This window comes from Anastrepha ludens, chromosome 6, assembly GCF_028408465.1.
Source record: "Anastrepha ludens isolate Willacy chromosome 6, idAnaLude1.1, whole genome shotgun sequence".
Lineage (NCBI taxonomy): Eukaryota > Metazoa > Arthropoda > Insecta > Diptera > Tephritidae > Anastrepha > Anastrepha ludens.
The window spans coordinates 37,370,509-37,431,456 of record NC_071502.1 but is presented as its reverse complement, the minus strand read 5'-3'; the positions used below and the strand labels follow the sequence as shown (position 1 = coordinate 37,431,456).

Sequence of the window (60,948 nt, the reverse complement as noted above, 5' to 3'; positions counted from 1 at the left end):
CCAAAAAGAATGCAAACGCCAACCTTGTTCCTTGGACCTATTTACTATATTCCATTGGCCGTTACTTCCCTATAATTAAAAAACATCAACATGATTCGTGAGCCACTTCAAACATATAGAATATTATAACTAATTTCAATGTTCAAACAAACTGCATACCCGAAATTTTTCTAAAAACTCTGTTTTCAAAGTTTGAAAAATTAATGTAAGTTTGTTCAATTTTGTACAAAGTTTGAAACTTTAATATAAAAGAAATAAAAAATAAATAAAGTCATTAATAGTCAACAGTTGGTAATATGCAGCGCTGCTATTATTGTGAACGCAGGTGTACGTATACTATCTATATTTATATTCTCTATATTTATTTCTTAGTAATAAAACTATTCTACATCTTCAAAGTCTTTGATACTGCACAGTTAATTTCACACGAATTATTGATGACGCCAGTTGCCAAGGTAAAAAACTTCAATTTCAGTATGTTAATACAAATAATGCGCACACACACATACATAAGTATGCATGTCTGTATATTTTCACAATTTGCATTGTGATTAAAAGCGTTAAGAATTTCTTCGTACATTTAATTATTAGCTGTTTATTATTTAAAATATGTTACTTAGAACTTTGAAAACGAAACGAAAAAAGAAACAAGTAACCAGTTAAACTTGAAATCACATGGAGTGCAATTTGCGCACAATTAGTATTCTATTGCTGTTGATTGTGCGAAGTTATTAAATACATAGCGAACTTGTAATATTTCCTTGCAAATGCATGAGCTCGGACACGTGCATTTTAGAATTCAGGCTTAGCATATTATGCAAGTTTGAAAAACAAAAACAAATTAATATTTATTACTAAGAAACACTTAGTAAGTAATAGGTCGGTGTGTGGATGCGCAAGGTGGGGGCTGTGCCAATTTTAACGTATGGATGCCTAGTTTGGTGGGAAGCTCTTCGAAGCACTATAATATCACTAAACTGGGGAGGGTGCAAAGAACTGCCTGTATTGGCATCACTGGAAAATGTAGAACTTGCCCCAGTGTTGCCCTGAATGTCGTTTTGCACTTACTTCACATCGACTTTACGTTATTTCAATCGCTGCTCAAAATGAAATCAGGTTAAAGGAGGTTGGCATTTGGAGGCAATCTCTCATGGGGAAACGATAGCCTTTTTAGGCAGTTAACCCTTTATTTCTCTCGACTTCGGACAGAGCTCCCTATCCACAAACTGGAGTTTGAAACGAGGGGAAAGTCTGCTCCGAAGCTGGTACCTCCGCTTCACTTATGGCTCCAAGAAGGAATGGGGAGTTGGATCAGGTGTTTTCTCTAAATCAGCCAATGTATATATTGTATATCCTTAAAATTGCCAAATTTTGCTAGTGTTTTTCAGGCAGAAGTCTTCGCAAGCATGCAAAATGCTTATGGAACGTGGGAGCGAGGGAGATATTAACATCTTCTCCGACAGTGAAGCCGTGATCAAGGCTCAGACGACGCTATGTGGCAGATTCAAACTAGTCAACCTAAGGAGAAGATTAAATCTCTTTGGTATGCAGGTCACATTTCACTGATCTGGGCTCCAGGACGTAGTAACATAGAGGGAAATGAAATTCCTTATAAGCTTAACAGGTAGGGGACTGGATTGGTCTCAGAGACCGCTTACCTGATCATTGGCGTCGCCTTGTTAAAGAGGAATTGCACAACTTATTTCTCAAGAAAGCGCAGAAAGGATGGAGCTCAATTTCTTCATGTGAAATTTCGAAAATTCTTTGGCCCCAGTGCAATATATGGAGAACGCAGAAAGTTCTGGGGACTCCTCGCCATTCAATTTCCAAGCTCGTAGCTGTGTCTACCGGTCATTGAACGATCGGCGCACACGGAGAAAAGCTAGATTCACCATATAACCGCCATTGCAAAAGCTCTGAAAATGTCCGAGTTCGGCAGTTAGACGTTTAAGGTCACTGGGTACTCCTTTCTTCGACAGCCTGGAAAAATTCGCCAACCTAAATCCCATCAATTTTCTCCTTTACATCAACAGCTCTGACTGTCTGTAGACATTAACATTATGAATAGTTTTTCTCCCCCTTTCCTTGGATTACATCTGTAGGGTTTGTAAAAATCTAGTCCCGTTTTTATGATTGGCCTGTTTTGGCAACTGCCACAGTTTGATAGAGGCATGCCAAATACACTCAAGGATAATAGAATACCAGATTGCGCCTTCCGAATTCTCTGTGCCGCCAGAGCCTATGAATAAACAAAGAAAAGGAAGGGGAATTACTTGTTCGTGAGGAGGAAGAGTTGGCGAAATCAATGGAAACAACCAAACACAATAAATTATTCGCACACACACACTTTCTTGCCACGGCGGTTTCCGCATACAAATGCAAAAAAACGTTTCACAATTTATTTCGGTTTTTTCAACTGGCTTAGTTTTAATGTCACAAATCACAATATTACCCAGCCATTCACTGAATTTTCACAAACATGTAATTTCTCCACCTTTTGTTTGTTTTATTCGTTTGGTTAAACGAAAAAGAAAGTAGCTCTTTTGGGAACACGCCACTTATAGTACTCAATTAAAATTATTAAAATTAAAATCACGATCCTAATTTGCTCAATATTTGAGTAAAACAAAATAAATAAGCAAATCTGTGTAGTTGTATATAATTTTCTGGCAACTCTATTGCATACTGCAAAGCTTGCGCGTAAGCTTTCGGCACAAAAGTACAGACACAAACCGGAAGCAGGCCAGAAGTCCGCCAAGCAGAAATACGCAAGTACACAAAAGTAAAAGCTCATATTTGTATAAAAATTGAATATCCGGAGTTGGTAACTTAAAGAAAGCTTATTCAATATTGGAAATGAAACAAGAGATTCGTTTAACATTTTTACTATTTTCACATAACTTTCTGACAATTTTCCAAAACAAAAACAATCGTCATGTCTGTAGCAAAGAATGTTAATGAATGCCAGTATTCACGCCGTTTACACATTAAGTTTTTTTTTTTTTTTTTTTTTTTTTTTTTTTTTTTTTTTTTTTTTTTGTCGTTTATTTGCAATCTATTTTTAAAATAATAAGCAAATTATCTAACTATTAACAATTTGACTTATATTATTGAGCTCCATTGAGGTCAATAATGATATATATGTATACTACGTTTAATGTACACTTATATTCAGACTTATGTGTTAGATTTTAATACATTTTAATATTAGATTTATCTATTAGGTTCTGAATGGAATGTCTAATACATGATGTCTTTTAAGTCTATTAATTTCATTAGTTTCATCAAGTAATGCAATTGCTAGCGGGTTATCGTGATAACTTAATCTATGTAAATATTTTGTGGTAATTTTTTTAATTTCATCTTTTATAAAGGGAATTTTTAATTAAGTGTATTATTATTAATTTATTATTAGGAGAAAAATAGAATTATTATTTTACACTGAAGCTTTAAATTTATTACTTCGTAAGCCCTTTAAAAGATGCAGCGATCTCTGCGTCAATTGAAATGAAAATGAAATGCGAGAGCCGTACCAACTGTGGATGTGACAACGGTTTGTTTACAACAAAGGTCGGCAAAAACTGAGATAGCGTTGATTTTTTATATTTGTACTTTTCTCGCTTTTCAGAGTTTTTTACCCATGCAGCAATAAGATGACGTAAATAGGTGATGTAAGATCTCTAATTTTTACCCTGTGTAGGCCATCTTAAGCTACTTAATAAATCCTTGATGTCCTCTTGAAAAAGATATTTTTTATTTTAGAGCAAATTCTAAAGAAAAAGTACTCAAAAGCATAGAAATGAAAACTGTTCTAAAAAGTTAGCGGACAATACCGTTTTGCCCATTCCGCTTCGTTTTGACTTTCACATCTCTCAATTCTGTGAAAGAAAAAAAATTAAATGTGCATATAAATAACGGCCGTGGCGAAATAAAACAGGGGGTTTTTCGTTAAGAGTTTCAACTATACTCAAGTTGTTTTATTTATTTCTTCAGTCTCTTATTACTCATTATAAAATGTATATTAATATCGAATTTCGAATGCGTATTACTGCCATAATTTTTTGAAACCTCAGTAAACGTCGTTTACGGATTTTTCTCCATCAATTACGCAATTAAATTAATCTTTGATTAAAAAAAGAAGCAGTTCAAATAATTAAAGCTGTATTTTTGAAACCTTTAGTTGAGATATTGTGTTTTTTTAAGGTGCAAACTCATTCTTGACAAACAGTACATACATATATGATATGTCAAGCAGGCCTGTGCACAAAGTGTTCGAGTTCTTATTTAAACACGATAGCCATTAAAAAACTTGCAGCTTATGATGTTAAAATCTAGATACTCTTCCACACAAAGTATTTGCGAACACCTCCCCAAACTGTAGATGGAGAGGCTAGACGAAATGCAAAATCAGCAGGACGTTATGACCCACCTACAATCTCAAGCAGTCGTCGACATTGATAAACATGAAACGATGGGACGCCTGTAGACTAATGGCAGTCATAACTGGCTTCTGGTCTATCGTAGCACAAGCCGCCAAAATGGGCATCTCTCACAACACATACTGTCATAGTTGTAAACAACCGGAGAAAAAGGAAACAATCTTCCATTTCCTTTGCGAATGCCCTGCCCTATGGAAAGACAGAATGTTAACTCTGGGCAACAGCCTAATAAGGTTCCTGAACCGCACAGACTGGATATAGTCTTGGTGTAAATAACTGTTAAACAAGTTGGTATCGAGGATATGGCAACAAAATGGTGCGGAAGCGCTAGTTGGATTCTGGATGAATCACCACTCTAACCAACCAACCATCCCCAAACTACAGTGTGGGAGTGCAAAATTTCATCAAAAAGTTACCTCACGGCGGTTTGCTCGAGGATTGGAAAAAAGACCTTCTGAATTTAATTCAGAGTTGGTAGTATCTATTTTAAGACGCTTAGAGGCCGTTTACGAAAATAATGGTTATCATACGAAATATTATTACAAATAGCTCGTACATTTATTTATACACCTCCATTAGTCCATCCAGTTGTGGAGCAACATCAAGAAGCATATAAACACAAATAGGAGAAGGAGTTCGGCCCAGCACCCACCGATAAGGGTGTTAGAGCCAATTATACATAAGTACCTATGTATGTCGCCATCGGCCGCCGTAGCCGAATGGGTTGGTGCGTTACTACCATTCGGAATACGGATAGACCGTAGGTTCGAATCTCGGAGAAAGACCAAAACGATGAAAATGTTTTTTCTAATAGCGGTCGCCCCTCGGCAGGCAACGGCAAACCTTCGAGTGTATTTCTGTCATGAAAAAGCTCCTAATAAAAAACTATTTGCCCTTCGGCTCGGCTTGAAACTGTCCCTCCATTTGTGGAACAACATCAACACGCACACCACAAATAAGAGGAGGAGCTCGGCAAACACCCACCAAAAAGGGTGTAAGAGCCAATTATGTATTTATATGAGTAATGAATTCTCATTTTTTTTACGTATTGGTAAGTTAATATGAAGAATAACAGTTATTTTTAAATAAATTAAGAACAACATTTTGTTTTAATTAACTTAATTGTCCTCTCATGCAAAATACTTATGTGAGCCACTGTATGTAGAAAATCTACATTATAGATCTTTTCCAGTTTATTTGTGTTGCACGAGTAAAACCAAATCATGTACCAAATAATTTCAGCAAAATGTACACAGCCCGCGAAGAAAATATAGCACTTCAACATTTTGACAAATTTTGACTATTTATTTATTTATTTTTTATTTAAATTTTTTTTATAAGTTATAGTTTCAAACTTTCCATATGTTTTATATAAAATTCGACAAATTTTTACAAAAATTTCAAAATTTTTAATCAGAATTAAAAAGCATATTGGCCACGCTTCCCATTAAATTCTAATATAATAAGGTGCAAGTTTGATGTTGCTAAAATTTTAATGTTCTTCTTCAAAAATAAAATGCGAGGTCAACGTTTTTGAACGTCCGAAGAAGTGGGGTGGATACCTCCACTGAGTGGCAAAAGTGATTTGAAAGTTGGTTTAAGCGAATGCAGATTTGCATTGACTTCCAAGTAGAATATTTAAAAAAATAAAGTTTGCACAAAATTAAAAAAAAAGAAAAGAATTTAAATGTCCGTTTGTCAAGCGCATGTGGCAAATGCAGCTTCTGAAAATGAGGAGCAGCTCTGGGTGGCCTGTTACAATTTTTTTTGTATTTTGAATCCAATTAGCACAGGTATTAAAATTGTAAATATTTACGATATTTGCGCATTTCTTTCATATAACAAACCCATGAATTTGCTTTTTATGTGGAGAAAATACGCAACACCTCTTCTTCTTTATTTGCTGTTCGTAATCGAGTGTAAGCGATTATACAATTTAAAAGTAATACAAGTTGTCTGTCGCCGTGAACCCTGCGCAGCACTTCTTCATTAGAAACGTGGTCGGTCCATGGAATCTTGAGCAATCTCCGGAGAAGCCACATTTCAAAAACTTCCAGTATATTCATGTCGGAGAGTTTTATGGTCAACGCCACACATTCGGGGGAAAAGTTATCAAAAATCAACAAGAATTTTGGCCCACTTGAAACCTACACCTTATTATTTATTACTAACCCAATTTGCTATAAAACTGTGTAGAAAGATTTTTTTAAATTCTGATTAAAAAGGTATAATATTTTGATTAAAATTTGTTCAACTTTTTGTTTTAATTTCGTAATGTATGAAACTTGAATTTATATGGTTTTTGTAGGAGAATGAACCATATTTTCATGGAAAAGTAACTACAACTAAATGAGAAGCAAATAAATTGTCAAAACTTGTCAATAAGTTCCTTTGCCATAGTTCTGCAGTGTATTTAAATATATATAATATGTATACATGTTTCATATGAGACTGAAGAAATGAATGAAGACTTATGTTACACACTTAGTAAAACTTACTATGTTGTTAGCTTTGGTTAAGTCGGAAAGTGCTCTTGGTGTGCAAAATTTTTTATTTCCCTACCTTTCGCATGGGATTGAAGGAATCTAAGCAGGCTTACATAGTAAAGTCTATTCTATCGACTTTAAGTCGGCATGGCAAACATTGCACTCGCATAAATATTGTCACATAATTATTTAAACAACACTCCGCATTCAAGTTGCATACGCAATCGATACGATCGGGGGTTTTGCCGCCAAAACAATCAAAGTCATGTTGTAAATAAAATGCGGACTTACTTCACGCATACTACGAAGTGTGTACGTGATTGCTATGGACTCTACGCAAATTGGTAAGCAAGTGCATATATAGGCATATGCTTATGTACCATAAAAAATGCAAATACCATCTGCATTATTTTATGTGCCTTGTTAGGAGTTTTTAATAGGCTTGTAACAAAACTGAAATATTGCATTTTTTGCAATATGTAACAACATTTTCTATTTCTTGAATAGTTTCTTGAACTTTCTGATCAAACATCCTTATATACATATGTAAACACACACACACACCCATATGTGTATATGCATGGATTCACATGACCTTATGTACTTTATGAGAACTGCAAAATACTCCCTCAATTAAAAAAGCTCTTTTGCGTTTAATTAAAACCCAACATAACCGGAACTCTTCCTTGCTTGGTTGCTCTGCTGCTCTCGAACTATTAATGAAGCTGTTGGTTAAGGCCACGTGATAGCTTTGGTCTCATGACACAAAATGTTGATTTGATGAAAAAATATGGGTAATGTTACGCCTCCAATTGCAAATATTAATCGCATAAATATAAATGTATATGCACACATACGTACATACAAGCGTGCAATAAATGCTATATGTATATATTTATGCACACACAGTGGAGGGCATAATAATGTGAACAACTGAGGAAAACAATTTCAGAAATTTCTCAAACAAAGAGAGTAGTTTTTACCTTAACAGAGCGGACTAGGCAGTATAGTTCATGACGCACAGAATTCAAAGGTGGCACCCATCTTGTACCGTCATTCCGCTCTCAGTGCATTTGACAGAATAGCTGCTTGTGTGGCGTCAGTGGTGCAGTTTATTCCTGTGTTGTTTGTGAAATTTCTTCTTCGTCTTGCATGCGTGTTCGCATTTTCATATTCCTCTCAGGCCCGAAACAGAATCGCAGCGAAACAGCGGGCAACAGGTTGAAGGATGGTTATCAACTGATCCACTTCCATCCGAAAATTCAGCCGATTAAACACAATTGCGTCGAGGACGGGCTTCAGTTCACATTTTGTGGTTACAATAAAATTAATTTTGGAGTGAAATCTTTTTGTTTGCTATATTTGTGCAGCACATCGTTGAAGCACATTGTGACAAAAGAACAACTTCTTTCTAAATTATTGATATTTTACGGGTTTTCCAGTGCAAATAAAATATGACTTGCTTGTTATTTGCCCGCTGTTGCTTGTAAACAAATAAATTGTCATCAAATGATCAGATAAGCAACCCTGACTCTTTAACCCGGTGAATAAAATAGAAATCTATAGAATCTAAATACATATTTTCCCGCCGTAAAAATAACCGTCGTTATTTCTGCTGCAATTCCCTGCAACTTCATGCTTTAAATGTGTTCTAATTTTGACAGCGGGTCACCGTCAACCCGTTATCCAACAGAGATGTGGTGCAGTTGCGGGAGCTGTTGAACAGAATACAGCGGACAATCAGTTACAATCTTGTATTCTATCATTCCTGAGTATAGTTAAAATAGGCGTAATTAATTTAATTCTATTGGTAACACCTCTATTTATACTCAGAAAAGGTAGTATGCCGCACAAAATAACCAGCGTAATATTTTTATGGTACTTCAATCGCGATTTGACTACCTATTAACATTTTTATAACCGCCACTGTATGCAATACAATTATATTCATGCATATAGTAAATAATCCATTTTTTCGTTGGTCGAAAAGATGCAAAAAAGAATAAAAACACAAAATGCAACAATAAAATAAGATTCCCTTCACTGATAACTCACATGATGCAAAGAATAATGAGATGGCGCCCATCGTGGTCCCGTTACTTTGCGCTCAGCGAATTTGACAACTAGTTACGTGATTTTAGCTCCAGTATGGCCAGATTACCATTTTCGTAACTTGATTTAGAATTTTTTTTTTGTTATTTTTATTATTTTTTGTCTCGGAGTTTTAGTTCATTCCACATGACATTTTTCTAGCCTATTCTAATTAAAAGTAATGTTTATAATTTTGTAAAATATACATTTTTTAATAATTATTTAAATAATTCACTCAGTTTTATTTAGCTTTACTTTTTTTTTAACATCTGGTGGCATTGCCCGCGATTGCCGGTGTTGTTGGTGTTCTCCTGCTTTCGGCATTCAAATCTCTCTCTCGCTACTGCAGAGTTGCCTAGCTTTGGATATAAAAACGCACTAAATGCCCATTTAAAGAAAATAAAACACGAAATTTTTATTGTGTTTCTTAAAGAACTTTGTATGCGTGACAAATTGTCTGTAGAATGTGCGTTTTTTTAAATAAATGTGTTATGCTTATGTACAATTTAATTTATGAGTTTTTTTTGTTAAGCGAACGACTTTTTTGCTATATTTGAAGTTATGTAACTAGATAAGATACTCTTTTTGTAAAAATGTCAGTATGGTTTCTTTAGTATTTTCTGGTATTTTGTTGCTTATTTTTACTATGAATACACCTCTTGATGCTCTATGTCTCACTAAGAATTGATGACCGGAAGAAACGAATACACCTCTATGGTTTTATTTCGCATTCAATAAATTCAAAGGCTTTTTAAAATGTGTAAAAAGGTTTTCAACCTTAAGAAGAGTTGAGAGCGGGGCATTTAATATTTTTGCATAGCCTTAAATGGAGCCGAAAATTAAATTTGCACTTTCAAATTATCAAATTTTATAGGAGTAAAAAAATTTTCATTAGCACTAAAATCTTCTCAGAGTAGCCTTTTTTAAACTTTTGTATAATAATACAGTTTTTTTTAACCTAAAGTTTCGCTAGCCTTAAATTAAAAACAAAAAGAAACAAACACCAAACTTAAAAATTGTCGCATTTTCGGTATAAAAAGCACTAAATTTATTGCGAAGAGCAAATGGTTGGCAATACTGCCCAACTCAGCAAACGTGACGTCACGTACGCTCTGATGGGCGCAATCTTGTTTCTATCATTCTTGGATAACTCATCAGTAGTTTTTTCATCGTATAGATTTTTGTTGATCTTCATTCGAAGGAGGAAAAGTTCATACACACACATGCACATACGTATAATTTGTTTGCATAAAACGTCAATTGAACTATTCGGTCCCACAACGAGTGCCGCTCTCTTTTTGGCTTTACCGATCGCCAATTGTGAGAGCCAAAATAAAAGGCAAAGCGACAGCAACAGAAACAGCCAGTGGCAACATTTACCATTCAATTGGACTGAGAAATTCATTCATCGAATTGCAACGAGGCGTGAAAGATCGTTTTTTCATAGTCGCAGTGAGCATTAAAAATATAAAAACAAAAAAATAAAAATCAAAAATTGTGTGGAACAAACTTTACAAACAAAAAAAAAACTTAAAAACGAATCACAGCGAGCAACCTCTGAGCATACGTACGTGCATACATACATACATACATCTTTGTGTATATTCGTATAAACAAAACGCTCAACGTAATAGGGTAATTAAATATTTGCGGCTAATTTGGAGATTTGTTTAAAAGGAAACACTGCATAATTAAGAACATTCAGTTGTGAACGAACTGGCGCGCAGTCAAGTGTAGCAAAGAAACATTTGGACATTTTTTGGAAGCTCGTGAATTTTCAAGATTTTATTACTTTCGCTAATATTCATTCTCCCAATCGCAAAAAAAGCGAAACGTTTTAAGTGCTTAAAATCGACTAGTATTTTTGTGTTTAGTAAAGTGGAATCCGTTGTGTGAAAAATTAAGCTTTAAGCTGGTTGTTTTATTGTTCAAAACAACAAATTGTATTTAAAAAAAAACTTTAACGCAAACATTAACCAACATAAAAAATAGCATGTCCTGCAAAGTTTTCTCATACCTGCTGAGTGTTCTACTGATTGCACAGGTACCGATAAATGGCATCAGTGCCGGCACGGATGACAACCTGATCGACAATGTGCCAGAATACTACCGTGAGTGTATATTATCAATAATATAATAGTTTCTTTTAAAAAATATAACAAAAACCATTGCGCTCCTTACAAATTCTTATATAAATAAATAGATAAAGAAAAGTATGTGCTTTTGTGTGGTTTAATTTAAAATTACGCAAAAAAGAAGAAAATGTTTAAGCATAGACCCTAAAGGTTATCAGCTTAAAACTCGTGATTCCAATGGTATTTGTTTTTCGAATTCCAATATTGTGCGTTTCAAGCCGTCAATGCGGCTTATTGCAAATATCATGGCTTGAATACAAAAATATATTTCATGATGTCACCAAAAAACTGTATACGTGCGTTGAAAAAAGGTGCATAATGATTAATAAGTTTTGCGAAAAATAATCCGGAAGTTTTTATAAGTTAATTAAAATAATTATTTGAATTTTATAGGCTTCAAAAAGCAATAAGATATGTATTAGGAAATTAATATTAGTTTGGGGGAAAAGAAATCCATTATTTTTGCGTAAAATTTTTCCGCAATCAATTTCGATTATTTCTGTGATTTTATCGACATTTTCGACATATCACTATTTTTCGCTACATCAGTTAAATTGCAATAAGATTCTGAACTGAATACCAAGTTCCGAGTTCTAATTTCATCTCGCTGAGTGAAACGAAACGTGAGCAAGAAACGTGATTTTTCAAGTTTTAAGATAGATGATAGATCAAGTTTTTTCCTCCTCCTCCTATTTGTGGTGTGCGTCTTGATGTTGTTCCACAAATGGAGGGACCTACAGTTTTAAGCCGACTCCGAACGGCAGATATTTTTATGAGGGGCTTTTTCATGGCAGAAATACACTCGGAGGTTTGCCATTGCCTGCCGAGGAGCGACCGTTATTAGTAAAATGTTTTTCTTAATTTTGGGATTTCACTGAGATTCGAACCGACGTTCTCGCTGTGAATTGCGAATGGTAGTCACGCACCAACCCATTCGGCTACGGCGGCCGCCAATGGCAGGCAATGGGTCCTCACAAAAACTATCTGCCGTGGAGTCGGCTCAAAACTGTAGGTCTCTCCATTTGTGGAATAACACCAAGACGCACGCAACAAATAGGAGGAGGAGCTCTGCGAAACACCCAAAAAGAGTGTGAGCGCCAATTATATATACACTTAGTCCTGCCATCAGTTTTGTTACAAGTTAAGTCCGTTATGGATATGAAATTATAATATATTTAATTAATTTAAAAAACATTTATTTGAAGAATTTAAAAAATTTTAATTTTAATTGGCCACCATTTGCTTTGCAAAAGCCTTCAAACGATTAGGCCATTCAGCTATTGCAGCACGCACGGTTTTCATGGATATTGACGTCGGCAGGCAGGCATGTTCTCCAATACTGGACTCCAATTGTAGTCCAATGGATTCAGATGTGGGCTTCCAGGAGGTCAATCTTCTGCGGCTATGAACCCAGGAAAGTTATTTTTTAGCTACTGCTGGAATGGAATCTTGCTGGAAGATCCAACGCTTTCCAATGAGTAGAGTACTGTTCAACTGCTTCTCCGCGCCTTCGAAGGCATCCTCCTGGTACTCTTTTGCCTCGGTCTTAACACGTTTTTTGCAGAAATGAGGACATGTAACGCCTTTACAAGATACTCTCCAACAAATCAATACGGAGGCTGGATGGTGTCCACGCTGAACCCTTGGATCAACGTTTTTTGCGCCTTTAAAACTTCTTCAACAGTGAAAATTTTCTCATCTGTGAAAAGTATATTTTCATGACCGTTGACTATTTGCATCTATCCAGTCTAATTTTCTTCAAGCGCATTTTCAAAAGATGAGCAGTCGAGCGACGGAAGGCTTTCATGTGGAGATCATTTCTAATTAGTCTCGATTTGTATCTGGTCGGTACATTAATTTCCCTGGACATGATTTTCTGCTTGCTAAGGGAATTTCTGGGAATTCTTTCTCGAACGGCTTTTATGGCACTGGTTCGAAGCACGCGAGGACGACCACTTATTTTTCTATCTGTCACTTTAGATGTTTGGGAAAAAAATTGATCGTGCATTAACCAGACATTCTCGAAATATTACAATACGTTTTTTCAGCAATTCGAAAATCTCACTTGGCCTTTTGTATTGCAATCACGGCAAAGCGATTTCCCTTAACGCCCCTTCCATTGTTAACGAGCGAAATGTGCCACGAACATAAATATAATTTATGAGTAGACAATGCATACGAACAAAAGCAAAAATAACGGAAGTTTTTTCTACGAATTTGTTCTTGCCCTATGCATTCTAAAATTTGTCACAGAATTTATGACAAGACGCAAAAGCTGACTGCATTTTTGCGAGACCACTCTTTGTTTATTGCATTTGTATTTTTTTTCTTGACCAGATATTTCATTCATATATTTATTTAATTTTTTCTTACAAATATTAGGACTCATCTGTTTTGCTTATAAATGCTTCAAAATGTGGCTTTAATAATTATACGTTAAAAAATTACATCATTTAAATATCCACCATGAAGGTTCAATGTTGTTCATCAACACTTTTGCGCTACAGCAGTTATATTCCCGAACAGAACGTCTAGTTTATCCAGGTTTTGGCCTGCGAGACCTTTTTTTATCCTCGATAGAACCAGCTTCTTGGAATTTTTTCACTAACCTTTGAATTTGTCGACGCGTTCGGACGATTATTTCCACCAAAAAAGTCAGGAATTTTGTGTGAACGTGAACATCTGTCAACTTGACAGATCGCATGTATGTATGTATAATTGGCGCTTACACCCTTTTTGAGTGTTTGGCGGAGCTCGTCCTCCAATTTTTTTTATTGCTGTTGTTCCACAACTGGAGGGACCTACAGTTTTAAGCCGACTCCGAATGGCAAACATTTTTTATGAAGAGCTTTTCCATGGTAGAAATACACTCGGAGGTTTGCCATTGCTTATCGAGGGCGACCGCTTCCTATCATTGTGGTGTTTCATGCACGGGGATTCGAACCCAGGCACTCCCGAATGGTAGTCACGCTCTAGGAATTATTCATTACTGATATCTTGACATCACTTTTGAAAATACATACCATTAGTTTGTACCTCTTCAGAACCAGACCAGCTAAAGAGCGTTAAGGAAACTGCCACTAGTCTTCGCTAAAAATGCAGTTAATTCAGTGAATGGAAAGGGTTTATAATAATTACATAATTACTTTACAATATCTGCCCAAAAAATGAATACACTTACGGCTTACACTGCTTTCAGTGTGGTTAAAAACCATTTCTTAAAGGCTTTTGCTAAAAGCTGAAGTGCTAATTTGGAAAATTCAGCTTTTCAGCAGAAGTATTTATGAAACAAAAATATCATTTTCAATAGAACGAAAGCGCGCCAATTGGGTATATCCACCCATTCCAGTGAACATTCACTCCATTCACACCATTTGACAGGCACTTAAGAAAATACTTTTAAACCTAGCTGGATGATCGTTCATAACTAATAAGTACAGAAGTATTTTCGGTATCAATTCATATTCTTTCCATGTTATTTTTATCCTATCAATGCCTATTTTCATGCTAATTTTTGAAATGTTGTTTTAAATCTGCCGTGAATTCGGTTTAGATTGCCTGCTCCTTTACACTTCGTACCACGTCCCGCGGAAGTTTCAAACAATAATAATACTCTCTTAAGAGCAAATAACAGGAGAGCAACTACAAATTTGTACAGGAACGCAGTCGACTTGATTACAAAATATTTCTCTATCTGGGTTTAAAATGCATATAGGTACTTCCAGAGTCTTCATTAGTACCACACAATTATTAAAATCTTGGTTGGTTGGTTGAAGTGGTGATTCACCAAGAATCCAATTAGTGCCTTTACACCATTTTGTTGCCACATCCTCACTACCAACTTGTTTAATGGTCAACCTGCGAGAAATTATTTTAAATTTTTAAATTTAAATAGAAGCAGAGAAACGATTTTCCCTGAAAAAAATCGCCATATTTGTTTTTCTACGGTCAATGATTATTGCAAAAAATAAGAAAGCTTTAGCTTCATTCGCATTTTTCCTCCAGGCGTCACGATTTTTGGTTGTTTCCCTCCAGTTGTTTATGTAAATTTTTCAGGTCAATGATGATTTGGTCTAATCAGTGCACTTTTGGGCGTCTTCGTGCTTCCGACAACAGTGGTCAAAGGTTTTTGCGGACAGTCTTGGTTTAAAAAAATGACCCAAAAAACGAATTCTTTGTGTTTTAATGTGTTTGGTAACATATTCTCCTTTGCATAACAGTTCGTCGTTGTGCAGTATTTTTTCCCGGCCTTGCGCATTGGCTATAATTAGAGGCGTTAATTTGGCATTTATGTCCAGATGTTTAAAAGTCTCGGTTATTTTCCGGCGGAGGATGCTAAAAAAAGCTTGCTTCATAGCATTTGTCGAGATTATACTAAAGAATGAATATTTGATCCGATGTTGATCGGTTGGGCCGAAATTGATTCCGCCGCCTTAGTTAGTCTGACAGCTAGAATACTTGTAAGTAGTGCTAAAAGTGTGATTTCCCGGTAGTTTTCGCAAAGAGTTTTCTCGCCTTTTTTAAATACGGGAATTACTAGTCTACTCGTCAAGCTTCTGGGATACATTCCTGTCGTCAACTAAGCAGTATGTAGCGAAGGATAACTTCCAACCCATTGCCTCCCAAAGATACCTAGTGAATTATTTATTTCAAGTAAAAATTAATCATCAAAAATAAAATATCTCACAGAAAAAAAAAATAAAATTTACAAAATACGTTTTAATTCTGTTGCGCTTAATTGAGAATGTCTCGAGCGAGCGTTTTGAAGAAACAGTAAAGAAGTACTGTGCAAAATTTCAAAACGAATAGTAGACTGGTAAATTTTGAGTTATGGCGCACTCGGACTTCAAAATCAACAACACGACACTCAAATATCAATAACTTCGTAAATTATTCTCCGATCGGCTTGAAATTTGTATACAATATTCTAGAAATATTATGCATTCAGCATAAAAATTGGAAAAAATAAAATAAAAAAATTAAAACTAAGATTATAAAAAAAAAAAAAATTAAATGATGGGTCTCTTAAAATTGTAGGAGTAAAGATTAAAAACAGCTAAAAAAACAAGTAACAGAAATGGATTAGTAAATAGAGAATGATATTATGTAGGGATAATTACGTAACTGTGCTCCGATCCTGATAAAATATTCTGCGCTTGAGCTTCAAATCATAATCATATTAGATAAATTTCCAAAAAAAGGACACTTTAATTCTACAATATAAGGGGATGGAAAGGGGTAAATGATACTAATCGATTTGCCCTTCATATTTCATTTACAAAACTGTTCTTGTGAGGACGTTTATTTTTCTGAATTAAAATTTGATTAATTTAAATAAATTTTTGATTAATTTACACAATTTTTTAATAATTTCAGTGATGCAAGGCGTGAAAGTCTACCCTGGTGACCGTGAATGCGCCTTGGTTGGTGGTTTATGTGTGCACACCAGTGACTGTTTGGAACCGACTACGAATCGTGGACTCTGTCCATCCAATACACATCGTGGCGTCGAGTGTTGCTACGAATGTAAGTATGCCATGCCTTAAACTCACACTGTTTGGGTACACAACTTACATTTACACAATTTTCGACAGTAAATCCTGAAAACCTCTAAAAAAATCAAACAAACATACACAACTACTTCAAACACAATTCCTTTGAAAAAATATTTTATCCTACCAAAAATATGCTAACAAATTAAATTGGTACTTCTTTCACACTAACTAACTCTCTCTCTCTCTCTCTCTCTCTCTCTCCCAATTTATATTCTTCTTCATTCTGCTTCTAACTATCACCTCGCCACCACCCGCCACTCTTTACCATGCCACCACCAATCCGCTATCCACCCAACTCCTGTTTTGCGTATTTCTATGCAACAATCTAATTGAAACTCAACATTCGCCTGTGTCTTCGTCGACTTGAATGCATTCCGCCGCTGAACCCATTCGTCACAAATCGACACCACCCACCTGAATCTTCGGAATCGACTACATCGCTACATTCACGAATCACATCGCATTAGTGCCACTGAGGCCCGCACCGTGTGAACAGCATTTGGGCATCTGCATGGATAGATGTGCCGAGGTCCTACAGCGACCCGGTACCGATTGCCAAGGCAGACAGGTTTGCTGTGTCTTAATCTAAGCCTAAAGAGAGTTGCCGCAACTTTCGGACGTGTGCGCAAATAATGGATATAACTAAACTAATATATTTTTTAATAAAATAATTGTATGAGTATAAAAATTTTACTAAAATAATTTAAGCCTCAAAAATCGCTCGATTAATTCGTTCGATGAAAAAAGTAGGAAAATGCATCATATGCAAACTCATTTACTCGTAAGGGTATTATTGATTGTATTGTAATGTATTTTTCTTTATGTCATTTCCTATTTAATTTCGTATTTTTTAGGTTAGTTTTGCTTTGTTTAATTTTAAGTTAATAAGTTTGAAAAGCTTATCTATTACTTATTGTATAACCTCATCGCGTTTATGTTGGTCGACTTGTATTTATGACACTTTATATGTATATGTATGAATAACAGTTGACTTTGACAGCAGCTAAACAAAGAAAAAACTATGCAAAATATCTGTAAATAAAAATGGTTTATTTAATTATAAAAATTAAAAACAAAAAAAATGTCGAATTTTAATTTTATGAAATAACAGAAGTGTACCTATGTAAGTACATCTGCGTGGTCAAATATTACCTGTATCCGCATTTTTGATCTCACTTTTATTTAACAGAGAACGCTGAGCCTACGGCATAAATAGAAGAATAGAAGAAAAGGGAAGTTATCGATACGATGAGCAAAAGTTTCTAAACCTAGTGGCATGCCACGCAGTACATTGACAGATACGATTTCTGACAGATTTTCCCTCCAACTCATTCTTGCAGTTTCTGCAATAGTCAAAATGAAGTACTCACAATCTTTGAACATGTCGACCTAGAAAACAGTGACCTGTGAGCAAAGCATCTAACATAGAGACGTTTTCCCTAGATCAATTAAGTAGGGCTTTTGAGCGCCTGATGTCACATTTTGGCAAAATTCTTTTTGCGTTATATGGCACACTATCAAGCCATCTTGTATTGGCTGAAGTTACAATGCTACTTGTACCACGCAGTTTGTAAATATATAGCTTAAGAGGCGTACAATTACAATCTTCATATGAAGAGGGAGGCGAGTGGTAGTGGCCTCTCTCGCTAGCCTGTCTGCCCAACAATTCCTTGGTATGTCACTATGCCCTGGTACTCATGTCAAATAGATGCGGATATTTGGGGTTGACTCTCATAGCCTTTGTCTTGGCGATGTTGACCCCCAGTCCGACAGTGCGTGCCAGCGCAACTAGTCTGTTCGCCTTCGCTTGCATATCAGTGAGTTTGTGAGAGAGCGAAATCTAGGTCCTCAAGATGTCTGGTGAAATTGTACACGATGCCTCTTTTTTGCAGAGTCAATTGGCTCATAACGTCGCCTACGACGATGGCGAAGAGAAGGGGCGACAGGGGACAACCTTGCTATACGCCTGCGTTGGTGGTGAATGGGTGGCTGACGTTGCCGTTGTGGAGCACTGCCAGTTCGGGGTTATCGTAAAGGGCTCTTATGGGCGGGATATCAGAATAGATGTAGTTTTCTCTAAATGTAGTCACATTTTTACCTAGCCAGACATCTACCTCATTAAAGCTAGATCTTCAGTCTGAAATACGATTTAGTATTAGGAAGACGAGCCAAAACGCTTACTTTTGGCTTCCTACAGTAGGCGCCAAAGCCACCTATATCATCAAGCTTTTGGTAACTCATTCACATCTATCTGGAATTCTAGTACTGGATAATCTATTAAAATATGGTTCGTCCGAACAATAGTCAATTGGATTAGGTGGACCCAGACCCAGTGTCATGGTCCAGTGTTCAACACTTAAAACGAGGCATTGATTTGATGCGGCATGCCGAGCAGCAGTGTAACCTGCATTCTGCATATCATTTAAACCTAAGAGAGGTAAGAAGAAAAGAATATTCAGAGCATCAGAGGGTGTGGTTCTAAAAGTCTAAGACAATACATTCGGTGGCCCTAAGGTCTATTATGTGATACCTGCATTAGATATCCAAACTAAGTTGCTTAGAACACTTAGATTTTTTTTAGAAGGCAATTAGTCCCTCCAGTGAGACATTTTGCAAATATCCCTGGTATTCAAAAGAGTAATCGCCTAGGTATTTGCCACGGCTTCTTTGAAGTATTGGACATTCACAGAGGAGGTGTTGTATCGATTCTATTTCTTCTTCATCTCCACAACTCCAGCAGAAGTCTTTGTGAGGTACACCCATTCTACTAACTAGCGAGCCAATAGTATAGTGAACCGTTATAACAAATCCAAAGCAGACATTTTGTCCTTTTAAGATCCAGTTTTCGCCAGAGCGCTTTGGCCCTCTATTGGTTTCCGCGATTACGCTTAAGTCAAACGCAGTGTACAGTTCGTTTAGAGGAAAACTTATGCCCTGATAAAATCGTTTTTTTTTATTTAGAAGACGCTTTATTACCATAAAGATATACATACGTATATATATGATTGGCGCGTACACCCTTTTTGGATGCTTGACCGAAGCTCCTCCTATTTGTGGCGGGAATTTGATGTTGTTCCACAAATGGAGGGACCTACAGTTTCAAACCGATTCCGAACGGCAGATATTTTTTTATGAGGAGCTTTTTCATGGCAGAAATATACTCGAACCCTTCGTTCTCTCTGAATTCCGAATGGTAGTCACGCACCAACCCATTCGGCTACCTCGGCCGCAATACCATAAAGATAGAGTACTCAAATAATTAAGGTGAAAATAACGTTTACGAGGGTTGCTATTTATATTTTCAGACGCTTGAATTGGAAGGTTTGACATATTTTACTACATATATACGAAATTCGGAGTTTCTTGAAATCAGTTTATTGGGAAATTTTCGTCGCAACTCTGTCATAACAGTCTGGGCTATGTGAGACGTTGCCCCATCTTGTTGAAACCACACAGAGTTGAAAGGAATTCTCTTTCGGCGTAGTTCTGGATAGAAAAATTCTTTCAGCATTTTCAAATAACGGTCTCCAGTAACCGTAACGGTGTGACCATTTTCTTCAAAAAAATAAGGCCCGACAATACAGCGTGAAGAAATCGCACACCACACTGTCACGCGAAGAGGATGCAATTCCGTCTCGTGGAGTATCTGTGGGTTAGAAGTACTCCATATTCGACAATTTTGTTTGTTCACATTGCCGTTTAAATCGAAATGGGCCTCAGCAGACATGAAAAGGCAGTTTAACATGTTTTGGTCTTCTTCCACCATTTGCAGGATCTTCTGGCAAAATTCCAAGCGAATCGGCAAGTCTGCTGCATTCAGTTTGTTAACCATTTGAATTTTGTAGGGAAATAAGTCTAAATCTTTGTGCATTATTGTTTGCAAAGACTGTCGGCTGACACCAAGTTGAGCAGATAAGCTTCTTGTTGAAACCCTTGGATTGCTTTGTATAGCTGCAGCTAAGGCAGCGATCGTTTCCTCCGTCCGAACTGGTGGGTTTCGATGATATGGCCTTCTTGCGACTGTTCCTTGCTCAGCAAAATTATTCACCAGTCTCATTATGGTCCATCTGCTCGGGGGATCGCCGCCAAACATCCGCCTGTACTCTCTCTGTACCAAAACTACGGACACCAGTGCGTGATGGCGGCGGACTATCCAAGTTCTTGTTTGCGTGTCCCAGTTATCCATTTTAATAAATTTTAAAGATCAATCTGCAAATTAAAACAAAAATGGAACAGATAACTTAAAAAGAAAAAAAGTTATTCAATTTTTTTTTGGCAGCGGCTTTCATCAGCCACCCTGTATTTTACTACATATATGTGCACTCAGAACGTTTAGATGTGTAGGCCTTATTATTGCACCATCAAGCACCATCCTTTGGCACCATGCAAGATTGTGCAAGATCGTCATGACGCACATTGTGAGTTTGAGGTATCTCGAGATATTTAACACATGCGTGTGTCTTTGCAGTCTGAATTTTCAATCACAGTTTCAATCGAAGCTTTAAAAATTTTGTTTTCTGAATTTGGTGATAGAAGAGGTCTCGGTAATTGCATATTTTACGTTTTGCGCAACCCCCTTTGACATTACTTAGTTGCGCAAGCCGATACTCTGCAATAAATATTTTTAACATAACATAGAATGCGCGGTAAGTGCTTTACAAGTCTAAACAATTCAGTATTGAATGTTAGTTTTTATTGGAAACCAATCACTGTGCCTCTGATAATATTTTCGAAGTGTATTGAATGTGGCATATGGGGTCAATGCCAGTGATGGATTAATGGAGCTCTCACTAAACTGGGTTACCGTCCATAAATAAACAAATATCAGAACCAATTTGTGTTTATGCCTATATGCCACTTCAAAGATATGGATTGTGTATTTTCACACATCAAACATTTTCATAAATATTTTCATATTTTCAGCCGCTTCGGAGCTGACATCATTTCGCTAAATATCAAAAACAAAAAGTCGTGCGCAGACAACAGGTGATAAATTTATGTTTACTGACCGTTTCATGTGCCTTTGTGCTGAAGAAATCTGATATAAATTGGTGTGCGAATGCGAAATGCATGCCATTTAATTAATCTGGCGATTAAATGTAATCAAAATTCAGGAGTTCTTCCCCACTAAGTCTTTGCTCCACTTTATTAATATTCTCAAAGCCCATTTTAAGTATGACTTAATTTCATTCGTAGTGAATTAGTCTTATTTACGGTGTTCTTACTCACTTGCATACTTATTCATCAACGTAAGTGCTTAAGTTCAATGTCAAGTTCATTGCTATAGTCAACATGAATGTCTGTGTGTACATCAAATATGCGCATCAATACGTACGAAATTCAAATGATAGTAGGACACATTCAGTGATTTTCGATTTATTCACGTAAAAAGAATAAATTTAGTCGCGTGTTGTTTTCGAGGCTACGAAAATAAAATACGTCTCAAATTGTGAAGTAAACAAAAACAATAGTATTAAAATTATCGGTGTACTTATTATAATTTGACCTATTGACTGACTAAAGCAAGAAGCTTCTGGAATATTTTAAAAAGTTTGTTTTCTTTATTTCTAATACAAATGCTCGTTTGGAGTCTTCTGAAATCATTGTATTACTTAAAATTATGTTGCTTTTTTCAATAAAACTATCTACATTTTTCTACTCGCAAAAGTTTTGAATACATCAAATTTTCAAGTACGCGCGTTTTAACAAATACTCAGGTACATTGAACCGCATAAATAATGGCCAAATGGCCACATTTGCCTCGCGACCTTAGAGTATGAAAATAAACGACCTTGCCAAATATTTTGAAAATGTTCCATCCAAATGCAAAAAAATTCTCCGAGAGTAGGCAAAGCGATCGTGTGGTTGCTTTTAAGATGCTTTAGTGATCATAGATAAAAATAGCCATTCAAGCGAATCGGAGTGTACCACTCACTCGTGGTTCTGACACGCAAACTGATTATTTACGAAAGCTTAAAATCACACATTTGTTGCATGAGAAAATAAGTTTGGCGCATACAACCTTGTCTAGTTTTCTCTTAAGTTTTCATTCCATGACATTTTCTTGAAAATGGAGAATCTCAAAACCTTATATCGACTTCAATTGATAAAAGACTGTACTCTGAGGGTTTTATACGACAGAAATGTATGCCGGTGTTTGCCTTTGCGCACCGAGGAATACACCCAGATGCACATATGTAGGTGCAAATGAGGAAAAAGTTATCCAAAATGTGTATACATGTTAACATATTCGCTCGAGCAACTAAAACTCAGGTAACTAGAGAACTTAGTATAGAGAGTGAATGAATAACAAATGGTTCCATTAAGGCCAGTATCAACAGAGATTAATCACATTCGTCGTTGATTCATTGCAGACAAGATCGTTCAAGTATAGACAAATTGCAAGCTGTGCACAAGATATGGCTATTAAATAACGAGACGGATGCTGCTCTAGAGAAAGTATTTAAAGGCTTTAAAGGTGATACCTTCTTTTCCGAATTCAGTGTCTTTATAAACAAATCAATATAGCCATACCCTCGTTCCCACTTTTTTTAATCATATAGGGGTGACTATCGAGAAAATTTTATCAAATTTATTTTGATTCCGGCTAAGTGAAGCTACGGCTACCGAATGAAATAAAATCATTCGAAAATATTTACATGCTTGTAAAAACTAGTTTCATGAACGAATAAGACCAAATGCCGATTTATTCATTAAATTCGCTATTAAATTTACCATAAACGTCTTGAAACTCAAAACTGCAGAAGGACTGAAATAGAGATTAAACCAGAATCAAAATGGCCTACAATACGCTGACAACACCTGCTTTATGACTCACACATTAGCTGACGGCACTGCAAAACTTTGCCAACTATAAAAAAATGCACGCGCTGTCGGTCTTAAAATAAACTTCACAAAAACTAAACATATGATAATTCAAACAACAAACACATCTCCTCTTGAGCTTACTACCAATGAAACTGACATCATTACGCCGGTAGCCAAATCACAAAGGTGCCGCAGTTGTAGATGTGGCAGTTCGTATTGATAAAGCACGAAATGCGTTTCAGACAGTGGAGATCTCGCAACCTGTCACTAAAAACAAAACTTAAAATCTTCAATAATAAATTTTGTCATCATATTACAAGGGACCATCTCGATGAGGCTTTCAGAGAGCCTCAAATTGTTTGTTTACGTTCTACCAGCTTGCAGGGGTGACGATGTCATAAGTAAAATTAGAACTACTTTAGCTATATTAAATTTCGGAAATGAGCTCGCATTAAATAAAAAGTGTTTCGTATTTTTGGTGGAAAACAAAAGAAATTCAATATTTTAATTTGTATCAAAGGTCATCTATTATTATTGAAACAGCAGACAAGTAGGCTGCCACCAGCAAAACTTATACAATCAGCGAATTGCCACCCTTGATAAGACTATTTTTCTTCTTCCGAGAATTTCTTAGCACACAAACACATATTTGCTCATACACTATTTTACACTATAAAAGCGGTAATTTTCTATTGCGCAACTGATAAAAACGAAAATAGTTTTATACTTTTGTTTTATTATTGCATGCAAATTAAACTTAATAAATTATATAAGAAGTGTTGCAAGGAAAAGTGCAGAGGCCGGATGTCGTTGATTCATTGCCTACAGACACTGGGATTGTACTTGAATTTGCGCTCGTTGCAAAACATATGTATGTACATAGCTGAAAGTGAAATAGTCAATGTAAAATTTAACTGCGAGTTTTTAGAGCGCCTTATAGAATAATCGCACTGCAAAGCTTTAAATGCGGGATGAGAGCAATTAACAAGACGAAGTATAGTAAAACAAACGGCAATTCTAAAAATACGCGCAGTGTAGGAAGTGGGAAACTGTATCGTTTCCAGGCAGAAACATACTGCGCTACTTATACATATGAAGAGTTAGGCATTCGTATATTATGTACAATCTACTTGACCACTGTGTCCGTATGTATGTATGTATGTGCCCACTCATATACGTAATCTTATGCATTTGTGCGTATGATTGAATTTATAGTTACCATTGGCAACTCATCTGCGTCGCCCATTTCTGTGCTATCACGTGCTCACGTCGCACAGTGCACGGCCTCCATATTTGTAGTGGTCGAAAATATTATTTATGGAGTTATAGCAAACTATCGATATTTTGTTAATATAATTTTATACAAAATCAGATAAAGCACTTTTCCTCGCTGCGCCAACCTGCCAAACACATATGTATGTCAAATTGAGAAAGATGAAAAACTTAAAAGGGCTGATGTAAGGATTATAGAGGTCAATATGATACATCTCATAGAGGTCCCACAATGAAGTACACAAAAGATAACCTTAATTATTAGAAATGAATTAAATGTGAATTAAATCAGAATTCTGAATAAGTTCTTTATTGCGCATGTCAGATATAATTATTTAAATTTTATTCAAGGTAAAAGAATCTGCCAAATCTGCTTCCAGGATTAAAGATTTACTATCTGTTGAACACTTGCAAGACGCAACGAAAACATACTATCTGGTTCTCAAAATAGACCTAAACAAAGACTAGAAAAAAAGAATACCCGACAGAAAGGATTGTCAGACCAGAGTCAAATCAGATGGTAGTCAGATGGTCATCATATTTATACTGATGGTTCAAAGCTGGGCAATGACCCTAGATCGGGAGTGTACTCGGAACAATGATCTCTAAATTGCTCCTTTAGTCGCCCAGAGTAGCGTCTTCCAAGCTGAGATCTACACTATAAACAAAGCAACAAAAATGATAAGACTAATGGACTTACCTCCGGCAAACCTACAACAACACCAATAGCGGATGGGTGCGCGAAAAAAGGCTTTGAGCTTGACTTTCAGCGAGTGGTGGAGGGCATAAGCATTCCTCTAAACGTACTGTACACTGCGATTGACTTGAGCGTAGTCGTGCAATCAATAGAAGGTGGTCTCTGACCCCAACTGTAGGGTCTCCAAAGTGCTCTGGCCCAAAAGTGAATCTTAAAAGGACAAAATGTTTGTTTGGATTCAACAGATCAATTCCAACGCCCTCACAAGTGTTATAACGGGTCACTGCGATATTGGCACCCTAACCAGTAAAATGGGTCTACCTCACAATGAAAAGGTAATTGAGTCGATACAACTCCACCTCTATTAATGCCCTGCACTTCAAAGAAGCCGTGCAAAATATCTTGGCGATTATTTCTTTGAAATTTGAGAATGTCTCACTGGAGGGATTAGTTACCTTCTTAAAAAGATCTAAGTGGTTTAAGCAATTTAGTTATGGGATGTGAATCAAATGCAGATATCAGACAATAGGTCTTAAGGCCACTGAGTGTCTTGTCTTAGAGAAGCAACCTGGCCAACCTAACCTGATATAAAAGAAAGTGGTTGCTGCACAGCTTTTCTTCCATGAACCTTTTTTGCTTGATGGGTGCCCATGCAATTTTTAATTCATTTGAATAATCACAGAAGCTTTTGGTGTATTGATTTTATTGGTTTTTAAACTAAAAAATTATAAAAAAGTCTAAGCATTATATCAAAAATAGTCATTTGTACTCGTACGTTTTCCAATATGCGGAAAAGTTTTCAAGACAATTTGTGTTCGAGTTCTGAGTTGGACGAATTGAAAAATATAGGTTCCTGATGGGCGGTACGAGAGCACTGAAGAAAATTTTGGAATCCAGAGCGTTTAACACTAAAGCACAAGGAGTATCGAAAACAAGATGGGTCCACGAATTTGAGAAGGACATCAATAAACTTGAGATAAGGAATTGGAAAATAGTCGCAATCGGTCGAGATGTATGAAGGTTCCACGTGCAGCAGACTATACTCACAAAGTGCTATAGTGAAGCTTTTTCATGAGGGAAATACGCTCGAAGGTTTGCCATTGTCTGCCGAGGGACGACTACTATTAGAAAACACTTCCTATCATTCCAACCTACGCACTTCCAAATGGTAGTCACGCACCAACACATTCAGGTACAGCACCAGTTTTTACCCTGTAAAATTTATGGAGAAGACACCTTGTTAGTAGAGTTGCACGAGGTTGATAGGATTACCTTGTTTGAAGCATGAAGCGATTCAACTAACTCCATTTCTTAAAGTTTTTTTTTCAATCAATGGAATCAAAATTTCATTCGTCTAAAAGCCGTTTCATTGCTTACGGGTGGCATTAAATTTTTTTTAAATATCAGCCAACCTTTGAATTTTTGTCTTATATTTACTATAAATTATGCAATATAAATTTTCAGGGCCAACTATCTTTGATTTTAAAGAATAATAGTAACATGTAAAAAAGGATTTTAATTGCCTGTTCAACTTCTGGACGTTTGTACTAAAATAACTATCGTACAATTCTGTGACTTATCCAAATGAATATACGCATTTCCGGTAAAAATAATTTACATATAGGAAGGCCGACCTTGATGATTTTAATTCGTATAATACATATTTTTTCTCTTATATTTAACTTAGTAGGCGTATTCCTTAAGAATCATCATCAGAAGATTTGCACATTTAATATTTCCTATTTTTGTTCACTATTCATACACTGTGCTTAGCCACTCATGTGATCTTATGTGCCACAAGGCTTCAAGCCAGAGAGCATATGATAAGCCGAAAGGCACACGCTTGAACCAAAACACACCGAGACAAAAGATTATACGTACATACACACATACATATATACAATAGTGCATATAAATACATATTCTACAAGTATGCAAAAGAATACAGCGCAGAATACTGCAGTGTAATCACTGCAACAACAACTCCCGTATACAATATATTTGTTTGCACTCATCTATACAAATATTCCTATTTGCTTTAATTATAAAAACAGATTTCCCATAAAAATCATAAATAGCGAATCTATTCTATTTTCTACGCTGATTTGCAATAAATGAAATGAAAATTAATTCTTTTCAAATATTCGCACAATGAAATCAAGCGCTGAATGGCGAAATACAAATTCCAACACTTAACCGATTAATTTATAGCGATTGTAGTGTGAAAATAATAAACCAAAACAAATTAACATCGGTTTCATTTTCGTGATCTTCCTCATCATTATTATTATTGGCTGTGTAGTAATTTGCATTCACATTTAACCCCAAACAATGCCAAGCGAATGTGATGGATAACCTTGCTACAGATGGGGCACATGCAATTTGAGAAAACAATAGAATTACATGCAACAACCTCTGATATGATAGTTACAAACATATAGTGGTGGTCAAAATAACAACAGCGCAACATATTGCAGTGGTTAGAAAATTTTATTTTTATTCTTTCAAAAAAAATTTTTTTTTATAAACACAGAGTTTATACTACAAGCAAGACTATGTTGAAAATGTTTACAAAACTAAAAAAAAAAGATCAGCTAGTTTTTGGTAAATTTTTTTAACTTCTTAGCTAAGAAATATTGAAAAAATTCCTAAAAACTCTGGGTATGCAGTTACCAAAAAAACAATCAACCAGTTTTTATTAAAATTTTATACTTTTCAGGCAGGAATTTTTAGAAAAGTAATGATGAAAAAAAAAATTCCTCAAATTTCTGGGTATGCAGATTTGTAGCCCATTCAATTTTGGTGCAGTACATATTGTGCAATTCGTTTGACAGTCGTTTAAAATTTTCTATGTTGACGGTTCCATACAAAAAAATTGCGAGCATGGTTGCAAGGAATGGTTGCAATTTTCAAAACAAAATTTTAATTTTATTTGTTTGATAGATATTTTGTATGGATATAGAGGAGGAGGTAAATGGAATTTCCATGGAATAGGTCAAGTTACATTTACACAAACGTGGAAAATGACGAAACATTAATCAAATTCATGAAAGATATCTTCAATTTCGATTGTGCATCAGACGTTAATAAGTCAACAACACTAAGAGGCAACATCATCGATTTGCCTTTTTCAAGACACTTTACACTCGAAACACTCCCTTTCATTTCCTACTTTTGCTATCATCGTCATATTCTCAACAGAGGAATGGTTCATTACCATGCCCACAGGAAGAAGGCAAATGCAAATACAAGTATGTGAATTTATATACAAATGCGCATATACATACATACATATACATACATATATATGCTCACTCAAGTAGGACAGAGCCAGATGTCGAACGTTGCCGAACGCGGGGGCCGATTGTGCTCTTTGTCGTTCGTTCCGCGCTCTCGCTTGCAGTTCAAGCACATTAGCTTACATTTGCTTGCGTACGGAATAGATTCGTATATTTGATATGTCCATATGACTTGTATGCATCTTTACATATAGATTTGTTCTTTTTGAAAATTTCGCGAAATTGTATATGTATATGCATGTTTATATACATACATATATTGGTATACAACATATCTCATAAGGTATATGGTAAATATAACCATACATTTTTTTTTTCATATATAATAAAAAAATTAATAATAATAACATTAAAGCAACAGGTATTATTAGCAAACTTGGTTTTATTTTAAATTCTTCAAGTAAATCAAATTAATAATAATCAATAAGAAGGCATATGCAAATACAAATACGTGAATTTATATATGTACATACATATGCGCATATACATACATATATACGCTCACTTAAGTAGGAGAGAGCAAGATGTCGAACGTTGCCGTTCGTTTGCTTTGTCGTTCGTTCCGCGCTTTCGCTTGCAGTTCATTCAAGGTAACGACAATGACCAAGGTAACGGCAAATGAGCAAGGTAACGACAAATGAGCAAGGTAACGATAAATGAGCAAGGTAACGACACATTTTTTCGTGCGTGCAGCCGGCTAAATCGAATTATAAGACGTTATCACGTCAAAAAACTCAGACTAAATAAACAGTCAAAATTTTGCAATATGTCGCGTTGCTATTATTCTGACTGCCACTGTATGTATGTGAATATAAATATCCAGAATATTTGCCGCTATTTTCATTCGCCCACAAACAAATGTGATGCAATGCTATATGCAATTTCAAGCCACGCTTAGTGAACCTACTGTATACAGTGTTTCTCAAACTTTTCGCCTATATTTGGTCTTACATAAGTGGAAAGCTTTGAAGTATGGGGTAGAAAGTGTAGCAATTCAAACTCCTTTTCATATTTGTATGCTGTTAAGTAAATTATGCGCTAGTTTGTGATTATACGAATACAAGATCAGTAGAGTAAGCACTAAACGGCGGACACATTTTTTAGTTTTTAATCAATTTTACAGGTGGGTTCACAACGCTATTTACTTGAAAAATGAAAATAATAATTGGCGCAATCATACATACATATATATATATATATATACTTTTGCTGGGAGTTTTGCCGAGCTCTTCCTCCTATTTGTGGTGTGCGTCTTGATGTTCTTTCACAAATGGAGAGACCTACAGTTTTAAGTCGACTCCGAACGGCCAATGGTTTTTATGAGGAGCTTTTTCTTGACAGAAATATATTCGGCCATTGCCTGCCGAGGGGCTACTGCTATTAGAAACAACTTTTTGCATTATTTGATGTTCATGTACGGAGATTCGCATTCCCGAATAGTAGTCACGCCCCAACCCATTCGGCTACGGCGGCCGCCTATTTACTTATTCCTCGTAAAGTGACACTACTTTAGTGGCATTCATTAATAAAAGTATAACAAAAGATTTTCCATCTCGCGACCTCCTCACATCAATTATAGACGGGTTAGGCATATCTTTCCGGAATTTAGCCCACTACTCTTGCAGTAATTAATGGCCCTTGTAAAAGCGAGTCGCACCGGAAACTGCAAATGTTTGAATAAATAGCAGTATTTTAGTATTAAAAATAAGTACAGTCAAACTTCTATAACTGGAATCAGCATTATGCAATGAAAATATTCGACCTATGGAGATTTAGAGTTATAGAATTTTTTTTTTCAAGAAACTAAAATTATGTAAGAAACATCTCAAATAATAAACATAATTATTAATTCCAAGTTCCATACATATGTATCGGTTGCAATGAATTAAAACAATCAGAAATTAGTGACTAACGCCTACAGTCTGTTTAAGAGCCACTGCAGCCCGTTTGATTCAATTCATTTATTACGACTCAGGTTGTCGTTTTCACAGACACTTTGTTTTCCTCAGTAAAGAAAGCCTCTTTTTTGCCAATTACATAGCTGCCGCATTCAATTGATTTATTCGTTTTGTGCGATTGCACAAATGCGACGTGGAATTTCTGGAATCAAATGGCTATTGCGCTTTAAATTACATAACTTAAATACGTAGGAAAATGCCTTGTGTTTCTTTACTTCACTTTTGTTTTTCAGTTTCACTTTTGTTTGTTTATTTACTAAATATATATTTATAACTGTATATTTACTATACTTGAACCTAAATGAATTTCAATGCCGATGACTGCATCTCACACAGTACTCGTATTATAACACAGTCCTGCGAGGTACAGTTTCTAAAACGGCTATGGGTGTTTCTTTAAGGTTTTTTTATGCTGAAAACGAATATGACCTTCAAAATGCTCCAGCACGTCAGGATTTTTGGCAATTTGAGATTAAATAGTCAAAAAATGCAGATTTTGGCCATTTTTTAAATTTTTTTTTGAGCAAGGTAAAGTTTTTTTTGTTAATTTTCCACAACGGCATCGCAAAGTACTACTCTTCAGGTTTAAAATCCATTTTTAAAAATATATTTGCGATAGATAGAAAAAAAGTTATACTATTTTGAATTCGCCCTTTACAGGGGCGTTAGAGAGTTAGAAAGGTTGAATTTGCATATCTAAAAGTCTCCAATTCAAAATAGAATAACTTTTTTTACATTAATCGTAAAAATATTTTTAAAAAAGGACCTACCTGGTTCTGCACTGATTTCGAGGTTATTATGATGTAAACAATCAGTTTTTCGTGCAAACAGTTTATGAATTTTAAACCAGCTTAAACCCGGCATGTGCTGCTCTATCATTAATGTAAGGTAAGTAGGTAGGTAAGAGAAATTGTTGAAGTGGCAGTCTGGCACTCCTCAAATAGCACTGAAGCGCCGTTTTGATACTATTATCATACCTCCTACAGGCAGATATCTACAGCCAACCAGAGATGTTGATATAATGGAGAAAATTGATGTGATTTAAGTTGGCGCACTACCCCAGGCTGTCGAGGAAAGGAGCGCCCATTGACCTTAATCGTCTAGCAACCAAACCCGGCCATTTACAGAGAAAGTGCTGAACAGTTTCTTTCTCTGAAAGGTCCCGACAGTTTCTGCAATGGGGGTAAATGGGAACCCTAGCTTTTCCGCGTATGTGCCGATCGTCCAGTGACCGGTGAACGCAGCTACTAGTTTGGTAATTCTATGGCGAGGAGTCCAAAGGACTTTCTGAGTCCTTCGTATATCGTATTGGGGCCAAAAGGTTTTCGAAATAGCACATGAAGAAATGGAACTCTATCTTTTCTGCGCTTTCCTGAGAAATAATTTGTGCAGCTCCCCTTTAACAACTGTCACGGTGATGCCGATGACCGGGTGGGAGGTCTCTGAGGCCAATTCAGTCCCCTTCCTGGCAAGCTCGTCAGCAATTTGATTTCCCTCTATGTTCCTATGTCCTGGAACCTAGATTAGAGAAATGCTACCTGCACATCCAAGAGATTTGATCTCCTCCTTACACCATGGCGTCGTCAGAGCCTTGATCGCGGCTGAATGATAATAGGTATCTCCCTCGGTCCCGCTTTCCCTAAGTATTTTGCATGCCTACAGGATCGCAAAGACTTCTGCTTGAAAAACACTAGCAGTATTTGGCAGTTTCAAGGAGATAGATAAATTGGCTAACGTAGAGAAAACCTCTGCTCCGACTTCCGATTCCATCTTGGAACCGTCGGTGAAGACAGAGGTGCAAGCTTCGGTGCAGATTTTCCCCTCTATCCAATCCCGCCTATTTGGAAAGATTGCCCTAGCAAGACGCTCAAACTCTAGTTTGCGGACATAGGGATCTGTTCGAAGTTCGGAGAAATACGGTGTCAACTGCCCGAAAATGCTGCATTAGTGTAAAGTATGATATATTAAAATATGCGAAAGGGTAGTAAGCAACACTTTAACAAATCAACAGATATGAATATAGAAACATTTTTCATGGTCGCCTTCCCTGCGTATGGTATACCGCGAGCTCACGACGAAAGAAGATGAACACAAAAGCAAATTTTTCACAAAACGTGTATTTACTACATATTTAAAATTATAGTATAATGATATTTAATATAATACGAAATAATTGACAAGTTTCATTCATGCAGAGTAATGTAAACATTTCAAAGTTTTATAGGAGAAAAAAGTGCCGGAAGTCGGTTGAGTCATTTTTGAATTGTTGAAAGTTCAGAAAAAGTTTTATGAAAGATTTTTTAACACATTTCTAAGTATATACTAGGTTGTTCAATAAGTTTTGCGGTTCGAATGCTGAAAATGTATAAGGACTTTTCGGCATCAATTAGTACAGTAGAAAGATGGCTTGCTGAATTTAAACGTGGTCGTACAAGCCTCGAAGACGCCATGATGTAATAGATTATAGGAATATAAACCCCTTCCAGTCACTGAATTAACAGCATTTTTAAGAAAGACTAGTGGCAGTTTCTTTAAGGCTCTATAGCTGGCCAGTTCTGAAGAGATATGACGTCTAAATGTCAGCAGTGAATAAGTCCGACGGTACTTTTTTCCATGTCATCTTTGACATTTGTCAAATAGACAGATGTGCAATTTTACACGGTGGAACAAAAAAAAAATTAAAATTGTGGTATTGAAACTCATAATGAAAATGGCCCACAATTCAAAGGCTGGTAAAAATTTGGTTGGCGAATTTTAAGAAACTGGTTTTGGTTCTATCGAATATAGAAAAAGCACGGGCAGACAAAACACTGGACGCTCTATTGAGAATATTGCTGCTGTAGCGCAAAGTGTTGCTGAACAAACTTCGAAATCGATATTTCGACGTGCTCAACAAAGAGGCACTCAAATCCGCCAAACATTTTTCCTGTAAAAGTGCTCATGTTGGACATTTAAGTGATGTTATTTTTCACATACAACTCTAAAGAGCGTCATTTTGAATAAAAACAGTGAAACACCATTTAGGCGCGTCTTTGGAAATATCCTTTAGTTTCATTCGGTGCTAAAAATTAGCAAAAAACACCACTTCAAGAATCAAAGAAGCAGTAACTTCGGTTGAAGGTCTCGTAGCCAGTGCTGCGTTTTTAAACACTTTATTTATTTACATTTATGCTACATAAGCTAAATTTTATAAATAAATAAAGTATATAGTAGGCCGGGTCAATTTGTGGGGAGGCAAAAAAATCGCCCATTGCTCTGTGAAAATCATATTCTAGGGAAAATCGAATTCTGATGTTCCCCAATTTGGGTCGAACTTTTTAGTTTCTTTTCTCATGTAAAGGCCAAAAATGGTCATATTTTGAAATGATTGTATGGGGAACCCCCCAGGGGAGTTCCAGGGGGTGTGCCACTGGCATGGGTGGATCGGCCGTGCAAAGTTAGTGGGGGTTGGTCATACATTTGGACTCGATTGGAGCACTCTAAATGGGTCAAAGTGGGATTTTTCGTTCGACCCAAATTGGGGGACATCAGAATTCGTTTTAGAGGTATGGTTCCTTCGGCAAAGTTTCTTATTTTGATCCCTAGAATATGATTTTCACAGAGCAATGAGCGACTTTTAAATCGACCCTCCCTAGTACATAGTGAATAAATCTTTACAAGTATACTTTGCCATAAGGCCCAACCGACCAGTATTGATATAAACAGAAACTGATAATTGCATAAAAATAAAAACAACAGTTCAATAAATTTATTTTACAAGTGGTAATAAGCAGTGACTGTATGGCTCCTCAATTGAATTGAAAAAAAAAATGGGTCAAAATATTTTACCTGCAACTAAAACAGCTGCCACTTAAATCAGTTACAAGCAAAACAGATGGGTCGTTTATAAATTCCATAAGCATAAACGTTCTTTTCTTTAATATTGGGAAGAGAAATGAAAATATAATAAATAATCAGCATTAAATTTACTGGTCGAGATTTATATAAAAAAACTATATACACTGAAGAGCAAAACTGTAACAAAATGTAATACTTTCTATTTCAACACATTTTTTTTTAGACATGTTTTAACAAATCAAATATTTTTTTTGCATAACTTTATTGGCATGTATGTACTCTCTCTCTCAAACCGGTTTGGTGTCAATGCAACAACAACAACACTAGTAGCAAGCAATAATGCAAATAAAGACAAATGTTACAGTTTTGCACTCACTCTTAATTTTCAAATTTTCCGTTATTTTTCTCGTAATTATATATTTGGTGGATTTTTAATTATTATAAACGTGACCGTGAATAAGACAAAATGTTAAATCGGGAAGTACAACGCCAAATAATTGATTTGCTGAAGAAGGGCGAGTCTATAAGAAAAATAGCTAAAAAATTCGAAGTGAGCCACATGGCTGTGCAAAGTCTGCGGAAAAATGTACCAGACGCTGTTCCCAGTAACAAAGGAGGCCGGCCAAGGAAGATAAGCGACCGCGATGCCCGCCATCTGGCAAATTTGGTAACAAGCAGCAAGGCGGTCACTCCCAAAGAAGCACTAAAGATGCTGGATATTGATGCCAGTCAGTGGACAGCCAGGCGCAGCCTGTCAAAACTGGGGCTAAAGGCAGCGGAGAAGAAAACCAAGCCAATGCTGACAAAAAGACATGTGCGGTTGAGGCGGGATTTTGTTGCGGCTCACCAAAGCTGGACAGTTGAAGATTGGGATCAGGTACGTCTTTATAAATGGATTATAAAAGACCTTTTTTCATAAAATTTCAAAACGATTGCAGGTTATTTGGTCTGATGAAACCAAAATCAATCGATTTCAGTCAGATGGTCGGGCCTGGTATTGGGTTAAAGACCCAAATGCAGTCCAGCCACATCACATCAAGCAGACTGTAAAACATGGTGGTGGCTCCATTATGGTGTGGGGCTGCATTTCCAAAAATGGTGTGGGTCCTTTAGTACGAATAGATGGTATAATGCGGAAAAAGGAATACCTGGCCATATTGCAACAAAATCTGCCGGGTGTAGTGGAAAGTATGGGTCTTGCTGCTGAAAAAGTAATTTTTCAGCAAGACAATGACCCTAAGCACACCGCACATGTTTTACGAAATTGGATGCAACGCCAAAAATTTCGTAACTTGAAGCGGCCTCCACAATCACCGGACATGAACCCAATCGAAAATTTGTGGAGTCATGTAAAATCGAAGCTTGCCGAATATTCAAGTCCGCCCAGTGGAGTTAATGAGCTGTGGGAGCGAACACGCAATGTATGGGATGCTATTCCGACTGACTTTGTCTTGAGGTATACACGAAGTATGCCCAATCGTATCCACGAGCTGAAAAAATCCAAAGGATATTGGACATCTTATTAATATTTATTTTATTTATTGTAAAAAATAAAAAATGGGTTGAGTGCAAAACTGTAACATTTGTCTTTATTTGCATTATTGCTTGCTACTAGTGTTGTTGTTGTTGCATTGACACGAAACCGGTTTGAGAGAGAGAGTACATACATGCCAATAAAGTTATGCAAAAAAAATATTTGATTTGTTAAAACATGTCTAAAAAAAAATGTGTTGAAATAGAAAGTATTACATTTTGTTACAGTTTTGCTCTTCAGTGTATATAAGTGCAATAAACAAGGTGTGCTCACTCAAAATCAATCAGGTTTTGTGTGTTTGGAATTTTATTACCAGATGAAGAAAATAATCCTTTGTAAGCAAATTTTTTTGTACTTTTTTAAGTTCGATTACAAATATTGTACTTCAACAAAAAGTAGATACTAACAAAAATTAGTTGGCGAAATTATATAATATGTGTGTTTGGAATTTTATTACCAGATGAAGAAAATAATCCTTTGTAAGCAAATTTTTTTGTACTTTTTTAAGTTCGATTACAAATATTGTACTTCAACAAAAAGTAGATACTAACAAAAATTAGTTGGCGAAATTATATAAAGTTTTTGTATTTTTTCTTTTTATGTGACTCTTTCTGTGTTTTGAATTAAAGTACTAGGTCGTTTAATAAGAGAGGGCGTGCCTACTAGCCTAATTTGTTTATTGTTATGTTGGTACAACCTTTATATGAACAGATGTTCGTACAAGTCTCGAAGACGATCCACATCAACGACGTTCAAAAACAGCAACAACACCGCATTCACTAACAATGGAACAAATACACATTCGAATGCGACTTCTCAGCAACATTTAGAGCGTTTTCGAAAGGATAGAGTGGAACTTGTGCGTCGATTCATCACTATGGATGAGGCTTTAGTCTATCACCACGATGCTAAATCAAAAGAAGAGGCTTAATAGTCGTGTAAACCTTGTTCTCCGGGTTCGAAACGTGTCAAGAAATCGGCCAAGAAGGTGTTCGCATCAGGGGATGCGAAAGGAACGTCTTGATACCAATTTCTCATCACTCAGAATGAGAGTGAGAAAAAAAAGAGAAAATGACAATCGCTAGGTCCGTACTATATGGTGGATGCATTAAAACTTCCCAACCAAGCTCCCAGAGTTTATAGCGAGTCACTACAGACGAGAGTGGCTTTGCGTTGTCCTGATGTAATACCTCTTCAGTTGACCTATTCTGGCCGTTTCTGGTCAATCGCTAGTTGGTCAATGGTCTAGTTGTTGACAGTCGACATCTGAATTCAGTGTTTGGCCATACAGAAGTAACTCATAATAAATTATTCCTTTTAAGTCCCACCAAATGCACAATCCCACCTTCCTCCGTAGCTAAGACTGGACACTTACAAAGGAAGTGTTCTACTGTTTCCTCCTCTTTCTCGTCTCTACAACTTCTGCATTATTCATGAAAAAATACCCACAGCCTAGAGAGTGCCTACCTAATTGCCCCCTGAACTTTTCTTATCTTTTGCGGCCCAGTTAGCTTGGTTGTAACACAAGTTTTTTTTTCTCTCCATGCCCTATTTGCCTGCTGGAGGATATTATTTTGTATCCTTAATTTGCAAGTTGCTGTAGGAATTACCAATATTCCTGTTTTCCATCAGTGGAAGATTAGTAGCCTTTCTGTCCTATTCGTCGGCCTTTCCTTCAATACCTCTAAGTCCCGGAATCCATATAGGACTGAATTTGAAGGCGGTGCTAATATCATTCAGGCATTCCTGAGCAACTTTTGATCTTAGTGTAACTGCCTCCATTGATTTGATGACCGCCTGGTTATCCGAGAAGGTATTTATTGTGAGATCCCTAACCGGGCAAGTATTTAATTTTCAATTTTTCTGATTAGAGTTTAAGAAATCGCTCTAATAAAAATTAAATAAAATTATTAGTCACTTCTCTGAAAAATAATTGGTGATTCTTCTAAAACCAAACAACGCCTCAGGTTTATAACCATATACATATCTACATATATGCATATGTATGTGTCCACGAATATAAATGCCTTATCTGGCTTATATGCACTCCTCATTGACATGCATACATACAAACACATGTACACTCACAAATACCGCATATATGTATGTACATATACCGTCCGCACATCATAGTGCGCAATATTTAAAGCATCGCTTGCAGACAACCATTAAAAACGTTGACACCTGAAACCCAATTAAGCCGCCACCGATAGCGCTGATAGGACAATTTTGTTTCAATATCATCAATATGTGTGAGTGTTACGCGCAAATTTAGCTCCCACCTTTTACACATCGCAATCAAACAGGGACACGTGCACACACGCATACATACATACATTCATATACACGAGTGTGAGCCTTGCCAGAGAGCTCTAGTTTAGCAGTTAATATATGCACATATATTACATACATACCTACATAGCCATAAGTAAGCTCATACGCATAAACTCATACGAGCAAATCTGTGCTTGCGAGCATTTATGGCAGCGACTTGGTACTTGCAATGCCAGCAGCAAAATGTGGTTGCGGTGACAATATTCGGCACGCCAGTGTTTGCATGCATTGAGGAATGCTTGTTTGAATGAATGTGCGGGGATAAGAATAAACGGGCCTATTGGCTGCCACATTGGCGGATTTATCTATTTTACACGGCTCAATGCAGAAATATTGACCTGTGCGGCATGACCAGGAGTGTTTGTTTTAATAGGTATCAATACTTTGTTTGCTTACATTTAAGTAGAGATGCCAGAAAACTGTAGTCATCACCTTCCAAGTTGATTGTGACATCTTTAGTTTTTAAGATGATACTGATACTTTAGTTTCTAAGATGGAACTAAATGATATAATGCTTCGATTGAAGTTCAGAGGGATGAGTTCAGGTTTAACATGTTCCCGTCGGCGACCGAATATGCTATTCTCGGCATCTGGCGGCTCTGTAACTCCAAGATTGTTTCATCGGACGGCGCTGTTGTAACCGTAATTGCATTTCACTCAGTGAGAGTTGCGGACTATGCCTGCTTTAAATGTAAACTATTTCTCTCCTTTTTGCTCAAAAAACCGTTACCAGCATTCTCAGAAAATCACCCGATGAGACAATTGCGTATGTACCACCAATGGTACAAGCCGTCCAATGGGACAGCCTCAATGTACCACTAGTGGTACATGCCGGCGGGAACGTGTTAATATCAGTATATATATAATTGGTTCTTACACCTTTATTGGGTATTTGGTCGAGCTTCTCCTCTACAATTGAGGAACCTACAGTTTTAAGCCGACTCCGAACGCAAATAGTTTTTTATGAGGTGATTTTTAATGGCAGAAATACACTCGGAGGTTTTCATTTCCTACTGAGGGGTACCTGCTATTAGAAAAAACCTTTTTCTATCCTTTGGTGTTTCATGCACGCATATTCGAACCTGTGCGCTTTCGAATGGTAGTCACGCACCAATCCATTCGGATACAGTGGCCGCAGGCTAGATTAGTTTAACTGGTTACCCAATGAGAGGGCATATAAGAGTATGGATGACGACTGCACAATGACCGAATTGCGGTTGTGTTAACCGCTTCAGGCTTGAAACACGAATTGCAACGGGACAGCAGGTAACGGGTTGACAAGGGTGGTCAACTTATCCACTTCCGTCGGAAAATTCGGTCGGTTAAACACAATTGTGACGGGGACGGAAAGCACAATAAATATAATTTTGTAGTGAAATCTTTTTGTTTGCTATATTTATGAAGCAACTGGTTGAAGCTCATTGTTACAACAAAAAAACTTAAATATTATTTGCTTGTTGTTGCTTAGAAACAAACAAATTGTCAACAGGTGTCCGTCAACCCGTTACCCGCTGTTCCCAGCAAATCCGTTCAAGGGGTCACGCTGCTGATGAAATTCATTAAGTGGCTAATATCAAGGTTTCCTAAATCAGCAGAAATATCAAAGTAATGAAAGAGAAAAGAGATGTCATCCGTGATGTCTCCAAATGCTGTCCCGCCCTTTCTCCTCTTGAGTGAGGAACTGAAATTTCGTCTCAAGTAAAACTCCGGTTCATATAATATATAATATTTATTCTACACGCCACGCAGACTCAAAACCTTGCGTGGATATTTAGCGCGGTTATTCTTCGAAGCCATATTGCGCTGATTTTACATATACCAAGATGATCATGATGAATATTCTAAATAATCAAAATCATCGCTGCTGGTACTCCAATCACTACTACGATTTGTATTGCTTTTTTGTGAGCAACAGAATACAGGACATGGAGCACAAATTTACCGACTTTTTCTATTGGTATGAGGATAAGTTTCTGCCCTTTTTTAGACAACAATTAAATGTATTAAAACAATTAAATCATGCATGATATTATATGAAGTATGTGCCATTGTAAGCTACAACTTTACTCCATCTTTCAGGCAGCGTACGGATTCCTGTGACGAAAAATTCGAGTTCTTTTGACTTGATCCATTCATTGAGCCAGTTTGCGATGCTCTCGTAAAAAATTAGCCGCTCCCCGATAAGGGCTGACTGCCTTGACCGGAACATATGGTAATCCGAGGATGCAATATCTGGGGAATACGTTAGGTGGGGCTAGATTTCCCAATTCAGTTCCTCTAAATAGTTCTGGACCGATTTAGCAACGTGTGGCTTGGCGTTGCCATGCAGCAAAATCAATTTGTCAGGTCTACCGTCCCATTCCGGCCGCTTTTCTTAGATAGCTCGATTCAAACGCATTAGCTGCGGTCGGTAGCGATCGCCATTGATGGTTTCAGATGGTTTAAGGGGTTCATAATATGTAGATGACACCCTTCTGATCCCATCAGATGCACAACATAACCTTTGAATCATGCATTATTTTTTTTCGCTGTCGATGGCCCTGTTTCACCTGGCAGGCTCCAACTTTTTCGACGCTTAGGGTTATCATAGTAAATACATTTTTCAACGCCATTGGCGATGCGATGTAGAAAACTTTTTCTTTTCTGCCATTCAAGAAGCATTTCACACGTCACTAAATGTCTTTCGATATCCCTCTCCTTCAATTGATGTGGCATCCAGTTACCTGCTTTCTGGACCATTCCCATCGTCCCATCGCGTGCAAACGTTTACCGGCGGTTGATCTGTCAACATCCAACTCTTTAGACATATCATTCAGGATTCGACATGCGTCTTCATCCAATAATTGTTGTAGTTGGGTATCTTCGAATTTCTTTGGTGCCCCTTCGCTTGTTCGATCTTTATTACTCACGTCGAAATTGCCACTTTGGAAGGGTCGAAACCTCTCTTTACAAGTTGTATTTCATGGACCGTGATTACCGTAAATATTGATCTATATACGACACGTTTCAGCAGCACTTTTCTTTAAAAGGTAATAATGATAAAAAGGATCTGTATGCTTCAATGATTGTCAACTACTGCGATCGAGACCTCACATATACACCTTCAAATCACTAGTGTATTACTAGAGCAAACACAAAAATATGATCACCGCTTTTACGAGGACGGAAACGTATTCCCATACCCAATTTTCTGGTTTATTTTCCCAGATGCACGGGCATCAGCTGTCTGTTAGTTGACTAAATGACAGTCCAGAGTATTGTTTACAAGCGCGAGGAAGCATTTTGCCGAGAGTAAACGCCGAAAAAAGAAAATCAGTAATGGATTTCAAACGTAACAGTAGGGTTTCATTATATTTGGCTGGAAAATCCCAACCAGCGATTGTTCGCGAGCTCGAGCACCTTAAAGTAAATAAAGTTTTTGTGTATTGTACCATTACTCGTTTCTATGGTACTGGTAGTAACGCGACACGTCATGGAGGTGGTCATCGAAAGACTGCAACGTCACGTGAAATGGTTCAAAGGAGAAGCAACTTGAGCGAAATCCCCGATGAAGTGCCAATGAAATGGCGAAAGAACTGAAAATATCTGACCGTAGCATCCGCCGCATACTGAAAGCGGTAAATTTTCGAACAGTGTGTTTTCTGACGAGAAAATTTTTCAAATCGAGCAGAGAATTTGAGTCATTGATTGGCCACTAGGAGGCAGCACCCGGCATAGCTAATGGTTTGGACCCCTATAACCGTAGATGGGCGCTCTCTAATCGTTTTCATCGAACCTGACGTCAAGGGAAATACGAAAGATTATCGAGAGAGTATTCTGGAGGTTGTTTTGAAGCCGTGGTCAGACAAACATTTCCGTGGCAGACCATGGACGTTTCAACAGGACTCAGTCCCGTCTAACAAAGCTCGAGTGAACCAAGAATGGTTAAAAAACAATGTTCCGAGCTTCATAACCTCCACACAATGGCTCTCAAATTCACCAGACGTGAATCCGATAAATTATTCTCTTTGGGCCATTTTGGCAAGGTCCAAGTGCAAGGTCCGAACTAAAAGATTCACCACACCTGCAAGTCACATTCGGGCAGTTTGCGATTCGTTTCTGGACCGTCTCAAGGCCATAGTCAAGGCAAAAGGTGATCATATCGAGCAAAAGTAAATTAATTATTTAATTTTCTATAAAAATACAAGTGTCCTTCAACTGTTGACTGTGAGTGTGTGTTTTGAGTAAAGCTGCGCTTTTGCATGCGTATTGCGAGCAGAAGATTTCATAATTCTACAATATTACTACAATAGTATTTCCGTGAAAGCAAAAAAGCATTTTACATAAAAATATTGAGTGCCGAGGTTGCTTATTGATTTTCATCGCTGACGTTTAGCAATAGGGCCAACAGACTGTAGGCATTATTCATCGTCTGAAAAAGAAAAAAATAAAAAATATTCTAATTATATTCAGTGCATAACATCAAAAATGCCTTTGAGAAAATTGGTAAGCCGATTTCGAAAAAGTTTCCCGCATGCAACACCAATGGCTGTTTCAAGTATTCCATGTAAACGAAAATCATACGTCGATTGTAGACGGGCATGCCAGTCCAATCGCAATTGTAAAGGTGATGACTTAGATTTTGAGATTCCACAGTTAATTCATTGGCATAATAGCAAGGCAAAAATATTTGCAGGGACATAGCGACGACATACTGCAGCATGGAAAAGAATTCAGCGGGATTGTCGCTGAAGCGGACCTAAAAATTAAAAATACAAAAATGAATATTGCGACATAAATGATAAACGAGAATCAATATTTCACATTCTGCAGACGATATATGATGAAGCAAATGATGAACGAACTCAGCATTATCTGCATTAGCACAGGCAAGGACACGATTCGCTCGCAGCATTTGGCCATTCTGAAATAACTCAAGTAAATTTAAGAATTCACTTTGTCTTATGTATCTATCTTATGTATGCCTGCATCGACTTACCCATCCACACGCTGATGTATTTTAATTATCTTCACAAATTCCTCGGTGACCGATTCGCTTGCCACTGCATTGCTCAAACGCTCCAGACGCATGCCAATCACACGTAAACAAAGTGTCAGATGCAATAGAAAATAGCATTGGAACAAATCGGTTTTAATATTACACAAACAAGTAAACGGCATGGCTATAAATTCATAAGAATACATGGCCCAATAATAATCTTCACGCCATTTTCGAGGCAACCAAAATGGAAATGGCAGCTCGCGGGTATTCATAAACGGCACCGCAATCAATGCACAGATGGCCGTATTGAAGCTGCAAAATACGTAGACAATCACCACTTTGTGAAAGGTACGTTGCGCACGCTGCCACATCGCCCGCTCGGCGCACGTCTGCAACACAAATAACTCACTCGTCTCCCATTCAATCAAAAATTCCGAAGCCATACGTGCATAATACCAGATATTGAAAATTTTCACAACCAGACCCATTTCCGTAAGCAAGAATTTTAGCACTTGGGTAGCGTGGTCCAGATTCTCACTAAAGATCACGTCGAGCCACATGAGCAGCGTTAGCGTGAACGTGAGTGTAATGTGCAAGAAAAGCTGATAATAGCGATAATATCGTTGAAGACACGAGCCAGTGCCCATGGCCACAGGCCAAAGTCCTAAAAGTGTCAGGGCGCGTGACAAAAGGCGCGAATTGGCAATCGTATCGAAACTCATGGTGCGATTAAGCCCGTTGACTGTACCTCCTTGCAGTCTAGTGGAACTTTTTATAGCCACACTTGAGTATCCAATTACCGCTTAACTATTGGGGCGTGTATCAGCGCAAAAATGGAGTTTCGCTTAATGACTTAATAAGTTCAGTTGATGTAAGTGATTTTCAATTAAAATGCAATTACACCTTATGGAGAGTCCTTAAGACATGCACATATTCCTACGTAGATATGTGCACGTTGGGTGAAAGTATTGATAATGAAAAGCTTTAAGTATTTTTAGTATTGATTTACTTGGTTGAATTTCTTCTGGATAAATTCATTGAGAATCAACTTGAGTAAACATTTACATAAGTATTTATTAATAGTGATTTCTTACCTCCCTCCCGCCATTTGGAAACATCAGTAGACCTTCCTATTCCTCTGCTAGCCCCAGCTGGTACCGCATCGAATACTTTGAGTGCCGGATCGTTTGTACCCATTCGGACGACATGACCCAGCCAACGAAGCCGCTGGATCTTTATTCGCTGCGCTATGTCGATCACCTCCTGTATCCATCACCTCTGATACTTGTCGTCGCCATCGTGCAAAAGTCCAAAAATCTTTCGCAGAATCCCTTTCTCAAACACTCCAAGAGACTTACTACTTTACTCGTATGTAAATTTGAAGTCGAAAATGGTTGTCCTGAGAATGGTTTTTTCGTGACAGAAACACAGTTCATTACTTGCGGAGGGTAGTCAGTTTTTGAAGGAATAGGTTAAGTACAGTAATAGTGGCTGTCACTAAGATCAGTAGTATATGGTTAGCAATTCCGCAGATTGGATTAACAGTTTCCGGCATTCCTGCTTTCATATTTGGTTTTATAATTTTTTTATGATGTCGAGAAATTAAAAAAAATGTTTCCCATAAACCGAAGCCTGCATCTGCACAATGAGAAACAGAGAGAATATCCCCATATGTTTTTTTCTTCTAAGAGGATTTTAAGTTTCTGCAGTCACGGTGAGTACCCTATTGGTTTACCTAATTTTTGATGTGCTGATTCAGATTCGATTTATTCTATGTTTCATTAGCAGTTCTTTTCATAGTTCTCTTTTTCTATGTCTGGTTGAACTATCTTGGTCCGCAAGTGAGGTGAAGATTGTTCTGGACAGCCACTTCCTGTTTGCAATCGAAATTCAAAGAGACTAGAGTCGCAATTGCAGCCAGGATATCGCTGATTTTTCCAGGAGGTTCTGTTCCGTGTAGGTCCTTGGCGTCCCTGATGGCTAGGATCTCTGCCCGGAAGACACTACACTGACCGGGTAAGCGAAATGGGAGGTTCAAGGACGAGTATCGTCAGGAGAGACCATCCCTATCCTGCAGCTAAGTTTAGGCTTAAATTTAGATAAAGTAGTAGAGTACTGGTAGAGGAAGATCAAAAGAAGTTGGGCTTTAATTTTTCAAAATTATATGAAGCAATAAATCACTATTATTACTTATATAAATTTTTACCCAACTCAATTTTCAATGAATTTATCCAGAAAAAATTCAACCAAGTAAGTCAATACTAAAAATATTTAAAGTTTTTCATGAAGTAAAAATGGCTACATTACCTAGTGAAAATTAGTAATTGCTCCTCCATGCTCCACTGTTTTTGGAGTACTGTGTTAAGCGATCTGTACAGCACGGAAAAGATGTAAGCACTTTTAGATGTTTGGGACTCGATCGTTTTTTTAACAGTGACGTGCGTAATTGAGTGCATGATAGTATTTTTTTTAATACAATATAAAATATTGGCAATTGCAAAAAACCGTCAGAAAAAAAATGGTTTTAAACCCGAGCGGTTTTCAGCCCCTTAAAATGCCCTTATTTAAGAAACATTTTATGAGCCAAACAAAATTCATTATACCTGAAAATTTTCTAAAGATACATTCTGAAAATTTCAAAGTTTAGATAAAAAATTATGGATATTTTTTTTTATTCTGTTCTGAAAAAAAATTATAAAAAAATATCTAACTTGAAAAACTTTGTAGATTTAAAAAAAAGAAAATCATTATACACTCCGTTATGCACTCCATTGCAAGCGCTGGACAGCAAAACAAAAATTTCAGACCGTTAGCCGCTTCTCAGGGAATTCGACAGAATCAGGGGATGGGCTGACGTAGTCCGGGTAATGAATGGATTTGTTTACAAAAATACTATGAAAGTGTTAGTGATATAGGAAAAAAATTAGAACAATGTTAATTCGTTCCTATCTGAACAACGACTAATTGGACGACTGTGGGAAATGATCGTGCAGAATTCGGTTGACGAATCACTCACGTAACGTAGCAGCCGAAGTTCCCCTCACAATTTTGCTTTTCCCCATAGTTTAGACAAACATACATAGTAATCTATCATCCTTGTCACTCGCCAAATAACTAAACTTAAATCTGAACAAGGGTGAGAATTCACAAGGAATGGAGACAGGCTCGTCGACTGTTTTTGAGCAAAGGTGTCACTCTTTATCCATAGACCGATAAAGGTTGCTACACTTATGAAACTAATTTGCCTAAATTTTCAGTATTCATTTGCCATTACATACAAGACTTAAGGTATGTTCTGTTTAGTCCAACAAGTCTTTAGGTTTCTCACGTTACACTTTTCTTCTCCAATTAGTTGGATTAACAAGAATACGGGCCTCGGTATTGACATGGTTTCTTAATCTTTCATCATGGGCTTTTGCTGCCTTACTTATTGTATCTGCTACCGAGACTATATTTATGTTGCGCTCTAGATCGGAGCTACGGATAAACTAAGGACCACCGACTGCATATTAAATAATTTTATTGTGCAACCTTTGTATAAGTTGGCTGGGGAAGCCCCATAGCTGTGCAGCGTAGGACCATATAGGCTTCTACATTCGTTTATTGTATTTAATTATTTTAATATTGGTGGATAGTGCTGATTCCTTTCCCGTAAGCCAATACATATTATTAACTTTAATTTAATTTCTTCTTTCTTTTTCTTTACATTTGCGTTCCATCTGAGTTTGGCGTCTAGAGTCATCCCCAGATATTTTGCAATATTTGAGTATATATAAGAGCTAATCAGATTGGAGGTACTTTCTCCAATACGGTTTTTTGACGGATCACGCGTGACTATTGTCAAACTAAATACATAATATTTTTCAGTACCCATTCATAGCAAAAAATTTTCCAATAAGAGGTGTTATTTTGATATTCAAAGAAAAATGCTATTTTTTAATATAAATGATCGGATTTATTTCATTATAAAGAGGAAAGTATGTCGTTAATAGTGGAAAATAACATCAGGCAAATGATCACCACTACCATGCTTACAGGACAATATTCTTTTTATGAAATTTTTCATAACCGAATTGCAAAGTAGCTGCCCTATGTCCTCGATAGCCTCACGAATTCCATCTTTGAGGTTTTGAATCGACCCTGGGCTGTTGGCGTAGACCTTATCTTTCACGTGGCTCCAAAGAAAGAAGTCACAAAGTATTTAATCACAAGATCTCGGTGTCCAATTGTGATCACCTCTTCGAGAGATAATACGGTCCGGAAACTTTTCCCGTAAAATATCAATGGTTTCGATACTTGGGTGGCACGTAGCGCTGTCTTGCTGAAAATAAACGTTGTCCAGATCAAAACTATTCAATTCCGGCCATAAAAAATCTTTCATCATCTCTTCTGTTTAACACCTAGCACCTGTTATTGGAAAACCCTTTACATAATGGAAAAACTTACGCCTCAACCACTGTACAAATCGTAGAATTGTATTACGAAACTCGACATTCTGTGGAAAGTGTTCATCGCGCGCTCAGTCCAAATTATGGTGTTCAGCTATGAGGCTCATTTTTGGATTAATGGCTATGTCAATAAGCATCATCATCGGCCCATATTTCTTCAAAGATAATATTGGTGCCAATGTAACAGTAAATGGCAGACGCTATCGCGCCATGATAAACGACTTTTTGATGCCGGAAATTGAAGCCTGTGATCTCCAAAACATTTGGAAACAGCGCTACTTCCCATGCAGCCCGTTAAACAATGGATTTACTGCGTTATCGTTTCGTTGAGCAATTAATCTTTCGACTCGGACCAGTGGATTGGACAGCAAGAGCGTTTGATTTCGCACTTTTGGAGGGTATGTAAAGTCTAAATGCTTTGTGGATAAACCAGCTTCGATTAAGGCATTGAAAACCTACAGTACTAAAGTTATTCACGAGATACCTACCGAAGCCCTCCAACGAGTCATTTAGAATTAGTGTTTAACGGTTGCCCTAATTATGGCGGCCAACATTTGAAAGGGATTATCTTTAAAAAATAATGAAGATTGCTCAATCAATTGGAATTTTCATTATTTTATTTCAATTTAAAATCCGATACCTCTAATTTCATCACCCTTCAAAAGGCGCACCAACTCCGTGCTTACTATATGTACCTATTCATGCCATATATGTATGTATGCACTCGCATGTAAGTATTTGTGGATTGTTTTTGCGAGCTGCACATCGCTACTTGTAATACGCCATATTAAAAGCAAATTTTGCAAAATCCTTCGTCGCTTTGGGCATGCAGTCTGCATTAGTTACTTATGACGTAACACTTTCATATCTGCCCTCTCCTCATACACAAATAAACATACATATGTATATACTGGCATATTTTACGGGTAATAGAGAGTAAACATTTGCAATGAACGCGCCTATCTTGGAGGCACTGAAGCAATGGCACTTGAGTGCGGATGCGCCCGCATAGTGGTGCTGATCATATGTGTGTATATGTGTGTCTGTATACACAGTTATCAGCCAAAAAAGGGAATTCGAATGAAATGGAAACGACCAATTTTATATCAGCCAGGCAGATGAAAGGCATGCAAATGGCTGGTCGCGTTCCATAATTGCAGCTGACTATCTTCATGGACGGCATTTGTATGTATGTAGGTACTTACAGATAAAAAGAATAAAATTGGCACACACAATTTGGGGGTGGGCGGGCGAAAGTTTGATTACGAAAAATGAATATATGTATATATGGGTAGAGGTTTGTGTGAGTCGGCTAACAGTGTTTTGAGAGTAAACAAGTTTTATTTTTTTTTAATATAACTGACAGATGAAACACATTTTAAAATCATAATGTACGAGCATATACATATTTTAAATATGGTTTGCTGGGCTAAACTTAGACTTCTCTTAAAAAAATTCAGATGCAAATTTAAAAAATGGTCCTATAATATTAATGATGTGCCCTCTTTACTATACATCCTTATCAGGACCTGGCCCATTGTTCTCATCGGAGTGCGACTTTTGGTTTTCTGCAGAGTTATTAGGCACTTGGAGCCTCGATTCATATGATTCCTTTACCTCATTCCATAGAGTTAGCCAGCGTCGAATTGGCTTCTAGAAAGTTGATAGTATATTCAGGAAAATTGTCTAAAAGTCTACGAACTTATTTCGGAGGCAAAGTCTTGTGATTGATAAGGAAGGTTAATACAGATCTTTGAGACTTAAAATTAATTTCGGAGTTAATTATAAAATTGGGATATGATGCCTGATGGGATCTAACATTCAGCGTGTGCCCGAAACTTCCCATTTTGTGTTTATTTTGTCGGTTCCCAGGCTGTTGAGAGTCACTTCAAGTACGTAGTTCGGGTTCAAGTACGTCCCACGTAAAGCACCGTCCTCGGACTTTTCCAAAGTCTCCTACTTTCCCAATTTCTAAAAAAAACAAATCTCATTCCGCAACCTAAGCTAAAACAAGCAAAAACGAAGAAAAAGACACAGTTAAGTTACACATTGTACCAGTGGCGCCAGCGAGCGGAAGCGGGCAACCGCGGTAATAGCGCAGACACACCAAATTTAGCCAGGTCCTCAACCATCTGTGCGATCCTTCTGGCAGAAAAATGTGAAACACAGATGGCGCTTCAAGCAGTAAGAAGGCTTTGTTCCTAAGCAACGTCAGGTGGGCATTTCCACTATTTAGGACTGGTGACGGCAGGCTAATCACCGACCCTGTCAGAAATCAAAATAGTTTAACGAAACCAACGCAAGACTGAGTCTTGTCGAGGTCCTATGCTCCCAAGTGGAGTAAACAAGGAAAAAAAGCATGTTTCTCACTAGCCCGAAGCCGACTAGAAAAAAGTCCGGGCGAGTTTGTGAAAATTGTCAATTGAGCTGTGAACTGTTTTGAGTAAGAAAAAGAGGAATTTAAAATGATTATAAAAAGCAAATAATAACTTTGACGTTTTGTTTCGTGCAAAGAATGATGTTTTTGGTGTTCGTGTGCTTCTGCTTACGCTCTATTGAGAGCGCACCTCGTTTTACGCTCTATTTTGATGGTTCATGTCATAGCGACGACTTCTATTATTGTACGTTTTAACAAATGAATTTATGATTTCGTATCTAAACAATTCAGACATTTCCGTATTTTGTAACTTTTCACAGGATAGATAGCGCGATACTTTATGACATACATATGCCAGCAGAGGATGGGAACGCTCAGGGCCGCTAAGACCTGAGCAATATTGCCTTACTCTGACGCAACTGGAGCGGCTAATAATAGAATAAACTACGTCTTCACTAAGTCCTGATTAACTACAATCCGCTAAGTTAGCTCCATGTGAATATTTTATAAAGGTAGGTAAGTAAAATATTTGAAGTACCACTCTTACACTCCCCAAGTAGCACTAAAGCACCGTTTTAATACCATTATGAGATCTCCAACAGGCAGATACCTACAGCCAGCCCGAGCTGTTGATGTAATCGAGAATATTGACGAGTGGTTTGTGCGTGGCTATTATTTGGTTGGTCCCGGCCTACAAACCCAGGTAGTCTATTTCTGTCATGGACACTTAGTGAAAAAGCATACTCTTTAACTAAACACAGTGGAAAACTCGGGTTCTTGAACTAACGTAAAAAAGCAAAAAGCATACAGCAAAAAAAAATATTTTTTTAAATAATCTTCCATAACAATTATCTCGAAAAGGGTTAAGTTTTCGATATCATTTTATATAAAAAAATTAATCAGGAACTACCTTAAATATCTGGGACGTCTTTCCCAGTAATCTTGTTTAAAGTTAGAACGAGAAAGAGAAAATGACGGGAGCTCTTCGCTGAACTCGATAACATTGCTTAGGTGCCTAGGGTGTCAACCAGGTAGAGGAAGATGAGGATGAGGATGAGGTGATACCACATAAAACTGGCACGTTTAAATTGGAACCGAAACTTCTCTTGTTAAGCTTTGCCTAGCTTCATTTCTTACTACTCTGCAGGTCATTCATACATCCCATTATTGCTTTTGAGCGTGAATCTTTAGGCACACCACACTGCGCCGCTTGTTAAATGCCACTGAGCCTAATCAGCTGCACTTATACATGCATACAAACGCGTCTGTGGGTAAAATGGCCTGAATAGCCGGAGTTTTAAATATCGGCGCTAAATAAGCAAATGAGCGCCATTGCCATTACGAACACCACAAGCCAACGTTTTTCCAGCCAGGCAGCAGAAGTAACAAAGGGTTGTTGCATGCATGCAATCGAGAAGCGAAATGACAATTCCAATTGCTGCAGTCGCCTCCAATTCGAGTAATCTGACGGTGTCATATAAGCATACATATACACGCATGTTTATACTTGTACAGTGCGCATACATATACATACACATATATACAAACAGGGCCATTAAATTGTGGCACATCAGTTGGCCATTTGCGAGTTGGCTGCTGGTTAGCACTGCTGCGGGGCCGAGGAGTGCAACCATTGCCATTATCGCAATAAGCCCAAGTCACAATTTGCAACTGATCGTGGATAGACACACTAATTGCACAATATTTTCATTTAATGCTTAATGTAGTGCGATTGTGGCAATGCAAAAGCGTTAGTGAGTGTTGATATGCAGCTGTGTGTGTTTGAATGAGTTACAATATGACTTCTTGCCACCGTATCAGCAGTAGCCGTGGGTTTGCGGATATACAAGTGCATACATACCCAGCAGGGAAAGCCAAACTATTGGAAACATTCCAATTCAGATTGTGGTATTTAAAAGAAGAAATCATACTATTCGTCAAAAATCGTGAACTTCTTGTCAAACACACGTAACCGATTGCAAAACCCGAAGGGAAAATCGTAAATTTCGACACACACACGCAATCGATTGCAAGTTGACAAAATTGTTTGTCAATTTTCGATCGTTTTGCCAACTGCGCCATACACGCATCAATCTGTTGAAATTTCAACCGATTGTTTGGATTGATTTTCCGTCTGTGCCCAGCTTAAGACCAGGGCAGAAGTGTACCAGGAGGATGTCGTAGAAGGCGTTATGAAGCAGTTGAGCAGTACTATCTTCACAGGAGAGCTTTGGATAATCCAACGAGATTCTTCTCCGGCCCATAAGGCAAAAACCACCCAGCAGTGACTAAAAAACAATATTCATGGGTTCATAGCCGCAGAAGATTGGCCGTGTGGACTTCCACATCTTTATCCATTGGACTATAGTTTGTGGTCAGAATTGGAGAACATGGCCTGTGGAAGACCTCACAGAAATTTGGTCTCAAGAGAGTCTCAAGCAATCTTTGGTGCGAGCAGCGACGCCAATATCCCTGGAAACCGTGCGTGCTGCAATAGCTAAATGCGTTAATCGTTTGAAGGCTTGTGTAAAATCAAATGATGACCATTTTGAAAGAAAATTTAAAACTGTGTTTTTTTTTTTTTAATTTACATGTTTAAATAAAACTAACTTCATTACAAAAAATATTATAATTTCATATCTACGGACTTAACTTGTAACAAAATGCAGGACTAACGGCGGGACTAAGTAGTAAGTTTGCACTTAAATATTTAATTCCTATTAGATAGATAATTTTCAAGACTACAACCCAGTATGTTTATTCGACAGGCATAGATATGCTCATAGCTACCAATCCCTACATAACGCGTAGAAATATTAAATGCCACATTAAGTTTTTGGCAAAATATAGAATCCGGTTTGCTGTATGGTATACCTCCTCGGAGTAGGTAATGAGAGGTATATATATAAATAGTTGTTAATTAATTAGTTAATAATTTTCGCCTTGTTTTCAAAATTCCTATCAGTAAACTGAATAGAAGTAGACCAAAGATAGACCATTATGGAACACTAGAGTGCACAAATCTAGGCTGAGATATTAAATTGTTTGTCTTAATCTTCTGCGTTCTTCCATCGAGGCGTTCTACCAAGCTGGCCATGAGTTGCACCGCACTATCTTTGAAGCCTAAATTTGTCTGTAAATTAATTGGCTTTTTTTAGATAAGAAAGTTTAAATTTAAATAAGTAAGCAGATACTTATGAACGCTTATTTGGAAAACATCATTTTCAATTAATTAATAGTGCTTGAAATTTACGATTTGTAATATTTTTATACTAACTCAACTTAAGCTCTAAAATATCGAAAGAGATAATTATTTCACCCCTACAGGATAGCCCAAATAATGCTATGAACTTGCAGTACGAAAACAGCCAACTTTATTTTATTAATCCTAAGGAAGGAATGTAAAATATTGGTTGGAGTACTGACGGGACTTTGTCTCATTCCATATCACGCAGCAAAAATGGGATTGGTGGAGAACGACGCGTGTAGCTTATACGAGGAAGAAAGGGGTACGTTAGAACATCTCCTTTGCCACTGCACTGCTCTAAGCAGAACTCGTTACAACTGCCTGAGATCGGTATACTTTTCATCTCTGAAGGATATTGCAGGCAAAAGTTTAAACTGTTTATTAAAATTCACCAAGACATGTATGTTTAACACGATTCCAATAACACTGCGAAACCTTGTGGTCTATGTAAGATCTATTCAGATCAGCCAGATATACCTAACCTAGATTGACCAGGTTTTTGATGAATTTTCTGGTCCAGGTGTGCTATTCGACTCGAGATTCTTTTTTTAAGGCCAGTTAAATAATACCATTGCAAAATTTATTAAATGCTCTCTTTAGTTCGCCGATTCAGCTCATATTTCACCGATCTATACACATAAAACTACTCTTTACCTCTCTTGTGCGCACTAACTTGGGGTACATAGGGCCTTAGTATATTTTTTCCGAACAAACCAAGGTGTTTTACCGATAATTCGGAGCACCGAATTTTAAAAGCGTTATATCAGCTCAAAATTACTTTTCGCTGTGCATCCCCTCAGCTGGATGCCATAGGGCCATGCTAGTTTAAGAATCAGATTGTATATTAGTTTGAGTTTCTGCCGATTAACCAATTAAGTTTATTGTTTTTTATATTCAGCTCAGCTATGCTAATTTTAACATGCTCCTTCCATTTCTGCTTGGCGTATAGCGTCATGCCCAAGTGCTTTACGTTGTAAGCGCATGAAATGTTTGCTGAAAATATATGTAAATTTTACGTGCACTGTAACTGTCATTCAGTTCTATGTTACATATTCTAGTACATTGCCGACGAGTCCCCAACGGAGAATATGCACGTGTCGTCTACAAATGTTGCGGTTTTGCTGGATTCAGGAACGGGAATATCAGAAGGGTATAACAAGTATAAAATAGGTCCGAGTGTGATACGCCTGTATTAATTATCTTTCTGTTTGGCAGTACTTGTCCATGCTTTATTAGAAAATACCGATAATTGATATAGGCTTCAGGTAGATCTGTAAACTGCATCGGAAGTATTGTTTTAAGTTTGTACATTAGTTCCTCGTACCAAACTTTGTCGAACTCCTGCGCAATATCGAGGAAAATGACGGATTTCCAGAGCTTCTTTCATTTTATGGACTAGTCTATGTACTTGGTCTATGGTAGAATGATTTTCTCTACTTTGTATCCAAATTGGTGAGTAGGTATGGCTTCTTTGAGTGGGGGTCTGAAATAGCTTCTCAAAAAGTTTTCCCAACAATGGAAGTAAGGAGATTGGGCTATAAGAGGCTGTATGTAACATCAATGGATTTGACATAATCTGAAAAGTTTTTGCAAGGTACGATCTACGTTCGTTGCGTTTTAATGATTCTATTCACTCTTACAGTGCCAGATGCATGCTCATTAACCTCAAATCGTTACAGAGTAGAATGAATTCATTATCGCTTCACTTGATTTTCGACATAACGCGTGGTGCTATTGAGTCTCTATTCTTATTAAAACGCAGTTACTTTGATATCAGGCATAATATAATATATATAATATATTATAATATTTTTTCAATGGGAATAGTGCGAAACGTTTATGCAGCTAATGCTACTGTTTATAGAGCATTTAAAGACTTTAATCCGCCCTAAAACTTTTCTATTATTGATTTTCTTATTAAGGATCTTCCAAAAGACACGCGTAGATGTTATTTTATTTTTAATATTTTTCAGACTTCACTATTTTTATTCCAAATGCGTGTTCATGAACACGTCAATGCCTAATGCTGAGTCGGTCGAGATATGGAAAGATCAGGTGGAGAATGGCTTGGCACGCTTTGTTAAACTCGACCAAAATCACTTAAGCGTTTATTGCGCCAAGAAGAAAAAGAAGACATCTAGGCATCACTTTACTAGACTACACTACACTACACTTTTGGCAAGCAATCGAAGCAATTTTATTCCCTACCTTCTGTCATCAGATCAGATGCCGATGAACCAGAAATGTATTTAAGAAAAGCACTTCAACTGATTAAAAAATGTTTTTCCAAAAAACGGGCCATTTTAAAAAAAGTCTCACAACAACTTCTTCTTCTTCAGCAACCGGACATATTAAATATGAATCCGAAATTTAACTAGCAAACAATTTCATTTGTGCTCCTAAAATGAATACCTGAAATGTTATTGCTTTGCTTATTAGTTTTTTTTTAAGAATTTGTTTTAATATTTTGAGGATTTACTTATAGTGCAAGTTTGCAACAATTTTTGAACCCAATGGTTTAACCAATTACTGTATCTGAGTGAAGCTTCATTTTAAGAAAAAGAAAATTCTGTGCACTCTTTTCTTATTAAATAGAATGTTTTAAAACTTTGAAATGGAATGTTTTTGTTTTTTTATATTTTATATTAGCTGGTTTGGAACGTGTTATTACTGAAATATACCAGAATTTATGGACTGCAATTTTTGTTTAGTATGAATAATATTTTGCTGATGGCCGGGCTATCGAAACTTCAGAGGACATCACTGTGTTAAAAATACCCTTTTGCTAAGATACAAGAAAATATAGAACAGGAACTGTTTGGGCTGAAAAGTAGACTGGTGGTATTCTAGTTCACAGTTAGTAGTTTTCCCTGCAGGGTACGTACGCCCATATAGAAATTTACCAGCAGCATTTGCGGGCGAAAATGTAACATGAGCGTATAATTAAAAGACCATCAATAATAGGCGGCTCTGCCAGTTGGTTCGCATTATCTTTTGCAAAATGTGCTGCCACTTTAGTTCATGTTACCCGCAAGTTTGTTCATACTTATATAGGTATCATTATTTCAGTTGGCGGTTTTGAAAATTTAGTTTGGTCTAAGGAGTCTTGGCGTTAGTTACATATAAAAAGCTTACATTTTGAGAAGTGTTTTCTCTTAGCGGATTGCTAAATAGGTCAACACACTTATTTTAATTAATTTACAATAAAATACATTTTTTTTAGAAAACACCTATTTCCAAGAATTTATCAAGTGATAACAATATGCGGGTGCCCTTATTATAGTCATCCTTTGAGGGTAGCGAGCAAAAAATTTAATGTTTTAAGGCGGCAAATACATAAATAGTCGATTGTAGGCGACTATCGAGGAAGCCACTGGCTTATTGGAAAGGCGGTAGGGTTAAAATAAAAAAATACAATAAAAAACTACGAGTAAGCGATGCCTTAAAGTGGATTAGTAGTAGTAGTATTCATATATTCATATAGAAGATATAAAAAATAGCATTTCAAAACAATTCTGAGAAAAAAGATACACACATTTTTCCATTATCAACTATTATTTATTTATCTATCGATATAAGTATGACGACGGCGGCCGCCGTAGCCGAATGGGTTGGCGCGTGACTACCATTCGGGATTCACAGAGAGAACGTAGGTTCGAATCTCGGTGGAACACCAAAATTAAGAAAAAGTTTTTTCTAATAGCGGTCGCCCCTCGGCAGGCAATGGCAAACCTCCGAGTGTATTTCTGCCATGAAAAAGCTCCTCATAAAAAATATCTGCCGTTCGGAGTCGGCTTGAAACTGTAGGTCCCTCCATTTGTGGAATAGAGAAAAAATTCATATATCACGAACGCGGGAAGCGAGAGCGAGAGATTCAACTAATACGAGTAATCGCGCAAGTTTGAATCGAGCTGCTTTCAATTACGATTTTCAATTGACTACAGTAACTACCAATGTGCTACTATTGGATCTATGAACTTGGTTTGCTCTCACTGTAAGGCATTGAAATACAAAAATGAAGCCAATGGATTGTGTCGCGCAAATGGAAAAGTGAAATTGATACCATTGGATCCACAACCAGAGCCATTGTACTCATTGGTTTCAGGAATGGGGCCAGATTCAATACACATTTTGTCAAATATCCAAGAATATAACAACTGCTTTCAAATGACGTCATTTGGGGCAACAAACGTAGTTCGGGAAAATTTCATGCCAACTTTTAAGGTATATATTATAGCAGTTAATCGTTATTACTTTAGTGAACAAAATTTCTAGTTAACTAAGTAAAGATGTATCATTAACCTTCAGTTCTCTAATCCCCAAGAAATATATTACTTAGTCATAATATTATTTGATGATTCAGTATAAGCAACACTTTTATTATTTTGAAACACAATATAATTATTTGATGATGGATATTAGTTACAACTAATTATTATATATTGACATACCTAAGCATATCAATTATTATTTCGTCCCCTTAGTATGTGCTCATAGGCTATTATTTTTTTATTGAATTTTTGGATTCTCCATCGTCGATTTTATATGTGGTAAAAATTTTGTCAAATTCTAGTTCCACAAAGTGGGTCAAAACGTCTGTCAAAAAATAATAAATATTTACAGACATAACGAAATTTGAGTGAGAGCTACTTTCGACAAAAAGTTAGAAATTCATTTTCTCGAAACATCAAAAAGTTTATAGGCTATTTTAATACTAAGGGGACGATTTGGTGATTCAAATTAGGTGACAAATATACTTTTTAGGAACAAATATTATTTATATTTGGCCAAATCATTTTTTTTTAATTTACAGATATATTACAAGGCCAAATATGTCATAGAGCAGGTTCACTGTTACCAGTGTCAGATTCCTGCAAATTTATTTCATGGGCAATTCACCACAAGAAATTGATATGCGTTGTTCACATAACAATTCACTAAAGAGATCTATTGTAGAACAATTACAAACTTTATTTCATGAGCGCAATCAATTCATTATGTTGTTTAAAACTGCTCTGAATCTGATGCCATCTGATAATCACAAAATTGTAATCAGAACTGATAAAACACCTGTTGGCCAACATGAAAGACGTTTTAATGCACCAACTATTGATGAAGTTGCCATCGTTGTAGTTGGAGAAAACTTGGAATCCCGTGATATTGTTTTACATCGTCGGGATGATCAATCGGTTACTAACCCTGTGTTAATAATAATAATAATAAATAATTAATTATCTCCATATTTTGTCATTGAAGCACCCACTTTTTAAATACTTGTCACCTTTAGCTTCCCACTACCCCTTTAGATTATTTTTCAATCAGGTTTGAACCTTAAGTTCCCCTCTTAGTTTGAAGAACTCTGACACACATCCCTGTCGGGGTTTTTAGTGGGTCCCAAAAGGGTGGCCAAAGTTCGAGCTGACCCTTTTCTTTAATTCTCCTGAACAGAACCGTCACCAGGATGATTGGGCGGTGTGTGAGCGTCAGCAGTGTAAAAACGTCTTAAGATCGAAATACCTATAAACTGCCACATTCAAAATCTATTTGACAGAACGAAGTCTGTCGGCTCCACTAGTATATATATAAAATAGACGCGACATATATATATAATACATATATATATATTGTAATATTTATATATAATATATAAATATATAGCATAATATATACATATATAGTGTAATATATATATATATTATATTTATATGTCGCGTTTATTTGGAGATCTTACTAACAATTTTCTATAGACGGAATTGAATGAGTTCAAAAACTTTTTCTTAAGTATGCTCTCTCTTCTCTGAATTTCTCTGATTCTGCTCCATCATATACTTAGTCCTCCCATAATCTTTGTGACAAATTTTACAATGCGTATGGCAAGAACAAACTCGCAGAAAAAACTTGCGTTATTTTTGCTTTTTTTCGTACACATTGTCTTCTCATAAATTACACTCAGTTTCGTGGTAAATTTCGCTTGTTAACAATGGAGTGGGGAGCTAAGGGAAATCGCATTGCAGAGATTGCATTACATAAAAATGGTAAAAGTGCAAGTGAGTTTTACGAATTGCTGATAAAACTTAATATTTCGAGAAAATTTGTTTAGCGCATGATCAATCGTTTTTCCCAAACGTCTGAAGTGCTAGATAGGAAAAGAAGTGGTCGTCCTTGGGTGATTCAAACCAACGAGGCCATAAAAGCTATTCGAGAAATAACTCGCAGAAATCCCCCTAAAAACACAAAAAATGTTATTCCAAGGTTTCAGCGTGGACACCATCCATCCTCCGTAATGGTTTGTTGGGAAGTATCTCTTCATTTTTGCGCAAAAAGATATATATTAAGACCGGGGCAAAAGTGTACAAGGATGATGTCTCAAGGCGTGGTGAAGCAGTTAGAGAAACAGATTTCGCCTATCGAATTCGCCGTGTCGTAAGAGCGAATGAATAAACAAGCAGAAGCGTAGTCGAAATCAATGGAAACAACCAAACACAAGAAATTATACACACACACACATACTTTCCTGCTACGGCGTCTTCCGCATAAAAACGCAAACAAACTTTATTTGGAGGTTTTATATTAATTTGTGCTTTCACATTACTTTCCATTTACTGATTTAGCACATACACGTAATTTTTCCTATTTTTGTTTGTTTTGTTCGTTTGTTTGTATTACGAACTTAGCTAATGTCAGACTTGTCTCAATCGCGAAAAATAAAGTAACTGTTTTTTAATGGCGCAACCATAATACTCAATTTGCCTTGTAATTGGCGCTTATAACCCTTTGTTTAGTGTTTAGCCGAGCTGCTTCTCCTACTCCTTTCTACAAAATGGAGGCGCGTACTGTTTTATGCCACACCCGAACGACAATTGATTTTTTATGAGAAGCTTTGTCTGCCGAGGAGCGACCGTAATTTCTATCATTTCATGTTTCATGCTCGAAGTTAAAGAGAAAGGGACTCGAAAAGTATTGTATTTATATAATATTTATTTATAAAACTGCAATAAAAACTCACTACAACTCAAAATACTTGCATATTTTCAATCCTCTCAGCTAAGTACTCTAACTGCCACTGTTCCTTAACGTCAGTGAACACACACATACATATATATGTATTTATCCAGGATATGTAAAATGGCCTGATAAATTTTTCACTGACTCCTTATAACGTCCAAAGAGGGATCAGGCACACATGAACGCCTCAAGACTGAAATTATTAAAAGTGCCCGAGGCGCGGACGCTACAATCCGTATTTATGTGTGTGTGTTCACGTATGTATAAGTAATTCCATCCAAGTGGTCACCACAAGGTAAGACTGTAAATTTACAAAAACATATTCACTCATACATACACGCATAGGTGCTTGTTAGAGCCAGAAAAGCCCAATAGGTGACGCAAAAGCACAACAGCGCATGCGCAACGCCACAAGCGTTTTCACT

At 36.9% G+C, this 60,948-nt stretch overlaps 2 protein-coding genes across 2 annotated transcripts; one reads left to right on the top strand and one right to left on the bottom strand.

The window, feature by feature from the left end:
* The first annotated feature begins 10,393 nt into the window (after window positions 1–10,393).
* LOC128867407 (U-scoloptoxin(19)-Tl1a) lies at window positions 10,394–17,363 on the top strand. Its single transcript, XM_054108588.1, has 3 exons — window positions 10,394–11,127; window positions 16,528–16,677; window positions 17,174–17,363. The coding sequence occupies exons 1-3, from the start codon at window positions 11,010–11,012 to the stop codon at window positions 17,293–17,295; spliced, it is 390 nt and encodes a 129-aa protein (XP_053964563.1). The 5' UTR covers window positions 10,394–11,009; the 3' UTR covers window positions 17,296–17,363.
* A 25,293-nt stretch (window positions 17,364–42,656) lies between these two features.
* Window positions 42,657–44,175, bottom strand: LOC128867946 (odorant receptor 94a-like). Its single transcript, XM_054109585.1, has 4 exons — window positions 43,444–44,175; window positions 43,269–43,368; window positions 42,937–43,203; window positions 42,657–42,876 (listed from the first exon to the last, which is right to left on the bottom strand). Exons 1-4 carry the CDS (start codon window positions 44,166–44,168, stop codon window positions 42,814–42,816), a joined length of 1,155 nt encoding a protein of 384 aa, XP_053965560.1. The 5' UTR covers window positions 44,169–44,175; the 3' UTR covers window positions 42,657–42,813.
* Window positions 44,176–60,948: the final 16,773 nt, after the last annotated feature.

Coding starts and splice junctions, on each gene's coding strand:
- LOC128867407 (XM_054108588.1), top strand. CDS start 11,010: ATGTCCTGCAAAGTTTTCTCATACCTGCTGAGTGTTCTACTGATTGCA. Junction 11,128..16,527: donor CAATGTGCCAGAATACTACC/GTGAGTGTATAT, acceptor TAATAATTTCAG/TGATGCAAGGCGTGAAAGTC. Junction 16,678..17,173: donor CGTCGAGTGTTGCTACGAAT/GTAAGTATGCCA, acceptor ACATCGCATTAG/TGCCACTGAGGCCCGCACCG.
- LOC128867946 (XM_054109585.1), bottom strand. CDS start 44,168: ATGAGTTTCGATACGATTGCCAATTCGCGCCTTTTGTCACGCGCCCTG. Junction 43,369..43,443: donor ATACATCAGCGTGTGGATGG/GTAAGTCGATGC, acceptor GAGTTATTTCAG/AATGGCCAAATGCTGCGAGC. Junction 42,877..42,936: donor GCTTACCAATTTTCTCAAAG/GCATTTTTGATG, acceptor TTTCTTTTTCAG/ACGATGAATAATGCCTACAG.